The sequence below is a fragment of the Mirounga leonina genome, unplaced genomic scaffold (genome assembly GCF_011800145.1).
Source record: "Mirounga leonina isolate KUSES-001 unplaced genomic scaffold, KU_Mleo_1.0 Mir_126, whole genome shotgun sequence".
Classification (NCBI taxonomy): Eukaryota; Metazoa; Chordata; class Mammalia; order Carnivora; family Phocidae; genus Mirounga; species Mirounga leonina.
This window is the reverse complement of record NW_023270314.1, coordinates 5,318,275-5,390,363: the sequence shown is the minus strand read 5'-3', so window position 1 is coordinate 5,390,363 and position 72,089 is coordinate 5,318,275. Positions and strand designations below refer to the sequence as shown.

At 37.8% G+C, this 72,089-nt stretch overlaps 1 long non-coding RNA gene across 1 annotated transcript; it reads left to right on the top strand.

Annotated features, from left to right (window-relative positions):
• The first annotated feature begins 30,266 nt into the window (after positions 1-30,266).
• On the top strand, positions 30,267-66,335 carry LOC118008405. Its single transcript, XR_004678692.1, has 3 exons — positions 30,267-30,420; positions 55,128-55,280; positions 66,298-66,335. It is a non-coding gene; the product is annotated as an uncharacterized LOC118008405 (long non-coding RNA).
• The last annotated feature ends 5,754 nt before the right edge of the window (positions 66,336-72,089 follow it).

Here is a 72,089-nt window from a genome sequence, read left to right as displayed (position 1 = left end):
ATTGGAATATTCTATTGATAACCTTTAGTGAGATTTTGGAAGGAAAGCTAGACTTGTGTGCTCATGTAACCATTTTTCTCAGAAGTCACAGAGACTTTAAATGCCCTAGTCCAGCATGGTATCTTATTTCATAGCTTAAAATAAGGGTGCAATTTTCAACTTCTTTTGGGTCCCCAGTTATGCCAGAATGACTGAGAGAAAGGTTTCCTTTGCCTTAAACCTAAAAGTATCATTCTCCTAATGATAGGGCCCATGTTTTTAACCAAGCATTGTCCTGGGTTCATAGCTTGAAATGTACCCTATTCCATTTTCTTTTCCTTCCACGAACTATTATTTCACTTCTGAAAACACAGGTATAGATGAATCACTGACCTCTGTCACAGAGATGTGCACTTAATGACATTTGTCTGATATACTGGGAAAGGAAATGTCATCTTTTGCTAGCTTTCTCTAGTCAAGAAAGATTGAATATTAGAACATTGGAGTTCTAGCTGTTTTTCTGACTTTTTAGTTCTGTTAGTACATCTGTGCCTGAGGCAGTAGGAGCATCAACACAATAAAATAACTGTACTTTGCAAAGGAGGAAAATGTCCTGTATAGATTCCTCATAGAGAACAATAGATTGGTCACCTAAATTTTTCTTAGTAGGAAAGGTCCTGATTTTATGTTGCTATACAGCTGCTCTGCCCATCAGAAGTGTTCCTGAGCGCTGTGAATTGTGTAAGACTGATGAATCACAGACCTGTACCTCTGAAACAAATAATACATGTTAAAATTTAAAAAAAAGAAGATAGTAGGAAGGGAAAAATGAAAGGGGGGAAATCGGAGGGGGAGATGAACCATGAGAGACTGTGGACTCTGAGAAACAAACTGAGGGTTTTAGAGGGGAGGGGGACGGGAGGATGGGTTAGCCCGGTGATGGGTATTAAGGAGGGCACCTATTGAATGGAGCACTGGGTATTACACACAAACAATGAATCATGGAACACTACATCAAAAACTAATGATGTAATGTATGATGACTAATATAACATAATAAAAAAAATTTAAAAATGTGAAAAAAAGAAGTGTTCCTGAGAGCAGATTAACTTTATTAATTGTTTCCAACACAACAAATTTAAACAATTAGAACTTAAGCTGGTAATTTAATCACTGACAGCTAAGGAAGATTGCATATTGTAGGGAGACCAATATATCTATTTTATGTGGCAAATGGATGGTCTTATTCACCATGATTCATTTATCTGCTGTTTTGTGTGCACATTCTTTTGTCAAATTGATGGGTGACAACAAGCTGTTCTACTAACACTGAAGAGAAATTACTGTTTTACCACAATGTTCAGTGGCAATGTTTTTGCTTTGTATATATACAATTTCATGCAGGTAAATGAAAATCAGTCAATAAATATTTATCGAACCTCCTAGCTTACGTTCAGTGCCTTGCTAGATTCAGTGAAGGATACAAAAATGCATAAAATATGGTACTTACGGGAGAGTTAGAGAAGAAATTTGGTCTATATAACTTTATCTATTCTAACACATTTTAATTAAGTTCAACTATAGGTTAGAAATCTTTTTATCTAGGTCTTTTATTTATTTTTTTTTCAAATTTTTATTTAGATTCTAGTTAGCTAACGTATAGTGTAATATTGGTTTCAGGAGTGGAATTTAGTGATTCATCACTTATATATAACACCCATCTGTGCCCTCCTTAATGCCCATCGTCCATTTAGCCCGTCCCCTGCCCACCTCCCTTCATAAACCCTCAGTTTGGTCTCTATAGTTAAAAGTCTCTTATGGTTTAAAAAAAAAAAGTCTGGCTAGAGAGGAAGACTATCTGGGCTTTTAAAAAGGCCTAGATATGGAGGGAGGTAAGCCATATCTAGGCCTTTTAAAAAGCCCAGATAAGTCTTTCTCTTTAGCCGGACTTTTTTTTTTTTTTAAATAGGGAGAATTAGAAGTTTGTATTTAACAAATAAATAGAATTGATTTTATTCGTGGGCTAGACCTTATTGGACTAGTGAATTGAACATGTCAGGCATCAAGCAATCCCTGCACCAAAATGCATTCTATTTTAGTGAGTGAAACAAAAAATAAACCAATAATTACAGCATGATAAGTGATTTAATTGAGGTTTGCAGACTATTGTCTGTGGTCACATCACCTAACTTAGAGTATCAGGAAAGGTTCCTGGGAAGTAGGGATAGTTGATCTATGCCTCAAAAGTTGAGAATGCTGTGCTCAGAACTCCAGCATTTTCCATACATGGATCTCAGGCATTTGAATATACTATAGTCCCTTTTTTTATCTTCAAAAAGAAACCACTCAAGTCTCCCTGGGCTCCTCTAAGACCTTCCAGCTGGTGCCCCATCATGCTCCTCTACCTCACAGCCAGACCTCCTCATCTTCCAGCACTCTTCATTTTAGCACAGTTTACTTCCACTCACACCATTTCATAGACTGGCTTTTGTCGAGACCAGACTTAAAGACTTCAAAGGACAATATTCAGTTCCCACCTTACCTGGAACTCTCTTTAATTTTTGCTGTATTTTATCAACTCTTTTTTGCAAACATGCTTTTTCCTTGGCTTCTAGAAACTCAAATTCCCTGATTTTCTTATCTTTCTTATCTTTCTTTAGTTACTTCTCATTTTCCTTTGGAGATTTCTCCTTCCCTTCCTAATCTTTAACTGCTGAAGCTCCTTATGGCAGCATCCTAGGATGTTCTTGTCTTGTCTCCCTGGGTAATTTCATTTCACATCAAAGATGTCCCATATCATGTATGTGTTTAAGGCTCTATCCCAGACTTCTCTCCTGAGAACCTCACATAACTGTCCAAAGGCTCACTTGACATCTCCAATTAGATGTCCTATAGGCATCTCAGATTATAGTGTTCAAAACTGAACTCATAATATTTCCCTTGAAATCTGTTTTTCCTCCAGAAGATGGGAATGGGCCATAACCTAAATTTCTGAAAGACAAACCTGGGATTTATTTTTTTTTTTTAAGATTTTATTTATTTATTTGACAGAGAGAGAGTTAGCGAGAGCAAGAACACAAGCAGGGGGAGTGGGAGAGGGAGAAGCAGGCTTCCTGCTGAGCAGGGAGCCTGATGTGGGGCTTGATCCCAGGACCCTGGGATCATGACCTGAGCCGAAGGCAGACGCTTAATGGCTGAGCCCCCTAGGCGCCCCTGGGATTAATTTTCAATACCTCCTTCTCCCTTCCTTCACACAGCTAATCAAACATTGCATCTTGAGGATTTTAAACCTAAAATGTTATTTGAATCCACCATCTTTATTCCAGTTATAGTCTCTAGCCTTAGTTTAAGTTCCTCTTTCACTCAAACCTCCACAACAGCCTGCTGAGTGGTACCTCTGATTCTACTCTTACTCCACTCTGATCCATTGTCTTCACAGAGGGAAGACAAATCAGATCATTCAACTTACTTCATAAAATGCTTCACAGAATTCCTGTTGCTTATGGGTCCACAGGATCTGGATTTGCCCCACCTCCTGCTCTCTCTGTGGTGCCAGAATACCCAGGTAAATGCTAAATCTTTCATCTAGATTTTCATATATAGAACAGCAAATGGTCAGATTGAACTTTTGAGGAACTTCCTCTGAATTTACATTTTGGAAATACCAAGAGGTTCTAGCCATATGGCTTCACATTCCCATGTCTTTCGTCATTATTTTTTCCTCTGCCAGAAGCTTCCCTCTTTTCTGCCTGGCATTCTCTCCCCCATAAGTGTTCCTTTAACATTCATTTGTGGTAAAGATTCTCATTTCTGTGTTTCCAAAGAACTCTGCAATATTTAAAAATCACCACAGCTCACAGTTACTGAGTATTTAACCAGGGTTCCTTTTAAGTGATTTAACTATATTTTCTCATTTAATTCTCAAAACAGCACTTTAAGGTGGGTACAAATTATTATTCCCATTTTACACATAAGGAAACTGAGGCACTGAGAATTTCAATAACATATAAATCATGACAGAGTTAGAATTTGGACCCAGGCACTTTTACTACTTGTTTGTGTGCTGACCACTGTGCTATTTACACGTTAAAATTCTTTGTTCAAGGTCTTTAATCACCATAAGACTGTAAGCATGCTGACTTTAGGAACTGTAACTTAGTCACTGCTGAATTCTCATTATCTACCCTACTGGCTGGCATATAGAACTATTCTTAAATACTTGTTGACACAAACTGAATCAATTGGCTGTCTTGACATTGTATAGACAGGATTTCACTCTTCCTCTCAGCTTAGAGCTCAGTGGGTATTTAGAGGTAATGGAATTTACAGCCATTATGGAATGTATGGTAGAAGAAGCCCCAGCACCCAAAGATTACATATTCTTTGTGAAACATTATCCATTTGGTTGTGGTTTGCTTACCCGTGTTCAAAGGTCTGTGATTAATCCCTTTGCTCATCCTTTAGGCTGCCTTAGGCTGATATTACAAGGACTTTAAAGCAATCATCTTTGGCAGCTAAGCTCTTAGCAGGTCATCTTCATGCTATTAAGAGATACGTACTTGTCTAGATAAGTATCAGAACAGAGGGAAGAAGTTATCAAATCTTTTGGATTTCTAATATGTATGGAAGGAAATTGATATGGTTCAAGAAGATAACTATGATATGTCATATGTGTGGGTTTTTTTTTTTTTTTTTTTACTATTTCAGCTACACTTTAAAATTTTTCTAGTATTTTGGGTGGATAAAGAAAATTAGGGGTGCCTGGGTGGCTCAGTCATTAAGCGTCTGCCTTCGGCTCAGGTCATGATCCCAGGGTCCTGGGATCGAGCCCCACATGGGCTCCTTGCTCAGCGGGAAGCCTGCTTCTCCCTCTCCCACTCCCTCTGCTTGTATTCCCTCTCTTGCTGTGTTTCTCTCTGTCAAATAAATAAAATCTTTAAAAAAAAGAAAAGAAAAAAAAAAGAAAATTAATAGTGATAGTTATTTTAGTACTTGTAATTACTAATGACTTGATTCTACTTCCTGGAAGAAATAAACTTTTACATTCTTGCAACAAAGCAGAAATAGGAATGGGGTTTCTTTCTTTCTTTCATTCTTTTTTATTTTTCTCTGTAGCTATGGAACATGAATCATAGATGGAAAAAGATTTCAGGTGCTTCTTTTTACCCCAAAGAAAGTAGAGATATATGCACAGTAAAACACCCATTAGGAAGCACTTTGGGTCAAATCAAGGCTCTGAGATGCACAGTATTTTATTATAGTCATCCGGGTTCATGTACATGTGACTGTGATTGCAGTCCCATAGCATCAGTGTTGTAATGGTTTCTTCACATACCAAAATGTTTAGCAAAGCCACTTGTTTCCCTACCCATTTATCTTATGCACATGGGAATGGTCAACTGTGAGCTGAGAAAAGAAAGGGAGATCTTCATAACTGCATTGCATTTGACTTGCTTAATTTTAATTTATGGAATAGAGATTATGTTTAATTGGAAAAAGGAGGAATTACTTTTGGAACATTTGTTCAGTATGATTAATAAAAAAATAACCTCAACTGCAATTTTGCCAATAACAAATGTGAGTATCATAAACCACAACACAGCTGTTTTATTTTTTATTTGTGCTTCTATTTAGGTAGTGTGGCATGAACCTCAGAATGAAAACCAGCATGACAATATTATTTAAGTACTACTGAAAGGCCTCATACCACTTTCCAAGCAGCATGTTAAACTAAGGTCTGACCTTTCCATGCTCATTAGAATTTACTGTCTCTTCATCTAACGCTGGGGCTCCTCTTTCTGCCATTGTGACAAAAGTGGCCAAGCAGTCCCCTGTCGTTTCTTCTCACTTCTGTTACTGTTGAGTAGCTATTATATTTGGTTGACAAAGTGATTGAATGTCGAAAAACTCAAGTGGGAGGTACATGAAGCAATGTTTCTTTTTTCATGAGAAATCTTCATCACAACCCAATGTTGAGGATGACTGGCAAGAAGTTGTGTAATGTAGTTGAAAGGGCCAATGGCCACATTAGTTAGAATGCAGGTTTGGCTCTGCAACAAAGTCCAAAAAGTGGTCCAAGAGTAAGCAGACCAGAGCTAAAGGCTGCACATCATCCAGGACCCACTTCTACACTGTTGCTCTGCGATTCTCAACTTGTGGTTTCCATCTTACCATCTAAAGTAGCTGCTTTGACTCTAACCATCATGTCTACTTTCTAAGTCAGCAGTAAAGGAGGACAAGTTGAAGTGGAGAGAATTCATTCTTTCTTTCATTATTATTATTATTATTATTATTTTACTATCATGACACAGAGGTTGCACCAGTTATTTCTACTTGCATCCCATAAGCCAGAATTTTGTGACATGAACCAACCTAGCTGCAAGGAAATTTGGGGAAATGTAGTTTTTGGTTGAGTGGCCATCTGCTTAGCTAAATATCAGAGGTATTAAAATTGAAGGAAAGAAGGAAAGAATGGATTTACCACTGATAATGCTATAATCACTGCTGGTGAAAATTGAGGGACAAAGTGACATGGTGCAGGGGTAAGTAGATGATCATCCTTTAGCTCTGGCAACCTGTAAGTATATAAGACACAGAGACCAATTATGGTTAACTAAAGTTAACCAAGACAAGTTTGGAGAACCAGGCACAGAACTAGGCTCAAAACAATGCAGCTACAAACATAATGTACATCATATCATGGAATGACCTGCTTATTACAGCTACTAGTGACATCACTTCTGGACTCTTAGATTAATTCTGTTGCCAATCTCATTACTGAAAACTAGGTACTGGATGCTGCCAAAGTTAGAAATGAATTTTTTTTATTGAGGTAAAATTGGCATATAATATAATAATTTGATATTTATATGCACTACAAAGTGATCACCAAGAATAAGTCTAGTTACCATCCATTACCATACGGTTGACCCCTTTCACCTATTTCACCAATCCACCTCAACCCCCTTCCCTTCTGATAGCCACCAATCTATTCTCTGTATCTATGAGTTTTGTCTTGTTTGCTCATTTGTTTTATATTTTAGATTCTATATATAAGTGAAATCATAAGAAATTTGTTTTTCTTTGTCTGGCATTTCATTTAGTCTAATACCCTTAGGGTCCATCCATGTTGTCACAAATGGTAAGATTTCATTCTTTTTAATGTCTGAGTAGTATTCCTGTATGTGTGTGTGTATACCACAACTTCTTTAACCATTCATTGATTAATAGAGCCCTTAGGTTATTTTCATATCATGGCTATAATAAATAATGCTTCATAAACACAGGATTTCATATATCATTTCAAATAATAATTTCAAATTATTTTCTTTGGATAAATACCAAGAAATGGAATAGATGGATCATATGGTAGTTCTATTTTTAATTTTTTGAGGTACCTCCATACTGTTTTCCATAGTGGCTACACCAATTTACATTCCCACCAGTAGTGTACAAAGGTTTTTTCTTTTCCACATCCTCTCCAAGACTTGCTATTTCTTTTCTTTTTGATACTAGACATTCTGATGGGTATGAGGTGATATCTCATTATGGTTTTGACTTGCATGTCCCTAATAATTTGTGATGTTGAACATCTATCTTTTCATGTGCCTGTTGGCCATCTGTATGTCTTCCTTGGAAAAATGCCTGTTTGGATACTCTTCTCATTTTTTAATCAGATTGTTTATGTTTGGCTATTGAGTTGTTTGAGTATTTATATATATTGGATTTTTAACTCTTTGGATATTTTGGATATTATAAATGTATTTTCTCATTCAGTAGGTTGCTTTTCAATTTTGTTGATTGTTCCCTTTGTTGTGCAGAAGTTTTAGTGTGATTTGGTCCCACTTATTTCATTTTGCTTTTGTTATTTTTGCTTTTGGGGTCAGATTCAAAAATTCAACCCCAAGACCAATGTCAAGGAGCTTACCACCTGTTTTCTTCTAGTGGTTTTTATGGTTTCAAGGATTACATTCAAGTCTTTAAGCATTTTGAATTAATTTTTGTGTATGGTATAAGATAGTGATCTAGTTTCATTCTTTTGCATGTGAGTGTCCATTTTTCCAACACTGTTTATTGAAGAAGCTGCTCTTTCTCCGTTGTATATTCTTGCCTCCTTTGTCAAAAATTAATTCGCCTTATACTATGGGTTTATTTCTAGGCCCTCTATTTTGTTCCTTTGATCTGTATGTCTCTTTTTAGGCCAATTACATACTGTTTTGATTACTATAGCTTCGTAGTATAGTTTGAAATCAGGAAGCATGACACCTTCAGCTTTGCTCTTCTTTCTCAAGATTGCTTTAGCTATTTGGGGTCTTTCATGGTTCCATACAAATTTTAGAATTATTTGTTCTAGTTCTGTGAAAAATGCCATTGGAGTTTTGATAAGGGTTGCATTGAATATATAGATTGCTTTGGGTAGTATGGACATTTTAACAATATTAAGTCTTCCAATCCGTGAGCATGGAATATCTTTATTTGTGTCTTATTCAGTTTTTTTCATCACTGTCTTATAGTTTTCAGTATACATTTCTTTCACCTCCTTGGTTAAATTTATTCCTAGGTATTTTTTTTTTATGCAATTGTGAATGGGATTGTTTTCTTAATTTCTCTTTCAGGTAGCTCATTTTCAGTATATAGAAATGCAACTGATTGCTATTTTTGATTTTGTATTCTGCAGCTTTATTGACTTTGTTTATAGTTTTAGCAGTTTTTTGGTGGAATCTTTAGAGTTATCTATATATAATATCATGTCATCTGCAAATAGTGACAGCTTTACTTCTTCCTTTCTAATTTGGATGTCTTTTATTTCTTTTTCTTGCCTAATTGCTGTGGTTAGGATTTTCAATACTGTGTTGAATAAAAGTGGTGAGAATGGGCATCATTTTCTTGTTCCTGATCTTGGTTGGGTATGATGTTAGCAGTGGATTTGTCATATTTGGCCTTTATTATGTTGAAGTATATTCCCTCTCTACCCCCTTTGTTGAGAGTTTTTATCAAAAGAGGAGGTTGAATTCTGTGAAATGCTTTTTCTATATCTATTAAGGGGATCACATGATTTTTATCCTTCATTTTGTTAATGTGGTGTATCATATTGATTTGTGAATGTCGAACCATCCTTGCATCCCTAATATAAATCCCACTTGATCATGGTATATTATCCTTGTAATGGATTGTTAAATTTGGTCTGCTAATATTTTGTTGAAGATTTTTCATCTTTGTTCATTAGGATATTGCCTGTAATTGTCTTTTCCAGTAGCCTTCTTGTCTGCTGCTGGAATGAGGGTAATGCTGGCCTTGTAAAATGAGTTTGGAAGTATTCCCTGCTGTCTAATTTTTTGGAAGAGTTTGAGAAGGAAAGGTATTAAATCTTTTTTGAGGGGCACCTGGGTGGCTCAGTTGGTAAGCATCTGCTTTCAGCTTGGGTCATGATTCCAGGGTCCTGGGATCGAGCCCTGCATCGGGCTCCCTGCTCGGCGGGAAGCCTGCTTCTCCTTCTCCCACTCCCCCTGCTTGTGTTCCTTCTCTGGCTGTGTCTCTCTCTGTCAAATAAATAAATAAAATCTTTAAAAAAAAAAATCTTTTTTGAATGTTTTGTAGAGTACATCAGTGAGGTTCTCTGGTCCTGGACTTGTTTTGGGAAGGTTTTTGATTATTGATTTAATTTCCTTACTAGTAATTAAACTGTTTAGATTTTCTATTTCTTCCTGATTTAGTCTTGGAAGATTTATATTTCTAGGAATTTATCCATTTTTTTAATGTTGTCCAATTTGTTGGTATATAATTGTTCATAATAGTCTCTTGCAGGGCGCCTGGGTGGCTCAGTTGGTTAAGCGACTGCCTTCGGCTCAGGTCATGATCCTGGAGTCCCGGGATCGAGTCCCGCATCAGGCTCCCTGCTCAGCGGGGGGTCTGCTTCTCCCTCTGCCCTCTTCCCTCTCATGCTCTCTGTCTCTCATTCTCTCTCAAATAAATAAATAAAATCTTAAAAAAAAAAAACTTATTAAAAAAAATAGTCTCTTGCAGTTCTTTGTATTTCTGTGGTATCATTTGTAACTTGTCTTTCATTTCTGATTTTATTTATTTAAGCCTTCTTTCTTCGTTTGTTTTGAGTATAGCTAAAGGTTCTCAATTATCAAGAACCAACTCTTAGTTTCATTGATTTTTATTCTTTTTTCTTTTTGGTCTCTATTTCATTTCTTTCTAATCTACTCTTTATTATTTCCTTCCTTCCATTAAATTTGGGCTTTGTTCTTTTTTTTTAGTTCCTTTAAGTGTAAACTTAGATTGTTTATTTGAGATTTTTTTGTTTGTTTGTTTCTTGACAGGACTGCTGTGAAGTTTTCTCTTATAACAGCTTTTTGCTCCCATACATGTTGGATTGTTGTATTTATATTTTCAATTGTCTCAAGGTATTTTTTGATTTCCCCTTTGATTTCTTCATTGACCCATTGGTTGTTCAGTAGTGTATTGTTTATTTTATTTTATTTTTTAAAGATTTTATTTATTTATTTATTTATTTATTTATTTATTTATTTATTCATGAGAGACAGAGAGAGAGAGGCAGAGGGAGAAGCAGGCTCCCAAGGAGCAGAGAGCCCGATGCGGGACTCGATCCCAGGACCCTGGGATCATGACCTGAGCTGAAGGCAGATGCTTAACCATCTGAGCCACCCAGGCGCCCAAGATTTTATTTATTTATTTGAAAGAGAGGGAGAGTGAAAGGGAGAAGCAGACTCCCTGCTGAGCAGAGAACCCAGTGTAGGACTTGATCCCAGGACTCTGGGATCATGACCTGAGCTGAAGGCAGACGCCCAACCGACTGAGCCACCCAGGCGCCCAGTAGTGTATTGTTTAATCTCTACATATTTGTGATTTTTCCAGTTTTCTTCCTGTAATTGATTTCTAGTTTCATATGATTGTGGTTGGAGAGTATTCTTTTTTTTTTTTTTAAGATTTTATTTATTTATTTGACAGAGAGAGACACAGCGAGAGAAGGAACACAAGCAAGGGGAATGAGAGAGGGAGAAGGAGGCTTCTCCTGAGCAGGGAGCCTGATGTGGGGCTTGATCCCAGGACTCTGGGATCATAACCTGAGCTGAAGTCAGATGCTTAATGACTGAGCCACCCAGGCACCCTGGAGAGTATTCTTGATATGATTTTAATCTTCTTAAATTACTGAGACTGTTTTGTGGCCTAGCAAGTGATCTCTCTTAGAGAATATTCCATGTGCATTTGAGAAGAATGTTTATTTTGCTGCCTTTGGATGGAATATTTGGTATATATCTATTAAGTCCATCTTGTCTAATATGTCATTTAAGGCTAGTGTTTCCTTATTGATTTTTTTTCTGGATGATCTATCTATGATGTAAGTGGAGTGGTGAAGTACCCTACTATTATTGCTGTCAATTTCTCCCTTTAGGTCTGTTAATATTTGCTTTACATATTTAGGTGCTCCTACATTGGGTACATAAGTATTTACAAATGTTTTATCCTCTTGTTGGATTGACACTTTTATCATTGTGTAATACCCTTATTTGTCTTTTATTACAGTCTTTGTTTTAAAGTCTATTTCATCTGATGTAAGCATAACTATCCCAGCTTTTATTTTTCATTTCCATTTGCATGAATATCTTTTTCTATTCCTTCCTTTTCAGTCTGTGTGTGTCCTTAGATTTGAAATGAGTCTTCTGTAGGCAACATATAGGCAGGTCTTTTTTTTTTTTTTAATCCTTTCAGCCATCTATGTCCTTTGATTAGAGCATTTAGTCCATTTACATTTAAAATAATTATTGAAAGGTATTACCTACTTATTACCATTTGTTAATTGTTTTCTGACTGTTTTTGTAGTTCCTCTCTGTTCCTTTCTTCTTTTCTTGCTCCATTCCCTTGTGGTTTGATGCCTTTATTTAGTGTTATGTTTAGATTCCTTTCTCATTATCTTTTTTGTATCTGCTGTAAGTTTTTGCTTTGTGGGTACCATGTAGTTCACGTATATATATAACAGTTTATTTATTTATATTTATATTTATATTATTTGTATATATTTGTATATATATTTATATATGTATATGTATGTATCAGACTATATATATAGATAGATAGATAGATAGATAGATAGCAACTCAAATTAGAACACATTCTAAAAACTTTACATATTTGCTCCTTCCCCCACCATGTTTTGTTTTTGATATCCTATTTTACATTTTTAAATTTTTTGTATCCCTTGATTATTGTAATTATAGTTAACTTTACTACCTCTGTCTTTTAACCTTCTTACTAGCTTTATAAGTGGTTAATCCACTACCTTTACTATATATTTGCCTTTTTCAGTGAGATTTTTACTTTTTACTTTCATATTATGTTTTCTTGTTATTAATTAGTGCCTTTTCTTTTCGGCTTAAAGAAGTCTCTTTAACATTTCTTTTAAGGCCAGTTTAATGGTGATGAACTCCTTTAGCTTTTGCTTTTGCTTTTCTGGGAAACTCTTTATTTCTCCTTCAATTTGGAATGATAATTTTGGTTGGAAGTTTTTTCTTTCAGCAATTTGAATATATTGTGCCACTCTCTTCTGGCCTACACAGTTCCTGCTGAAAAATCACTGATAGTCTCATGGAGGTTCCCTTGTTCATAAAAAGTTGTTTTTCTCATGCTCCTTTTGATATCCTCTCTTTAACTTTTGATATTTTAATTATATGTTTCTTTGTATGGTCTCATTGGTTCATCTTTTCTGAAATTTTTTGTGTTTCCTGAACTGGATGTCTGTTTCCTTCCCTAGGTTAGGAATGCTTTCAGCCATTATTTCTCCAGATAAGTTTTCTGCCCCTTTCTCTCTCTCTTCTCTTTCTAGGACCCTTATAATGAGAATGATATCCCACTTGATGTTGTCCTATGAGCCCCTTAAACTATCTTCTCTTAATTTTTTTTTTCTTTTTGCTGCTCTGTGTGGGTGAGTTCCATTGCCCTGTCTTCCAAGTTGCTAATTGTTCTTCTGCTTCATCTAATCTCCTATAATAAACCCTATAAACCCTCTAATGTATTTTTCATTTAGGTTATTATATTGTATTCTTCAGCTCTGTGATGTCTGTCTGATACTTTCATATATTTTCTATGTCTTTGTTGAGTTTTCACTGTATCCATCCATTCTCCTAGGTTTGGTGATGATATTTATGACCATTACTTTGAACTCTTTATCAGATAGATTATTTATCTCTGCTTCACCAAGGTATTATTCTGAGGTTTTATCTTGTTTTTTTTTTTTAATTTGTTTGTTTGGAACATCTCTGTTTTCTCAATTTGCATAACTCTTTGTGTTTGTTTCTATGTATTAGGTAAAACAGCTATCTCTCCCAGTCATGAAGGAGTGGCCTCATATAGGAAATGAAACTTGTTGTTCAACCTTACCCTAGCTTTTGGTTGTCTCTTAAACTTCTGTGATTATCTAAGTGGCTTGATTTATTCTTCATAGGTCTCCACTGATGAGGATGTGCCAAGACCAGTCAGTGTCCCCAGGACAGTGATTCCAGTCAGCACCTAGTTTCAGGATGATTGGAAGCCAGGTCCTTAGGCAGCAGCTTTTAAAGTATGCAAATATACAGAGTCCTGTGGGACCACAACTATAAACCCTGCTGGCCTCCACACTAGGAGATCTGGAGGTATCCTCTGGGCAATAGTTGCCAAATTTAGGGATTCAGATGAGTATATAAGTTCCTTCCTGGGAGGTATCATTGAGTTGTGTGGAGGCCAATGGAGGGCTCAAAGATGGTGTGTCCCTGCTTATGTTCCCTGAAAGCTCTTCTGTAGCCCTAGATGTGTGGCAAACCTGAAGCCTGTCTCTCAGGTTGAAGCTACAGAACAAGAAGATGGGCCTATTTTACAGGTAGGCTGGGGGATGTCTGTGCAGTGCCCTGGGTTTGGTAGCCTTCCAAGAACTGTCTTTCTGATTGTTACAGTCCTGTGGGGACAAGAAATGCAAGCCCCTCTGGCCACCAGGGTCAGGCAATCAAGGGGTGGGGTGATTATGCTCACCTACCAGCTTTAGCAAGGCTATGGGAGAGTGTTGAGGGCAGGGCACACCCATGGCTTTACTAAAGCAGGGAAACTGTGCTGGGGGCAGAGCATGCGTATAGCTTTAGCAAGACTATGTCTGTATGCTCCCATTTGCACTAGTAAGGTATGGGAAGAGTGCAAAAATCACCCTCAACAGTGTCTGTGGCCCCAAAGAGAGTCTCAACTGGTCCCTGCCCCTCTGAAAGATATTTTAAGATTAACAAATGAATTTTCTTCATAAATAATCCACTCAGTTCTCAAATTGAGGCCTTTGTGATGGGTCTCAGAACACATGAATTTGTGTGTAAGCCCCTCAAAAGGAGTATCTTAGATCCTCACAGCCTCCTGGGTCCTGGATGAAATCACCATTGGTTTCCAAAACCAGATGTTTTGGGGCCCTCATCTCTCTGGTGCAGGTCCAAAGGGTTGAGGTACCCAATATGGGGCACAAACCCTTCACTTCTCAGGGAGAGGCTATGGACCAGTGATATCTCTCCTACCATTGTGGGTCACCTCACTGGGGATGGGGTTTTTGGCAGACTGTATCTCTGCCTCTCCTATCAGTCTCAATGTAGCCCTTTTATTCTTTGTTGTGAGATAGCTGTTCAGCTAGTTTTAGTTCTTTTTTAGTGGGAACTATTCCATATAGAGCTGTAGATTTGGTATGTCTATGGGAGGGAACTAAGTTCACGGTCTTCTTGCATCCCATCTTGGACTAGTAGCCACATGGAAATGAATTTTTAATCATCTTTCCTGTTTTGAATTTTTGTGCTAACTCAAAATCCCAGGCGGGGGCACCAATTTGTTGAGCCTAGCAGAAAATGTTTCATCCTAGCTGTGCAACTATTTGGCCTTGTAGACATCAGCAGCAGGAAGTGAAATTCTGTCTCTCACAAGATTGACTTACACAATTGTTGACCCAAAGCATGAAGAGGGTTCTCCCCACCCCCCAGGCAGCCCTTTTTTTTTTAATGCCAAAAACATGCATTATAATCCCGATATATTTTTCAAATTGGGCAAGCATAGCCCAAGTGCTTAAGTGTGTGGTTTTAGAATCAGAGAAAATTGGGTACTAGTCATTGTTCTGTAAATCAGTGTATTCATAATGCCTACCTCCTAGCGTTTTGTGGACAATATATGTAAAGTAGATGCTTAATAAATTGAGAAAAAAGGGAAAGGTACGCACACTAACTTTTAAATATAATTCGAAGGTTTTAAAAATACTTTCTTCCTGTGTAGGCGGTCTTAAGATTATCCACCCATCCATATCATCAGCTAATTAGCCATTATTAAATTCAGCTGACATTCTAAAATCAATTTGCATTCCCTTAATAACCAAGGTTGACAATCGGGCTAATTTGGTGCTCACCCTAAACTGATGCAGATTTATAAGCTAGGTAAAGAAAACATTGTGCAATACTTTTTGTAGTGGATTAAAGACAGCAAATTTGTCCCTACAATCTAGAAGTACAAACAATAACATCTCAAACACATATTGCAGTTATAGTTCTCTTTAGATATTAAAGGAACAGCTTTTGTTTTCCTCTCTCAAAAGTGAATTCTCCTTGACAGTACTTTTGCGCTGATAATATAAGCGTTTAAAACTTGATCATTTCTACCAACCACTTCAAACTTCCTCCTCTAAAAAACATCTTAAAGCAGTATTAGGAAGAATGACAAAGGCAGGTTTAAGTACCTCTGTAGGCTGCCAAAAATACAGGTTAGATGGTGTTCAGCACCTGGAAAATTCGTTAAGACCATATGGACTGTCAAAAGTTCAATGTCCTAGAGAAGAAAACTACCTGCAGTGCCAGCATTTGAATAAAAAAAATCATTATAAACAATGGCTCTAGGGGATTACTGTGATCTTTCAAAAAGTTGCAGGTTCTGCTGTTAATAGCGAAATTATAAACTAAATTATAAACTCAGTTGTGGAACAGGGAACCAGACAAAGAGAACTGGAAAGAATTCTTGGGATAAATAAAATCAGTGTCCCTTTACTTGACTTTACTTCTTACAGGTTTTAGGCTTACATATCTATTATGTCCATGCATATAAAGGGGTGAAGTCAATGTAGTAAAATAAAATTAAATTTTCCTGTTTGTTCAATTTCTGTTTTTGTTTAAAAGACAGATTAGTATTTGTCAAAACTTCTATATTAGTAAAATTAACACAAAATATGAATGCCCGGAATAATGAAAACATTTTAAGGGTGCTTGGCTGGCTCAGTCCATAGAACATCCGACTCAAGTCTCAGGGTTGTAAGTTTGAGCCCCACACTGGGTGTAGAGATTACATAAAAATAAAATCTTTAAAAAATAAATAAAATAATATTTTAAGGTGCCACAGATAGTGTTTTATAAATTAGAACTGTGCACTGCTATTTAAGTAATCATTTCTGAGCTTTATGGAACAAAAGAGCAAGCTCTATGAATATTTCTTTTATATATTTCTAAGATAAAATTAATTTTATTCTTTTTCTTTAAATTGATTAGATGAAACTTGCCAACTGATTTAAGTAAACCTAGGATAGGCTTCCCTGCCATCAAAAAGTAAGCAGAAGAAAAGTGATGAGACATTTATAAAATGAAAGAAAAGAGACAAAAATTATAAAATGAAAAGTGGCAACATATATAATTTGTCAAAGAAGGGTTTGACAAAAAATACTTGATTTGCAATTGTCCCACAAAGAAACCCTAATTTTAGAATTAAAGATGTTTGTGTGTGTGTGTATCTGTGTGTGTCTGTGTCCGTGGTTAAAATGTTAGGTACTTCTTTTAGTGAAGTGACCAGCTTCTCATCTTGCTCTTTATTCTCACTGCAAGAAGTAATAGAAGATTTGCAGAATCCTAATTAATCTTTTTTTTTTAAAGATTTTTTTATTTATTCATGAGAGACAGAGAGAGAGAGAGAGAAGCAGAGGGAGAAGCAGGCTCCCAAGGAGCAGGGAGCCCGATGTGGGACTCGATCCCAGGACCCTGGGATCATGACCTGAGCCGAAGGCAGACGCTTAACCATCTGAGCCACCCAGGCGTCCGAATCCTAATTAATCTTATAAGGATCCATTGTAGGACACTGTTACCCATAAGGAGCTGAGCCCTCAGACAGTGAGGAGTGACAATATTTTTCAAACTAACTTTCTTTTTTCAAGTATACAAATAGTTCACTCTAGTTGTTGAAAATTTGTAAAATACAAAAAATAAAGATGCAAATAAATGTCATAGTAAATTTGCCTCTTAGGGTTGATCATTATTAACATTTTGGTTCACTTCATTCCAATCCCTTTTTTCCCCCCTGGCATACATATGGTGAGACACAGCATCCATTAAAATGATGTTTATGAAGGAATTTGGAATGAGAAATTGCTTGGAAAAGAAAAAATACACAATATGAACGAGTTGTTGCACAATATATTTTTTTTAATGTTTAGTGAACATTAAACAGCAGTAGTTCTTTATTAACACACAATCAGCAGGGTCCTTTTTATTAGGCATTCCCATTTTAACAAAACAAACCCCCTATGGTAGCTGTTGAGCTCCTCTTTTGCTTTCATCTCTGTGATGGGAGGACCATACAATAATCATAGGATGGGACACTTGTTAATTTGGGGAGTCAAAGGCATAACTCATGACCCCAAAGGAGGACAGACTAAGTATTAAAATGTAGTATTGATTAACCAAAAGTGCGTATTCATTGTGGACCCAAATATTTGAAGGAAGGTTCTATGGTTGAAGTAGAGACTGAGCTGGGCGTGGAAGAAAGGACAGATTTGGAAAAGGCAGAGAGCGGACCAAAAAAAAATTTACTGGACAAGTGGGCATGTCAGGGTATGTTAGATTTTGGAGGCTTAATTCCCAAAGGAATTTGGACTTGGTATTGTCACTCTAGGATGTCAAATAAGTTTCACTTGGCATGTCAATTCTCTTTGCCTGGTTGTGGCTGTCAGGCAGTGGCTGTGCTGACAAAGGTACCAAGCCCAGTCAAAGAGAGGACTGAGATGCTGCAGTTAGTGATGTCTGCTATGGTCATGGGAGGAGCAGGCTTGGTGTATTGCTACATAGTTGTCTATGAGACAGTAGGCAACACAGCAGTAGATTTGTTTTTAGAGCCAAATCATTGTTAAATATGATTAAAAAATGTACATGCAACAAACATTTTGTTCCTATAGTATTTCAGATGTAGAAAATGAAGATATGAACATTTATCAACACAAATGCTGTTGAAAATGACACAATGCAGCTCAAAATACTTTATATTTCTTTAGCTGATATAGGAAACTTAGTTTGAAACAAAAATTTTCTTCTAGGAAATAGTTTGTTGGATATCTCTGAAATAACACAAATAATCTACTCAAATTCATCATGCAGGAAGAAAGTAATATTTTCCAAAATTTATTAACACTAAGATTTTTTTGTCTATATATTGAAAATACTAAGTACTCTTTTAGCTTTTTACTTTGGTAGAGTGATCAGTTGCAAAAAGATACTGTTTAATTTCCCAAGCTATGTATTTATTTTAGTTGTCAATTGTTAATTGGTAGTATATGAAAATTTGATTAATTTTTGCATATTGAATTTGTATCCTGTGTCCTTCCTATGCTTATTTATTCGTTGTAGAAGTTCCTTTTTTTGTGGATCCTTTCAGATTTTCTACATAGACAATCATGATTTCTGTAAATAGAGACAATTTTATTTCTTCTTTTTCAATCTGTATGCTTTTTATCTCTTTTCTTGCCTTACTGCTCTGCCTGGGACCTCCAGTATGATGCTGAGTATGAGTGGTGAAAGTGGACATATTCGTCTTTTTCTTAATCTTAGGGGAAAAGCATTCAGTCTTTTACTCTTTAGCATGATGTCAGCTATATCTCTACTCACTTTGTGTTCACTAATTCTGTTGATTATTGATTGGAGATTATTAAAGACTTTATAATTGTGGATTTGTTTATTATTCCTTGCACCTAAAAATTATTATTGAATCAATTTTTTTAGAACAGTTTAAGGTTCATAGCAAAATTGAGGGGAAGATACAGAGATTTCCCACATACCCCCTGTCCCCGACACACCCATGGCCTCCCCTATTATCAACATCCCCCACCAGAGGGTACATTTCTTATGATTGGTGAACCTACATTGACACATCATTATCACCCAAAGTTCATAGCTTACATTGCAGCTCATTCTTGGTGTGGTGCATTTATGGGTTTGGCCAAATACTTAGTGACATGCATCCATTATTATGTGTCATTATTATTATGGTGTCATGCAGAGAATTTTCACTGCCTTAAAAATTCTCTCTCCTTGCACTTTTATAAGTTTTGCTTGATGTGTTTTGAAGCATTTTATGTATATTCACATTTAAGATATGTCTTCCTGTGATATGACCCTCTTTTGATAATACATCTTTGGTAATATTCTTGTTACAAAATTTACTTTGTCTAATTTTAATATAGCCCTCTCCAGCTTTATTTTGATTAGTGTTTTCATGGTATATCTTTTGCCATCTTTCTCTTTTAACCTATGCATGGATTTCTATTTAAAGTGGTTTTTGTAGTTGGGTCTTGGGGCACCTGGGTGGCTCAGATGGTTAAGCGTCTGCCTTCAGCTTGGGTCATGATCCCAGGGTCCTGGGATTGAGCCCCACGTCTGGCTCCTGGCTCAGTGGGGAGCCTGCTTTTCCCTCTGCCTTTCCCCCTGCTTGTGCTCTCTCTCTCTCTCTCTGTATCTCTGTGTCTCAAATGAATAAATAAAATCTTTAAAAAATAAAAATAAAAAAATAAAGTGGGTTTTGTAGTAGGGTCTTGCTTTCTTATCCAATCTGACAGCTTCTTTTAATTGATGTATTTAGATCATTTACATTTAATATAATTATTAATATGATTAGATAGAAATCTACCATGTTGGTAGCAGTTTTCTATTTGTTCTATTTGTTTATTGTTTTGTTTTTATTTTCTGCTCCTTTTATTTATTTATTTTTAAAAAGATTTTATTTGTGAGAGAGCAAGCGAGAGTGAGAGAGCATGAACTGGGGGGGGGGGGAAGGGCAGAAGGCAGAAGAAGAGGGATAAGCAGACTCCCTGCTGACATGGGGGTTCAATCCCAGGACCCCAGGATCATGACCTGAGCCAAAGGCAGATGCTTAACTAACTGAGCCACCCAGGTGCCCCTTTCAGCTCCTTTTAAAGAATAAATTTCATGATTCCATCTTATCTCCACTACTGGCTTATTTCTTATACCTCTTTTAAATTTTTATTGATTGCCTTAGTTTTTAAAATATACATTTTAACCAATTCCAGCCTACCATTAAATAATATTACCTTATATGAAGTGTAAGGATCTTATAGCAGTATATTCCCAATTCTTTGCCCTTCTCAATACTTTGAGCTGCTATCATAAATTTTACTTTTTTTTTTTTTAAGATTTTATTTATTTACTTTTCAGAGATAAAGAGAGTACAAGCAGGGGGAGCGCAGGTAGCAGGAAGTAGGCTCCCTACGGAGCAAGGAACCTGATGTGGAACTTGATCTGAGGACCCTTGGATCATGACCTGAGCTGAAGGCAGACGCTTAACCGACTGAGCCACCCAGGCGTCCCTGTATTTACTTTTATATATGCAATAAATACATCAAACATTGATTCTATTGTTGTTTTAGACAGTCAGTTTTTAGAGTAGGTAAAAATGAAGGAAAAAATTATGTATGTATCTCCATTTATTCAGTTTCCTTATCTCTGTATTTCTTGGTATAGATCTAAATTCTCTTTGGTATCATTCTTTTTTTCTGCTGAAAGAATTCCCTTAAAAATTGTTTCTGTTGGGGGGCACCTGGGTGGCTCAGTCATTAAGTGTCTGCCTTCGGCTCAGGTCATGATCCCAGGGTCCTGGGATGGAGCCCCGCATGGGCTCCCTGCTCCCTGGGAAGGCTGCTTCTCCCTCTCCCACTTCCCCTGCTTGTGTTCCCTCTCTCGCTGTGCCTCTCTCTGTCAAATAAATAAATAAAATCCTTAAAAAGAATTTGTTTCTGTTGGAAATAAATTCTCTCTCTTTTTTTTTTTTGGTCTCAGAAAATATTTCTCCTTTACTTTAGAAACTTATTTTCACTGTGTATAGAATTATGGATTGACAGTTATTTTGTGTTTAGCACTTTAAAATAGTCCTTCTAGATTATGCTTGGGGTTTTGACTCACATAGTTTCTGATAAATCTGCCATAATTCTTATCTTTGAATCTCTATGTAATATGTTTCTCTTTTTTGATTGCCTTCAAGAACTTGTCTTTATCTTTGGTTTTCATCAGTGTGAGTATAATGTATCTAGGCACTTAAAAATATTTATCCTGGGACGCCTGGGATCATGACCTGAGCTGAAGGCAAACGCTTAACCAACTGAGCCACCCAGGCACCCCGGTTCTTGTGTTTCTTTAGGTAATTTTTATTGATCTATCTTCAGTTTCACTGATTTTTTTTCCTCAGCTGCCTCAAGTACACTGATTAGCCCATTGGGCATACTTGATCTCTGTTACCATATTTTTTTTTATTTCTAGCATTTACATTTGATTTGGTTTCATAGTTTTCATCTCTCTGCTAAAATTTCCTAATTGTGCATGTTGTCTACTTTTTCCACTAGAGCTTTTAAAATAGTAATCATATTTTAAATTCTTTTATAATTGCAACATCTAGGTGATATCTGTTGATTGCTTTGTCTTTTGACAATTTGTTTTTTCTTCTTTTTTGTGTTTTATATTTTTTGTATGAATGTTGGGCATTTAAGGTGGTACAGTGGAGATTGAAATGATTATTATTTGTGCTTGGAAATGTCCAACTTTTTTTCTTGCTTGGTTTTAGAAAAGGAGGGGATATTGGATCAGTCTAATCAGGAGTTAAGCTCGATCTGGTTTTATTGCTGCCGTGACCTTCAGCACACTATAGGTTTTTAATTCCTTGTCCTTAGGGTGGTGGCTGGTTTGTTGGGGAATTTTTCTCAATATCTGCTCCACCTTCAGCTTTGGGTCTTCCCTTTGTGCCTGTGCCTTAGACAGGGTCTCTTTCCAGAGTCTTGTCCCTCTCTCAACAACAGGCTGCTGTCACTTGTTACTCAGTGCTTGGAGCTTAGTTGTTCTAGGTGAATGTACAGGCCATTCTCGGTTGTACTAGTTCAGTCACAATCATTGGCAAGTACTCTGTCTCTGAGCTTGGGGGTAGGACTTTTTCAGTGATTCTTTCCCTCCTCTATCTGCAGGAGATCACTAAACATCTGAGCCTAGGGTGACTTCCTGCCCTTCCTGGAGGGACAACATTAGTTCTTTTCTATTTCCTTTCTGCAGCTGCAATAGGTCTTGACATTTTATCCAAGAGTGACAGGGTTTATTGTATCTTCTCTTAGTGATTTAAGGAAGGGAAGATAAGGAGAAGAATCCATTGTTCCAGTGGCTATTTCCCTCCTTCAAGCCTTCTCTACAAGGAAGACTTTTTCCTAATTCTTTACTTGTCCCAAATCTTTCCTGTGAGTACCTGATGATGTCTGGAGAAGAGCCTTTGAGTAGGTGAAAATTCCCTTTGCTTTTATGGCTCCTAGGGTTTCTAGACTCTCCTACTAAATAGATTACAGGTGGATTTTAGTGATTTGCTAAATATTTTGGATGCTTTCTTCTTATCATCTTATATGTTGCTCAGTGTCTTCTCTAGGAAAGCAAGGGCTTCACTCCTTATCTCCTGTGTTTCTATATATTTTGAGGTCATTTGTTGCCCTGAGGCCTCAGATCTCTCATGAAAATTATGAATTTGCAGATTACTTGACATTTTGTTGTCGTTGAAGGGATGAGAGCGGTACTCTTCACAGCTTTTTTTTTTTTTTAAAGATTTTATTTATTTATTTGACAGAGAGAGTCACAGCGAGAGAGGGAACACAAGCAGGGGGAGTGGCAGAGGGAGAAGCAGGCTCCCCGCAGAGCAGGGAGCCCGATGTGGGGCTCGATCCCAGGACCCTGGGATCATGACCTGAGCCGAAGGCAGAGGCTTAACGACTGAGCCATCCAGGTGCCCCTCTTCACAGCTTTTTAAATTATAAATAGAAGCTTAAATTCCATTTACTGTGAATTATTATTTTGCAAGAAAAATCTCTTGTTAGATTAATATGGCTTGGGAAATGTTTAATTTTGTTAAGTCATGTTAGCATCAATTTAAGCATTGTTTACTTTTATTTAATATACCATATGATACATAATCACAATACTACATATAGTAAATATAAAGTAAGTATAATTATGGATACTTGAACATGTATTAACAAGGTTATTGCTTTGGAATCAGATAGACCTGGGTTTGAATCTTAGGCTTGTCATATTCTTGCTATGTGATTTTGGAAATATTTTTTCTCTCTGACACTCAAGTTTTCTCATCTTTAAGTGGAAAGAGAAGTACCTATACAATGCGGTGTTTTTTAGAATACTACAGACCTTGATATGTAACAGATGCATAGTAAATGATCCCTTAGGTTATTTGGTTACAAGAATAGAAAACTCTTGTGAGAATTGAATAGTTTATTGCAAGAACTATATAATCAGGCCTCCCTTGGAAGTGTGGGGGGCAGTGTCACTCCAGCTGGAATACATGGGTCTTTATTCTTGTGTTCTACCATTAATGTGACAACTACCAAATGGTTCTGTTGCCATATTTTTTCGAATTTTAAGAGTAGGTATCTAATTGATCCATTTTAACCTATAGACTGATTCATTTTGGATCAGTTGTTCATCTGGGTCAGCAGTTGTGACCAGGGGAAGGAGGCAGAGCATGTGTTTCAAAAGAGTCCCTGGAGGCTTTGGTCAGAAGAGCTTATTTAGAAGGGGCTATGGGCAGGTAGACAACTATTACCATCTCTAGTTCAAGGCTAATTATTTTCACTCTTTCTTTTCAAATAATTTTTCCTAAGGAGAAAAGAGCATTGTTTAGCATCTATGTAAATAACTGAATAATTTTATAATTCAACCTAAGTTTCTCATATGAATATGGATCCTTTTCTATATACATAATACCTATTACATTCAGCACTAATGGCTACCTTCTCCTAAGCCACTATTCTTCTACTCTCAAAATATATTTTAATTACAAAGGAAACCATTTTTGGGCGCCTGGGTGGCTCAGTTGGTTAAGCGACTGCCTTCGGCTCAGGTCATGATCCTGGAGTCCCGGGATCGAGTCCCGCATCGGGCTCCCTGCTCGGCAGGGAGCCTGCTTCTTCCTCTGACCCTCTTCCCTCTCGTGCTCTCTGTCTCTCATTCTCTCTCAGATAAATAAACAAAAATCTTAAAAAAAAAAAAAAACCAAAGGAAACCATTTTTCATTAATTTTAATAGACTAGGCCCACTCCTTTACTCTGTCACAGATTGGATGAGTAGACAGGTTATGGCATTTGAGTATCATCTCGGCTGCTGACTAGCTATACAATTTTAAGTTACTTATGTTCTCAGTTTCTTTTTCTCTAAACAGGATAATAATGATGCTCACCTCAGAAGGTTGTGGGGGGATTAACTGAGATGACACCTATGAAGTACTTAACATGTTGCTAATAAATTATTAAGTACTTAATAAATAAATGTTTTTTCTTATGATAGTGATATGCCTCACCAGAGATTAAATGTGAGTTTTGTGGGGTTTTTGTTTGTTTTCATGAGAGGGAACACAATGGTAGAATCATCAAAGACAGTCCACCTAGTTGCTTCTAACTCCATAAATGAAGGTATGGGGTGCTTAAAGGGGTATCTTTAGGGAGACTTCTTTAGGGAGTAATCACCTTTGCATCACAGAAGACAGCGCCATTCTGAAGTCTCCCTAGCCTGAATGAGATAGTGATCTTCTGTCAGGATTTGTAAGTAACCCTATTTTCCAGGGAAAGAGGGTTATCATCACATCCTTCATGTGTCATGAATTGGTGATTTAAAAAAAAAAAAAAGCTGTATGCATTCTTTGAATGGATCACTTGTAGTAGTTTGAAGGGTAACTAACTGATCCACTTCTAATCAAGCACTGTGGATACTGGCTATTGTTCTGTGAGGTGACTGGGAGTGATCTTTAAAGAGCTGATAAGTCAAAGCTACAACCCTGGATGCCCAAGTGTGGGACATCCTTTGCTAATCTTAGCCCCTTTGAGACAGTAGGATAGTCCTACACTGGAGAACTGAGGTGACCTGCATAGTAACAGCTGCATGGTGGATCATTATAGAGTAGGCAGCTTCATCTGTCAGACTTGGGAGGACGAGATTTCAACAATAACACCATTTGGCATCTAGAAGCAACCTATCGATAGTTGACATTTATTATGTGTTTACTATGATGCACTGTTCTTAGCTCTTATGTGAATTAACTTATTTAATTCTCATTACTCATTCGACAGATAAGGCTCTGAAGCCAAGAGAGGTAGAAAATTACTCAATCTAGAAAGTGATAGAACTAGAATTCAAACCCAGGCAGTCTTGCTCTGGAGACCACATTATTAGGTACCATGTGTGTTGCAGATATAAATGATCTCTCCAGTAGGGAAGAGAAGGCAGACAGATTTCCTTTTGTACTATGTGAACCTCCAAGATTTTGAATAATTCAGAGGGAAACTGGGAGCTCCATGAAGGAGATTTCTTGCTTTTGTATCACATGGAATGTGACCGTATTGATAATAATATTATTAAAATTTCTAAGTAATTTTCTACATATGCTTTATTTTCCCAATTAGATGTTAACTTCCTTGAGGAAACGGACTGCTGCTAATTTGTTTTATACCCCTACCCCCACACTTTATAATACTTTGTAAAGAATTATTCTTATAGGAGATCATTGACAAGGGTTCTGGGACAGAAGAATAAGACTGGGTCTAAAAAATTAGATTTAGACAAATATGGAATAAAACCAAAAAACTCATTATTTATTTAGGCTTCTGGTGATTGAAGCCTTCAGTTTTACTACTGCTGAGAAATCATTCATAAAGGAAATACTTGAAGTATAGTTTACAAATTACCCTCATGAGAAAAAACTTAAGTGAATGGGCAGTACACATTCTGGCTCTTCTGTGAGTAGAGATGACCAAATGTAAGATGACAGTGGCTATTTGTCAATGCGAATCTATTCAGAATAGAGACCTACCAGTGAAAGATTAGAACATTAATTTCCATGTGCCTTGAACTCTTCTGTCTCTTGGGAACATATCTGCTGACATAGAACGTGATACCAAGGCCACCTGAAATAGTTCCTTATCAAATGACAGGGAAAAAACCTATTATCCCTCCTTTTTCTGTGTACCAAAAGTTAATGCCCTCAACTATCAATATATCCAGAGTAATGTAGGGTTTTGTGAGAATTTTCAAAAGAATAGCCAAGGTCAGTGGCAGAGCAAAAATCAAAGCATGATCATCTTTCCCAAAGAGATGACAGAAATTAAAAATGGGTACTTTTTTTTCAGAATGAAATTTTTTTTAAGGAAAAAGTAAAAAAAGAATGACCAATGCTTTACTATAGATCTTCAGAGAAAGCAGCAAATGTCACCATGCTCTAAAAAAGAAAATTGGGGGTGCCTAGGTGGCTCAGTTGTTAAGTGTCTGCCTTCAGCTCAGGTCATGATCCCAGGGTCCTGGGATCGAGCCCCGCATCAGGCTCCCTGCTCGACGAGAAGCCTGCTTCTCCCTCTCCCACTCCTCCTGCTTGTGTTCCTTCTCTTGCTGTCTCTCTCTCTCTGTGTCAAATAAATAAATAAAATCTTAAAAAAATAAATAAAAATTTAAAAAAAGAAAAAAGAAAATTGAGCTCTTTATAGTACCTTATTATTTTCTCATCACAAAAATTATACTTAATTTTGAAAAGCATAAATCTTTCATATTTGTATAATGTGAAAAAATAAAACTACCTGCAGCCTCACTATGCATTGATAACAGCATTAATATATAATTCCAGTTTTTTTTCTCAATTCATTTAGATCTAGAACTACATGCACAGATGAGCTCTCTGTATAGATCCTGGAAGTGACATCATACCTTACATATTTTATTACATGTTTTCCTATACAAGGCTAGGTAGTGAAACCTTTCTCCATTGTGGCAGAAAAGGCTCATGAAGTTCCAAAGATTTGAGCTCCTTTTCTCAGTGTAGAGTTGTTGGGAAGCAGTTTCCCAGCCAGGGATTTTTAGCTCCTTTGCTGCTATGTGGGCCCACATCACTAGTTTTGGTGAAATGGAACAGGAGCTGAAGTGATTTGCCAAATCTGGGCTAAGGAGGTTAAATACCCACATGCCTTTTCTACCCTCTTATTCCCTTTCAGGTTTCACTTGGAAGCCTTGCTTGCACTTCTTCCATTGTCATGAGCAAAATATGACCTCTGAATAGCCTGCTGGTCCCAGGAGAGAGTAAAGGATACATAGAGTAGAGTCACCCCAGTTTCCCCATAATGTGAATCTGCACAATGAAGCAGAGCTGCTTCAATGACCTGTAAACTTATGATTGAGAAATAAATGGTTATTATTATATTGCATTAAGTACGCTTCACAGAAGCTGATGTGCCTGAAATACATACAATTGAGTCTAGAAAGAAAGATGTGTCTCAAAAAGAACTGTGGATGTGATTTTTGACAAATGGCCTTTTTGGAATCAAAAACATAGATCTAGGAGAAAGTTATATTGGCAAAATAACCTCAGCCTGAATTAAAAGGGACTAAGACTATGTGAGATACAAAAGTCACCTCTCAACTTTCTGTAGGCAGGAAGCAGATTGAGAAAGCGACTCAGGATTCAAGAATGGTGTGTTCTCCAATGTCCTTTTGAGAAGTGGCCAAGAAAGAGAATGTAAAAGAAAAGATCTCAACCTCATCCACAGAGGGCTTTGTCAACAGTTCTCAAGAATGACAGACTAGGCAGAAACTTCTAGGAACTGGGATTTAGGCCAAGGTTCTCAAGAATAACAGACTAGGCAGAAACTTCCAGGAATTGGGATTTAGGCCAAATCAAGCAACATCTTCCCTCAGAAGGACATGGCAATACACCTATATGGGCTTTCAAGAATTGCTAATGGACTGTTGATTGCTGTGTGCCTCATTAGTCTCCCTTTTTTCCAATGGGACTGTTTATTGTGGTTATCCAGTCCTTTTCCATTAGTATATTTTGGATGAGATAAGGGAGATAATCTGTTTAGATCATGGGTCTGAATCAAGAGGAGGCATGTGTAGACCTGTTGTAGGTCGTGAGATCCTGGACTTGGAGTATAATGTTATCAATGGATGAGATTTGGGTGGGGTGCAAGTATTACTTGTATATGAGAGGAATATGAATATTTGTAAACAAAATAAGGAGGACTGTCATAGATTAGATTACAGTTTAAAATGATTCACTTTTTCCCCCTTATCTTTACCTTTCCATATGAGTACTCTGCACTTAAACCTTGGGCTTGGCCATATGACTTGTTTTGGCAAGTGATCTGTTAGCAGGCATGGTGCAAGCCAATGCTTAAAATATGCTTGAGTTGTAGCTCTTGCCTTTTGGGCTTCAGCCATTATCATGAAAAAGACAAGCGCTCAATAATCCCACTGATCTCAGGAGAAGAATAAGAGATATATAGAGGAGAAGCACTCCAATGATGGCTACCTGAAACAAGGCTACCACAGGTCACCATCAAAACTGAGCAAGAAATAAAGACTTATTTTTGCATTTCATGTTAGTTTGAGGTTGTTCTATGAAATACCTATAATGCTTTGTCTCTTACCCTTTTGCTAAAATGTCACCTTCTTAGTGACTGACTTGCCCTAATTAAAATGACAATCAATACACCCTATCCCTCTTCTCTGGTATATTTTTCTCCATAGTACTTGCCATCTTCCAATATTCCATATGACTTACTCATTTGGGGGGTTTATCATCTGTCTTCCTCAACTAGAATATAAGCTTCATGAGGTAGAAATTTTTTGCCTGTTTTCTTTACTGCTGTATCCTCAACAACGAGAACATTGCCTGGCACACAGTAGGTATTCAATAATTTTTATTAAATGAATGAATGAATTATATATATATAGAAAATATCAAAAAGAAGTACAGAAAAAATTAATAATGGTTATCTCCAGTTTCTGTGAATATGGCTGATTTTTCTTTACATTTTCTGTATTTTTCAAATTAGTCAAAATAAGTATATAGGATTTATTTAATAAAAATAAAACAACTTTTTTTTTTAAAGATTTTATTTATTTATTTGAGAGAGAGAGAATGAGAGAGAGCACATGAGAGGGGGGAGGGTCAGAGGGAGAAGCAGACTCCCTGCCGAGCAGGGAGCCTGATGCGGGACTCGATCCAGGGACTCCAGGATCATGACCTGAGCCGAAGGCAGTCGCTTAACCAACTGAGCCACCCAGGTGCCCAAAAATAAAACAACTTTTAAAAATTGTTTTGACTAGACATAGACATTGCAGGGGTGTTTTTTTTCCTGCTTATTTTAATATTATTGAGATTGTCCATTTATCAGTAATCATAATTTTGTCCTAGCATAGGATCTGTAGGCAGAAGACAGTTCAAAACAGAAGGTAAGTGGGTCAAGAAGAAAAAGTGGAGTAACTGAGAGTTGAGAATTGAGTCTGGGTATAACAACCAGAATCTGGGGGCAGACTGGGTACAACTGAGACTCACAACCCAGACATCTTTTCCATGTTTCTGTACGAATCTGAGCAACCTTCATTTTTTTTTTTTTAGACTTTATTTATTTGAGAGAGAGAACACAAGTGGGGTGGAGGGGCAGAGGGAGAGAGAGAGAGAGAAGCAGACTCCCCGCTGAGCAGGAAGCCTGTCATGGGGCTCAATCCCAGGACCTGGGATCATGACCTGAGCAGAAGGCAGACGCTTAACCAATTGAGCCACTCAGGTGCCCCTAACTTTCATTTTTTTTAAATCATCCTTTCTTTCATGTTAAGGAGTTGCCAATTATTTCCATTTCTAATTATTTTTGAACTTTTAAGACAAATTCAAGTTATGCCTCTTTTAAGACATTTTAATGAATTTTTTATTATACCTATACAATTATGATACAGGTACATTAAAGAGTCTAATAAATAAACCCTGGTTAAAAAATGTCATTGTTCTATTCTATAGGGTACCAGTCAGTATGCTGATACAATCATAGCAGTAACCATACTAGTAGGATGGTTTGGTATTTGGTAGATTATTAAACTCCTTTCAGAAGAGCTGGACTAATTGCATAGAGTTTCCTCTCCTAGACTGGATGATAGCTTCAAGACTAAGATGACCATGAAAAGAAGAAGACACTGACTATGCAGAATGAGAACCATTGGATGACTTATTTTCTCCATTCACCTACCCTCTTTTTTCCCTCCATCTTCACCTCAGTTGGAAGACTAGAGAAGCTGAGCAGTAAATTCTGAGTCCCAGTGCCAGGTAAGTTTTTCTAAGTAAGTGTTTTATCTTGCTTGATAGAAGTTTCTTGTGATTCACAGGGTATACCAGGACTATGGTTAAAAGTAGTATCGTAGGAGTTAAGAACATGGGGACTTGGAGTAAAATGAATTTGATTTGAATTTCAGCTCTACCACTTACTGGCAGTATTGCCTTGTCAAGTAATTAACTTTCTTGAACCTCACTTTTATCATCTGTAAGTGGAAAAAAACAAACAAACCAAGGATTAAATGAGATGTCTTCTTTTTTTTTAAGATTTTATTTATTTATTTGACAGAGAGAGACACAGCGAGAGAGAGGGAACACAAGCAGGGGGAGTGGGAGAGGGAGAAACAGGCTCCCCGCCTAGCAGGGAGCCCAAAGCGGGGCTCGATCCCAGGACCCTGGGATCATGACCTGAGCTGAAGGCAGACGCTTAACAACTGAGCCACCCAAGTGCCCCATGAAATGTCTTTTATAAAGTACTCAGTATTGGATCATCATTGAATGTTTAACAGATTCAGCTGGTATTATTCTGTTGCGATTACCACTATTATACTATTACTACTATTATACGCTTGTATTTTTCTATTACTACTATTACTACTATTATAATTTTCATAATTAATACCTGTTTAGTTAATCAGTAGGAAGGCTGGTATGCTGGCCTTCTGGAAAATGAAGAGAGGGAGAACTTGCAAAAAATAATTAAAAAATAATATGCCTAAGGTTTTCAGCTTTCCACTAACTCATGGCTGTTGATTGCATTGTCATTTTGAAATTTAGTATCAGAGCACTACTATATGGATACTGCAGTGTCATAAAATTTGGTGCATCTTGACCTTAAATGATGCTACACTAGCTTAAGCTATTCTCTGACTATTGTAGCAGGCAGTACCATTCCTGAATCCCAACTATGGTGATCAGATCTATAGATTTCATTTTTTCATGGAAAAAAAACAAAAAACAAATTCTAGAGCACCACCAGGGTAAAGGATTGAGAAATTTCTCCTGATAAGCATGTAAAAAATAAAATTCAGTGGATGGGCAACAGAGAGTTATGAAACACCACAATAGACCATGAAAAAAAATAATAGCAGGGGAAAAGCTAACTCATTCATGTGACACATTTGCTTTTTATCAAGATTTCCTCCAATTAAATGTATGGTGATGATTATTGTAAACATCCATGTGATATTGAAACAGCTGTTGGCGTCCTAAAGGAATCAGCATCACTCCCTCCACACTGGGCCTTTACTGCCCTACTGCTCTTTTTTGTTTTTGAATCTAGCCTCATTACATTAATAGCTCAAAACCTTCTTGGGCGTGTTAAAAATAGATTGTAAGAGAATTGAAAGCAGTGTTTTCCTCCTCCCTCCCACTCCTTTTCTCGAGTGTAATATAATGGCACTCCTCAGAAACAGTCCACGGAAATCAGGATTTTCTCAGCGGCTTGTGTGGGAAATGTAGACTATTGTGAGCAACTCTTGCAACCCACTGCTTGTCAGGAAGTCGTTTTTAGAACAGTTAACTGAACAAACACCTTCCATTGTCTACAGAGGTTGAAAGTCCAATGAAATCTCCTTATTTCTATTCCCAAATCAACTTGGTGATACTTAATACATTTAACCCTTTTTATTCTAGAGTCTCAGGTTTATTGAAGAGTTTTTCTCTTAGTGATTCTTGACCTTTTTCAGTTCCTGGACTCCTTTGAGAATCCTGTGGGACAGTAAACTCATGTGTTCATTTTGCAGGGGATCTTCATTCTTTCCCCTGTTCCCACCCCTCATGTTGAGTTGTTCTGTAGCCGATCTGAGTAATTAGTGATCAAGGGAAACTCTAAAGTAGAGAAAGTGAGATTCTCCCTTCTCCCATGTTAGCCCATGACATGTTTCTAATTTTTCTTTGCAAATTTACTTTTTAAAAAAGGGGCTGAGCTCTACTGACAATAATTTTAAAAGCTATTAATCACTTTCATAGTCTTATTTATTAAAGTGATAATTTAGAGGCTTAATTTTTCCCCACTGTAATAAAAGTAAAAATTAACATAAGTGTGTACACAAAAGAGTTGGACCAAGAGGGCAGAGAAGGAATAGGCTATGTTTAACCTGGGCATGACTTTTATTGCACTCTCTAAAGATTTGAAGGGCCTTTGTGGAGATGTAAGAGCCACATAATTATCATTTTATCCTGCTTCAGAGGAATTTGCAAAAGAAGGTTCTTTTCTTTTTTAAACACGATTTGGTTAAACTTAAGATCCTAAGATTTAGTGTTCAACAATGGACATCAAGGAGTTTGACTGTCGTTGGGCATATTCAAGAGAAGGCTACTGCACTATCTGATGGGAGGGAATATTGTAGAAAGCATTTCTGTTCTCTTTGGCTAGATAACATCTACCACACCTTTGCACTAGAAATTCTACAAGTATACCAAGAATTTATTTGGTCCATAGGAAGAAAACGTTTAAGATGTCTTTCCTTTCATGTTCTTTTTCTGTGTGGGTACACCCAAGAGAATAGTTTTAATTTGTGCTGAAATAGAGTCCTGGCTTTCCAAAATCATTCATTTTCTGTGTGGTCTTAGATATCTGTGATGCTATTTCATGAGAACTATGGCCTCTTTACCAATATCTTGAATGTAACTTAATGTCCTATTACCCATTGGGAATTGATTGCCATCATTGCCGTCAATGAAACCACAGTCTGACCTTCAAGGAAAGAGTGCATTTGAATTAACTGTCTTATCAAGAATTTTCTTTAATTTTTTTTGTCAAGCATTTTCATTAACTACTACCTGAGAGTTTACACTTAAAATTTTCCTTTTCTCAGCTAAGACTGTATCATCTGTTGTTATCTGTGTTGAATGTATAAGCTGTGAATTGCCAGATTGAGGAAAGTGTGATGGCATTTAACATCAAAGATTATTTTTCAAATGGACTCCTCTTGAGGAGCCTCAGAAGCTCTACATGATCTGGAATGCCTAACGCTGAGACTTTCTGACAGCCCTAACTTTGGTATGTATATTAGTCAGTTTGGGCTGCCATAACAAAATCCTGTAGACCAGCTGGTTTAAACAAAAGACGTTTATCTTCTTACAGTTCTGGAGGCTGGAAGTCTGAGGTCAGGGTGTCAGCATGGTCAGGTTTTGGTGAGAGCTCTCTTCCTGGCCTGCAGGTGTCCCACTTCTCACTGTGCCTTCCCACTGCCTTTTCTTGGAACATGTGTGTGTAGGGAGAAAGAGACTTTTCCTCTTCTTATATCTTCAATACTATCAGATTAGGACTTTACCTTTATGACTTCTTTTAACCTTAATCATCTCCTAAAAGCCCATCTCCAAGTACAGTCACAATGGGGGTTGGGACTTCGACATAGAAATTTGGGGAAGATACCCTTCAGTGCATAGCAGTATAGCATATGTCCATTCTAGACCCTGCACAAACTTTTGGACACATGTTGATGAAAGAATGGGAAAGAATTTCATTATAACACGATCTTACCTGTAATCTACTCTTGTGACAGGGACTACAAAGACATCAAACATCCAGTATAATTAAGAGAGTTTAAAATGTTGGTGTGTGTGTATGTGTGAAAGAGAGAGAGAAAAGATAATTAAGGCAATAAGCATTTTTAAACTATTTGCTAAGTACAATGTATAGCCAGGTATGATGATAGATATATCTTCACTTGATCTTAGCCAAAAGGCCGAGAAGTGATGATAGATATATTTTCCCTCCCCTATAATAACAAACAAACAAACAAATACCAGGAAGGCATTGACTTTGCCCTCAGGGGTTTGGAATTTAATTGTGGAGCTAAGAACTAAAAACCATCCAGATGAAAAGTACATTAAAAAGACAAGCTCGTATGTGTTAAGCACTGAGTAATTGGATCAGAAAGGGAGTGCAGTTAATGTTCAGAGGATCATCATGGTGTGAGAAAACAAGGGAAGATTCTGATCACAGAGGAGGTAGGACATAGGATGAGCTGGGGCAGGAAGGAAATTTAGGATTTGAGGGGGATCAGGGTTTTTTTAGAAGAGGTAATGGCTGCTCATTTAGGGAAAAGTGGAGGGGGAAGGGCAAATATATAGAGCAGAGGGCACAGAGGTAAAAAAGAGCACACTCAGTGTGTGTGGGAAACCACAAGCAGTTACCATGGCTGGAGGTGGAGGGCCAGGCACAGGGTGGAGAGAGAAGAGGTAAACTAGCTGCTCAGAGGTCATATCACTAAGGACTGTATGGGCCATATTTTTACTCTTCAGATCAGAGGTTTTCAACACTGCCTCTTTATGTTATCCCTTGTAGTTTAGACTGGTCTTCCTGTCACAGGGATTATAGAACAACCTCCTCTTCTAGCCTTGTCCCTGTCTCATCTACCCTCCATCCAGTGCCAGAGAGCTTTCTAAAAGTCAGGTCTGATCATATTGTTCCTCTGCTTAAGTCCCTGGAATAACCTATACTCCCGAGGCCCCGCTTACTGATTCACCTTCCACTCTTGTCAGGTTTTCCCCATTATACTCAGCTTTATGTCCTAGTCATACTGAAAGGCTTGCAATTTTGTCTTGTCCAACCCTTGGTTATGTTGCCACCACTGCCTGGAATGGCCTCCATACCTACCTCCTTTTAAGCCCTAGCTGAAGGATCACCCCCTCCATGATGGCATTCCCAACCTCCTTTGCCCCCAAGTGGATCTGGCCACACTCTTTTTTATCCATAGGTATAAATCCTATCATTGTAGCTTAGTAAGGGGTTGGATACGAGAGATGTTAAGAATTTCAAACCAACAAGATGCAGTCAGACAATAGAGGTGGGTGGAGGAAGGGTTTGGAGTCTGGGATGACTCCTGGGTTTCTATGAGGCGTGGCATGTTGTATGTCATAGAGAATACAGGAGCAGAAGGGTTTGGAGAGAGAAAGACAATGAGTTCCATTTTGGTGAAGTTAAGTTGGTGCTGCCTGTGGAGATCCAGGTTGAGGTGAGCTGTAGATTGTCAGATGTATGAGCCTGGAATGCAGGAAAAAGATCTGGAGGTACACATTTGGGAATCAAGACATAGGCAGCAGATAGATCTTTTTCTTTTTTTAAGATTTTATTTATTTATTTATTTGAGAGAGAGCAAGCAATCACACAAGCAGTTTGAGCAGCAGGCAGAGGGAGAGGGAGAAGCAGACTCATCGCTGAGCAGGGAGCCCGACATGGGGCTCAATCCCAGGACCCTGAAATCATGACCTGAGCCAAAGGCAGACGCTTAACTGACTGAGCCACCCAGGTGCCCCAGGCAACAGGTGAATCTTTAGGAATGAATGAGATTATTTAAGGTGAGACTGTAGTGTGAAAGGGAAAGAGAGAGGTGGATGTAGGTGATTGAGAAAGAAGGTGGGGTGGAAAATTGCCCCATATCATCCCTGTTCCATTTCCCCCCACCATTTTGGTCCCTGGGACCACAAAGATAACAGTGCAACTTAATAAAAGCTCTGTAAACAGAAAAGCTTTGTTTGCTATTCAGGGCCTCAGGCCACTCTAAGATACAGTAAAATGTTGAGTCTTATAAACTTCCCTGTGATCTATCCTGACAATGACAATGGGGAAATCTCTCTAACCTCATCATTGTGATTGTGTGTAATTCCAGCACAGTTTTAATTCAATATTTAGAAAAAAATTAGTTCTATTAAAATAGGACTTTGAATTTTGGAGTACTTCTGGTTATTAAAATTTGACTCCCTAAATAATTTAGAAACTTTCGAAGCAGGAATATCTCTGAATGTTATTCTTAGACATAGCAATACTTTCCCCCCAGAAATTTCTTTTTTCAGGTTCATATGTAAACAAACACAGTACATTTTACAGCAAGAGAAAAGTAAGTGTGGAAATATTATTCAAAAGAATCTCTGTTTTCTTTACCAAGAAGAAAGAAATACCTTTTTAGTCACAGAAAAAGAGAGAATAAGGAACGCATGGTCATAATGTGTCGATAAAGTGGCTTCATCGTGTGATAAATGAAGGTGAATGGAGAATTCCCTTGAGTCAAGCGTGTGGTAAGTTAAATCACGCGAACTATCTGTGATGGCTGCCACATGATCAGGGCAGGCATTTCTTCGTGTTAACATTTTTCATGCTCCCTTACACTTATTCAAACACTGCAGAACTTCCTTACCAGCATAAGAGGGCTTTTTAGCTTTCTAGAGTACTATATTTCACTCAGTACTGATCAATAGAAATGGTACCATTTTCCGCATGGGAGATGTGAAAGCTGATCTCCATTGTCTCAGGCACTGGGTAGGGGCCTACTTTTCTACAATGGGTCAATGAAACAGCGGAAGAGAGGGAGGAGGCCGCTGTCTCTGAGCTAGAGCAGGTATATCAATCTTGGCAAATCGAGTAACATGCCTCAACCAGGCTACTCTTATCTCTATGTGGTCAATTAGAGGAAAATCTCATGAGGCAAGAAAAGGGAAAAAAAAGAATGATGTAATTTCTTTTATAGCCTCCTTGGCATGATTCATATGAATATTCATTATTACACATGGGAGGTATATGTATTATCAGATCTGGGCTTAAATGTAGAGGCACCTTTGTAAAGAAAGAATAATTCGACATAAACTTTGTATTTGTCTTAAGGAGGAGGTATGAAATATTCAGAGGGTGTATAAATTTGGGACATAGGCATATGCCAGACTGTTTTCAAATGTTTATTTTCTGCTATATATCTATAATTGTCTAATTTTGGCAGTAACTATTTTTGTCTTAAAGTGAAAATATGCTTTCAACTCAAGTAAAAAAACTGTGTCCGATAACTTCAAGTTAATTTTTTTTTTAAAGATTTTATTTATTTATTTGAGAGAGAGAGAATGAGAGACAGAGAGCATAAGAGGGAGGAGGGTCAGAGGGAGAAGCAGACTCCCTGCCGAGCAGGGAGCCCGATGCGGGACTCGATCCCGGGACTCCAGGATCATGACCTGAGCCGAAGGCAGTCGCTTAACCAACTGAGCCACCCAGGCGCCCTCAAGTTAATTTTATAATAAGAAATATGTATTAACTTTAAGTCATATAATTAATTTTTATGATTTTCTCTCTTTTTAACTAGAAGTCTATAAAGAGACTATGTTTTTGTCTTCATTGCACTAGTTATTTTTATAAAAACAAAGATTTTCCATGTCACATTTTCATATGTCTTAGGGGAAGAGATTTTAAAAAGGATTTTAAAGCATTGACAAATATGTGGCAAATCCTATTTTAAACATATTTTTAAAATATCTATTTTACTGATGAATAAATAGGAGAAATTTAAATGACATTTCAAGGTTAGAGTAGAACAAAGAAGAAAACTGGGACATAGTTTTAAGTTCTCTTTAGTCCCAACCATCTCCTGGATGTCTAGCATCTCTCTTTTATATGTTACAGATGGAACCCATCATTATTTTCTCCCAAACCTACTCCTCCACTATTCTCCATCTTGGACTGTGATATCTCCATCCACCCAATTGTTTAGGCCAAAAACTTGGATTCGTCTTTTGTTTTCCTTACTTCACTTACCCATCTTGTAGCAAATCCTCTTAGTTCTATCTCTAAATATGTAAATAGAATGTTTTTGATATCCCATTACATTCATCCTAGTCTGGGGCACCAACACCTCTCACTGGGATCATTGAAATAATCTCCAAATGTCAAATGTGTGCTAAGTTAAATAATTCAAGCTATCTCGTTATTATTTTTGCCCTCTACAATCTATTTTCCACTCATTGGCCAAATGATATTTCCTGAAATAAAAAAACTAAGAACGAATCACTGATCTATCTAAAAGTCCCTGACTTTAGAAGAAACCTTCTTAACCTGACCTATACACCTTGTGTGATCTCTCCTCTGCTTTTCCCTCCTAGCCCCATCTCTTCCATTCTCTCAGTAGTACAAGTACTTTCTGACTTGTTCATCACTTTATCCACAGCAGAGTGCTGAGCACAAGAGTAGGCACTCAATACATTTGTAAAATACATGAACAGATATTTTACATATTTTCTTGAGCTTAAAATGAAGTTCTCCTTTGGTTTTGGTGCTAAGCAGAGCTCAGACTAAATCCTTATGTGTGTGGTCATTTGAGAGTTTGGGACCGATAATCACTGAATGAAAGCTTAGGGCAGTCAGGGCTTGCTTTGCAACCTGTGCTATGCTCCTTTCCTAACATTTCCTGTTGGCTTAGCTACACCTGGATTCCGAGGTCAATCCTGAGTTAAGGCAGGAGTGATTCAAGGGCCTGTGTTTTAGAAGCAGGTGAATTGACTTGATGGTTCCTTAATACCAGCCCCACCATGACCTTGTGAATTTCTGCCTTATTTTGAAGCCCACGTTCATATCTTGATCCTTGGTTTGGTAACTGAATTTCTGTTTAGTTCCTTCCGCCTTGACAACTACTTAGTAATCCCCTTCTTCCAGCTCAAGACCCACCTATACTCACGTCCACTTGAGTTGACCTGTATTCAACATTGTACCATATTGTACATCACCATAGATCTCTTCTAAAGCTGATTTCGCATCCTAGTTGAGACCCCATAGTACCAAAGCCATCCATAAGAGGATGAATGAACAACCATAATGTTGGAACTAAGCCTTTAGAAAGCACCCAAAGCTATTTATGCATAAATCATGTGAAATCTTTCATAAGCAATTAAAAAACAATCACAACAAAATCCCATGGTGTTCAGTATTTCCATATCCAAAATATTCTATCTTCTTTAAAAAAGAAAACCTGAGTGGGGAAAGCTACATGGCAATATATTTATTCCATAGTAATGATTAACAATATTTAAGTATGGTCCATTTTTGGGTAAGTTATCAATACCTCAAGATCTCCAACTTAAGGGGATTTAAAAGAAACTGATTCTAATGAAGGTTTATGATCTATGAAAAGCTGATGTAGGAAACAAATGAACTTACTTTCAGAGATAATCTTTCTAAGTATGAAGGAAAACGTACCTCGAATTTCTTAATCCCTAGTACCTTCTCTAGAGCTACTGCCCTGACAGAGATAGGAATTTAGGAGGGGATAAAGCGAGGTGTCCTTTCTGATGCTACAGCTTAGATTGTCATCTTACTAGGGTCTGCAAAGCCCTCTCATGCTCAGCAGGAAAATACTGAAGTTAAGTTTTGCTATCCCTTCTGAGTTTTATCAGATTTTCATGCCACAGAGAACCGTGTTTGAACAAGCTGGAGAGACAGAGATAAATGAAAAGTCCCTTTGGTGAAGGGAAAAAGAAATCACTACTAGTATTGTAGTTTTTACTTTTCTGCTGATAACAAAAAGAAATGGCTTAGTAATTTGTAGGTAACTATTGTGTCGTAAAGGAAACATGCCATTTAATTTACTTATTTCAAGGATAAATGAATCTCTTTTTATCAACCATTGACTATTGTTTAACCCTATCATTTTAAGTTTTTATCTCTCTTTCTTGAGGAAAAGCATAAGAACCCCAAGAAATAACACTTCAGTGCTTGTATTAGTCTGCTTGGGCTGTCATAACAAAATGCTCTAGACTAGGCAGCTTAAACAACAGGAACTTTCTGCTCACAGTTCTAGAGGCTGGAGGTCAAACCTCAAGGTGCCAGCTTGGGTCACTGTCTGGTTAGTGAGAGCTATCTCCTTGGGTTGCAGACAGCCACCTTCTTGATGTGTCTTCACATGGCCTTTCCTTAGTGCATGGAGAGAAAGAGAGAAACAAAACAAGCTCTCAGGTATTCCTTCTTAAAGGACCCCACCCTCATGACCTCAACTAAATCTAGCTACCTCCAGGGACACCTAGATGGTGCAGTTGGTTAAGCATCCAACTCTTGGTTTTGGCTCAGGTTGTGATCTCAGGGTCACAGGATCCAGCCTTGTATCGGGCTTCAGCTCAGCACAAAATCTGCTTGGGATTTTTTCTCCCTCTCCCTCTGCCCCTCTCACTCTTACATGCACGCGTGCGTGTGCATGCGCTCTCGCTCGCTCTCTCAAATAAATAAATAAATCTTAAAAAAAATAAAATAAATTTAGTTACCTCCATAAAGCCTATCCCTAATACTACCATATTGGGGTTTGGGGCCTCAATATATGAATTTGGAGAGGGACATAATTCAGTCCAGAGCATTCTACTCCTAGACCCCCAAAACTCAAGTCCTTCTCACATGCAAAGTATATTCATTCCATACCCACAGCCCTTAAAGTCCTAATTTATTTTAGCATCAGTTTTAAAGTCCAACGTCTCATCTAAATATCATCTAAATCAGGTATGGATGAGACTTGAGGTATGATTCATCCTGAAGCAAAATTCCCCTCCAGTTGTGAACCTGTGAAACTTGACAAGTTATGTGCTTCCAAAATACAATAGTGAGACAGGCAGAGGAGAGACATTTCCATTTGAAAGGAAGATACAGGAAAGAAGGAAGGGGTAATAGGTTCCAAGCAAGTCCAACACCTAGCAAGACAAATTTCACTGGATCTGAAGGCTTGAGAATAATCCTCTTTGGCTCAGTGGCCCACCTTCCAGGCCCCCTGGGTTGGCAGCATCGCCCCCATGGCTCTGCAGGGTGACCCCGCCCCTTGTGCTTTCTCATTTCCAGTAATATGCTCCCTATTGTCATCTGAGACGTCACCAGAATCACCCTTCACATCCATCTTTCTAGCACCTCAAAACTCTGGCAGCCACTATTTACTACCCAGTTCCAAAGCTCCCTCTTTGTGTTTGGGTATCTGTTACAGCAGTACTTTTTTACATAAAGTAATTTTGAATGAGACCTGAGAAGTTAGTCATCAAGATAATTTTAGAAAATTTCCTATTATTCTTCTGTGCCCAGAATCTGGATTTCAAGTAAAATATTTTTCTCCAAATAATAAGATCTGTGCCTTCAGAATGATGTAAAATTGGGGCCACTACTTCTTTTTTATTACCTTTTTTTTGTTTTGTTTTTTTATTTTTTTTAAAGATTTTATTTATTTATTTGAGAGAGAGAGAATGAGAGAGAGCACATGAGAGGGGGGAGGGTCAGAGGGAGAAGCAGACGCCCTGCTGAGCAGGGAGCCCGATGCGGGACTCGATCCCGGGACTCCGGGATCATGACCTGAGCTGAAGGCAGTCACCCAACCAACTGAGCCACCCAGGCGCCCTTCTTATTACCTTATTGATGAGCATTTAAAAATCAAATTAATATGTGCATATAGTTGAATGACTCAATTAATCCTATAAGATTTATTTATTTTTTAAAAAGATTTTATTTATTTATTTGACAGAGAGACAGCGAGAGAGGGAACACAAGCAGGGGGGATGGGAGAGGGAGAAGCAGGCCTCCCACCGAGCAGGGAGCCCAATGCGGGGCTCGATCCTAGGACCCTGAGATCATGACCTGAGCTGAAGGCAGTTGCTTAACTGACTGAGCCACCCAGGTGCCCCTCCTATAAGATTTATTAAGACCCCATTTCTCCCCCTCAATTTGGAGGAAACTGGTTATGTTAATATATGATAATAGTTGGCAAAAGAAGGCAGAGCTATTTCACTCCTGTTTTGTTTCTATATTCTCTAACATAAACAGTGATCTTAAAATGGGAAAGTACTTATTAAACACATGAAGAATATAGTTTATTGTAGATTAAGATGTAAAGAGAAAACAACAGCCTACTTTAGATGAATTCAAATGTTAAAACCTTAACAATTTATGTCTAAGGATGCTGAAGAAACTTTTTAGGTTTATTTTAGAACTCTTTGAAATTCTAAGTAACCACTGAAAATGAGAGAGTGAGAGAAGGAGAGATATGGAGAAAGAGAGTGTGTCTATGATGGGTCAATGTCCTAACTTTTTTTTAAAGAGAGAAATGTACGGTTAAATTCTAAAAAGGATTTTCCAAAATATAATGCATGAGCTTTTAGAAGCAGATGAGTGGTCACTAAAAGGCAATCTGATTTTTCTCTTTGTGCATTCCCAGGATATCCAGTGTATAGGGGAGTATTGTGGGTGGCATTGCTTTCTTTCCTCTGCTCTGCTCAAAACCCTAGGTGCCAACATCCTTTCAGCTTCATCCAAGGACTTTGCAAGAAATCTCCTTTCAATAAGTTTGGGAACACATGGTATAGTGATGATACAGCTAGGTTTCAGTAAACCATTTGAAAACATCAGAATATCTTTGTGAATAACATGGAGAAATATAGGCTGAATGATAGTACAGTGCAGTGATCTTGTGGTTATTTGAGTAGTCATACCTTCTTCCTTCCTTCCTCACCTATAGGAAGATGTCAACCATCAATACAACTGAGTGAATCACAATTGTTAGATTTCAGGCATCAAGGAGGAAATGGGGAGACTTCTTTTGCAAGGGTATTTTTGGCATCCCCTCAAATAATATTAAGTTGGCAACTTCTTGGTTATAGTTTCTGAGGATAGTATCCCTTAAGCAAATACTTTTAAAGCCACAAAATGAGCTTTGCAAAGAATGAGAAAAGCAAAACAAAGGAGTGTTTCATATTTAAGATTTAAATCTCTGTTCTTGGACATGTGCCTAGTTCTAGCAAAACAGCAATATCTATCCAACAAATCCCATACAAACTATCTACAGAAATGTTGATTTTCCAATTGAATTATTAATACATAATTGAAAAACCACTTTATTCTTTTTATACTTCTTTTTAAACAGCTCTTTAAAAAGTTAAATATGCTGTATAAGTGTCACCTCAGAAAACCTCTCATTTTCACCATGGAAGATAGTTTTATTTTATTGTAATATTTTTACAAATGGCAAAAGGGACATTGCAAAATATGTGAATTGACCGATGATTGAGTGAAAAAACTGATATAAGATCACAATTTCTCCTCTTTTTTTCTTGTGTAACTCTCATTAACCTTTTTTTCTTAATGAAAACTTTCCTTAACAAATATGTATCTAGGGGACACTGGCATACAAAATGCTTTCTCATTGTGATATTTTGCTAGATATATGGAAATCTTGCCATCTCTGCTGTGACAATTTGTGAAGAGGGGATGAAAGAAGTTTGGTTCACTATTGAGGGTGTTACTGTTTGGTCATGCAGTTTTAATAAATCCTACCGTGTTGTGGTTCAGCTTTATTTAGTTTTGTGCTCACCCAAACTCTTGAGAATAAACCAAATGGCTTTCTCTCTCATGCTGTATTAGCTCTGTGCCTTGAATGGAAATTAAATGCAAATGCTTTCATTGCACTATCCCCTTGTTAATTTATCACATGTTTAAACACAGCAACATATTGGAAAACCTTGTTATTTCGTAATCTTCAGATTCTTTGCACAATGATATTAAGAACAGAATAATGAGTAAAGATAAGCCGATGGGAAGCACATGTCTACAGGGCAACTGGCGGCAGTCCCACAAACATTAGTCTGTGGTATATGGTGAAACTGCTGGAGTCAGCATGACAGAGCAAAAAAGAAGGAAGAAAAATATCTGAAATGAAAGGAGGTGAGCAAAGCACCACTTTCAAGCCTTAATTATGCTCTCAAATAGTTTATTCTCTCCTTTAAAATGTGTGTTCTGATAAAACTCATGCTCTGTAGCAGATTTTTAGTTAAAAGTTAGTAAGTACGTTCAGGTCATGATCTCTGGGTGGTAAGATTGAGTCCCAAGTAGGCTCAATAGGGAGTCTGCTTGAGATTTTTTCCCCTCTGCCCCTCCCCTTGCTCATGCATGTGCTCTCTCTCTCTGTCTAAAATAAATAAATAAAGCTTTAAAAAAAAAAAAAAAAAAAAAAAAAAAAAAAAAAAAAAGTTAGTAAGTAATGATGATGATGATGATGATGATGATGATAATGATGGTGATAGTAATAGTAATAACAATACAGAAAAGGGCCAACTTCTAGGCAAAGATGAAGTTAGAGAAGTGTTTTGCGGGACAGAGCCCAAGGTCTTATACCAGAGGACACCCAATAAATATATGCAGACTTGATTGATGGTGCATGGAGGCAGTTAAGAGAATTAAGTTGCTCATTGTTGTCTTGATATACCGGTGGTAGAAATGCTAATCATAGCCAAATGTTGATCATGTGGGATTAAATTCATGAGCAAGGATATGCATTCAGTGATGATTACACACCCGTGAAGAGAGAGATAAGGAAAAGGTTTTGGAGATTCTTCCTTGTCTTTCTTTTTTCTTAGCACATTTTTAAATCCAGATTTGGAGCTCTCCATTCATTAAATTTGGTTTTGAAACCTGCCTTCAATTAAGCAAACATCACCCAACATGCATTTAGACAATATTTCACAAATGGCTGCACCCTAAACCTACTGTACTTAATGTAAACTATTATTCTAGACTTTACTTAGTCTTTATATCTTGACAATCATATTTCAAAAACAACTAGTAATTGTTTTCCGTAGGGTTCTTTGTTTTTTTGTTTTTGTTTTTGTTTTTACTTTAGCAGAATATCAATGGGCTTGATTGCATGTTAGATCATAGAGACATTTTAAAATGGCATTGCTGACCCTATCATCCATTTTTTTAAAGTGTTGACCTCTGTGATGCCGGTCTCTCTTAAAATTTAGTTTAAAATCTGGATCAATAAATAAAGCATAAACAATTCCCTAAGGCAGTCTTTGAAAGTGCTTTGTGCACCAAAATTCTATTTAAAATTTTGTTTCTGCTTTCTGTTTTCTGTTTTCTGCCATCAGTACCACATTATACTCCTGTTAACTGGTTGTCTTCCCAATCCCTTTCTCTCTTTATCTACCTACTACCTTCTTGTCTTCCTTTCTTCCCTCCTGCCTGCCTTTTTCTCTTCCTTCCAACATGGTGGATGGTGGTGTCATCCACTGAGATGGGCAAGACTGAAAGAAAGAGTCATCTTTGGAGGGGAAATCAAGAGTTCAAGTGTAGATATGTAGTGTTTGAAATGTTTACAAATCTTCAAGTGAAAACATCAAGGTGCAGGATATATAAGATAGGAGCCCAGAGGAAGGGGTTGGCCTGTAGATATAAATTTGAAAGTCAACAGAGAATTAATATGTATAAAGCCACAAGATTCAATACAATCACTTAAAGAGTGAGTGCAGTTAAAAAAAAGAGAAATGCCTAAGGAACAAACTCAGGGTACTCTAACATTTAAAGATCAAGAAGAGAAAGAAGGAAAAATAATATTTAAATGTATTAATACAGTTTTATTTTAAAGAGTTTCCCATCCTTATTGATCACTATTGTTATTTATTTTGGAATTGGCATGGGACATGGTTTTCTCTTTTTAGAACTTCAAAATTTTGCTGTCTAAAGTCTACAGAACATGTCTGATTCAAGTCATTTGGTCCAGTACTGGGAAGCGGATCCTTATCAGTGCTGGCTGGGAGGCTAGTTCTTAGATAATGAGGCTTCCAGAGACTTAGCCAAGTAAGGTACATTATCAAATACCAGAAATACACAGGTGTCAGTACCTATCGGGTGGAAATGTAAAATGCAATTGAGGAGTGAGACAGGAGTGTCTGGAACGGAGAGTCTCACAGAAGTGGAAAGGTAAAATAGACAGGAAGTGAGATCAACAAAGGTGATACTGGTAGGATCAGAATAAGGCTGTCTGACATGAGGCTGGTAGACTGGAGAGCGGTAGGTTGTATTCAATCTCCTGAATATATTCCAGCATCTGCCTTTGAAGCTGCTCTTAAAATAGCCAGACCACATTAGAGAAAACCTACCATCAGACTTTTCTGGCATTGCTAACTTTAAAGCGAACAGTCATCTTCTCCCAAATGTTCCCACTTTCACTTCTGATAGAATCGTGTCCATGGCTTCCTCCTAAGGGTAAGACTTAGATTCATATTTCATTAATGGCTATTAGCTACCCACCAGGCCCCGGGATGGTCACTTGCACATATATCAGCTCTTTGAAGGATTAAATTGTCATCTTGGCCAAGGCAGAAGTTCATATAAATAACTTATACTGCCACAGTTTAAAAGCCATGTGTAAATTTCCTAAATCCTCTTGTGTGCAATATTTGCTTAATAGTTTGTCTCATCTGGAATATTTGAAAATTTAGTTCTGTATGATTTAGATATAGTGTCAGAGGAAGTCTTCACAGCTAATTTTCTTCCTTCATGCAGAGAAGGACACATCTGACATAATATAATAAGTCACATTGCCAGGATAAGAATAAATTGCAACTATAAACAAACAAATAAGAAACCAAATCATAAAATGAAAGAACACTGGAAATGTGGCCAAACTCTTATTGTGGAGGGACCCGAGTCTGGCATTGAATTAGGCAAGTGGGTCTTTGACTGTGTCATGCAGGTGATTGTCTCCTCTGAGACCAGTTGTTCCATCCTAGGTTATCTGGGTCCTTAAGGCCCTTATATGATCTAGCAGGGTCAGAGGATTGTTTTCCAAATTTTAGGAACAGAAGGAGCATCTCATCTTGGACAAAGCTTTGCATATTTGCCCTTAGCTTCATTTTCCAACTATACCATATCATTTTTGACTGCCTTTCCTGACCCTGAAACTTCAGTGTGTTCATCGAGTCTCAGTTCGGCATCACCTTTCTGGTGGGATGCGGGTTATTTTATCATGAACTAATCCTATGTCTTCAAACCAGAACAGATGAGTAAATCAATGCTTATCCACTACACCATGTGGAAGCCCTAGCATATATCCCACCTGGAGTGAGCCTGGTCCGCTGGAGAGATGAGATGGGCAGGGAGAGAAGCCATATTTCAACCCCGCCCCCCCCCCCCCCCCCCCCCCGCCCCGCCCATTGGCCTAGATGCCAGGAGTGTGAACATCCATCATTTCTCATTCTGGGTTCTCCAGTTCCCTTCCTGGCGGTTATGTTGTTGTATGCATCGGGTGAACCCATGTAATAGGCAACGACATGATTTACTTGACCTGGACCAGTAGGAGAAACAAAGCTTCCATGGGACTCAGAAACTCTGCTGTGCACAAGCTTAAGTTAGCTCCTTTGTATAAAAGTCGTATTCTTCCCCTTCTTCATCTCTGGCAAAAACTTCCCTCAGAATACTCCCAAGACTAGTCGTTTTCAACTTGGGGTACTCATTAGGATCACCTGGGGAACTTAGAAAGAGCACCATTTTTAAGTCTCCCAGGTGATTCCAACATGCAGCCAAGTTGAGCACAGTCCTTCTTCCAGGTTCAGGCTAACAAGGCCAAGAGTAACCATGCCTCTAATTATCATCTGATTATTAATTTGTATTTTCCTCGTGTAATGTCGTTATGATTAGGCAGGGGCAACCAGGAGCAGAACACGTATAACTGACTTTCGGAATTTTGCCTCTCCTCAGGAAAATGTCTGTGTTCTTGCCTGCTGTCACTCTTGAGCTTAAAAGAATGCAAACCACTCCACATGTTTTCCAGTTGGCTCTTCTTGTTTTGTTCTTTCTCCCTCAGGGCTGGCTCTCTAGAAATTCTGGCTGATAATCTATGATGTTTCCCCAGAAATTGACTGCTTAGTACTTTGATGCCTTTCCCACCTCTTAACCACTTAACTTCCTCCTCTGATCAATATCTGCCTCTCAACAGTAGGTAACATTTTACAAAGTAGGGTCTGCTGGGAAAAGAGACTAAAAGAGACTTTGGGTGGTGAAAGGGTTGGTGATTTGAAAACCATATGTGCTTTGGTCTGTGAGGGAGGTTGTTACCACCAGATAGTAAGGGTTGAAGGTAGCATGGGCTGACTGCTCAGGAGAGCAAAGACTGCTCCCTGGCCTGGAATTTCTACTCAGAAATTTGTATCAGTGCCTAACTAGGACCTTTACCAGAATCAGCCTCAGAACCCACAGACCAGGCCTCCATCCTTGAGGATTGGCCTGCTTTGACCTTGGTGAGTTCAAATCAGGTCAAATATTGCTGGTTTCACAAGGCCTCCAGCTATATCTGGGACCTCAGCTTGTATTCATACTGAAGCCATTTATGCCACAATTCCCTTTGAAACATCAAAATTAGCTCATCCCTTATGTCCCAGACTTATTCATTTCTTGCCTACCGTCATGATCTGCGCTTTTTATTATGAAAAAGGGGACCCCAACTCCACTGCTTACCCTATTCAAACTTCATTCCATCATAAACCAGCTCTTCTGCATCCTCACTTTCTTTATGGAATGCTCTTGCTACTTCTTTACCAGTACCAACAAATGGCTTTTCCATGGATGTATCATTTCCGCTGCATCCCTTCAAATGCAGAGAACCACAGAATTGTAGGATGTCGTGTTTTCTGCTTCTCTACAAAAGGGCATCTATAATTCCTTTTTTTTTTTTTTTACCTTCATGAGAAAAGATCCTTCTACTCCAAGGATTCTGCCATCTGAAATGACATGCCCTGGCCCTCCTTACCCCCACGTTCTACTTGCCTATTGGTTAGTCCCTCATGTTAATTAAAAATGCATGCAACTATTTTACCATCACCTTCTTCAACTCAAATCCTACCATTATCCCAGTTATATTTCCAAGGACATTTTGTTTGCAGGCATAGAAGAGTGAAAATTTATATACTACAGTTAAAGTGTGCAAAAATGAGAATGTGTTTTTATTTTTCATAACTGATCTCATTTTGTACTCTAACCTCCATTGCCTTTGTAGTGGGAAAAATAAAACCAAAACACAAAGCCCTCAAAACTGTAAGTTTATCCTTTTGAAGTATGGCGTCTTTTAAAGCTTTTAAAAGTATTTTTCGTGTTGTTCTAGAGTCATCGTTTGAATAAATGGTCATTCAAGTCAAAGTTATACTCCTTATCGGGGCAATTTCTCCCCTTTGTTTTTTTTTTTTCAAGATTTTTTTATTTATTTGAGAGAGATACAGCGAGAGAGGGAACACAAGCAGGGGGAGTGGGAGAGGAAGAAGCAGGCTTCCCACTGAGCAGGGAGCCCGACGTGGGGCTCGATCCCAGGACCCTGGGATCATGACCTGAGCAGAAGGCAGACGCTTAACGACTGAGCCACTCAGGCACCCCAATTTCTCCCCTTTCTTAAAAGCAGTTCTCTCCTTTCCTCTTTTTCAAGAAAACTGTAGTGTAGGGGGATGCTAACAGACTCTCTGGCATGGAGGCAGGGGCTCTTGGTCTGAGTTTTCCCAGAGCCATTTCTAGTTTTAAATGCAGTGCCCCTAGGCTGATCTTACCCCTGGGCGGGTGTTGGTGTTGGCTGGGGTGCAGCTGATTGCGTCTGGTTCTTAGGGAAGTTACCCCGGTATTCATGTAAATCACTGGCAAATGCCACAGATTCCATTTGGTTGGATCTTCTATTCTGTGGCCTTCTCATCCTTACCCTGGGCCCACTTCTGGTCCACTGGTTCTCTCAGCGCCTCTGTGTACCCTTTGGAGGAAAAACAGAGAGCCCTCCAGTGCTTCCTCTGTGCCAGGCTGGAGGGTGTGCGGCTGAACTCCTTTACCTTCCTTCGTCCTTTCTAAACTCTTGTCACAGGTCTCCATACAGACTTCCAGCCAGAAGGTAAAACACAAGCCTCCCCCTGCTTTTAAAGATTTTTATTCATTTATTTGTCAGAAAGAGAGAGAGAGAGGCTGAGCACAAGCAGGGGGAGCAGCAGGCTCCCTTCTGAATAAGAAGCCCTATGCAGGACTCAAACTCTGAACCCTGGGATCATGCCCTAAGCTGAAGGCAGACGCTTAACTGACTGAGCCACCCAGGTGTCCCACCTCCCTCTGCTTTTAACTCCCCCTTCAAATCCTCTGATTTCTATGGGGATTTTTGCCTTCTGCACCTTCCTTTCTTCTGTATTTCTCAAATGAGTAGTTTCTGTTCCCACCATGTTACTAGGACTACTTTTCATAAGGTCATCAGTAATCTGATTGCTCCAATTTTTTAGCATTTTCAGTATTTTCTTACCGGACCTCTCTGCTTCATTGAACACCCTGATCCCTTTATTTTCCAAACTCTGTGCTTTCCTGATTCCATTCAGAACTTTTTGCCTATTTCCTATTTTGTTTTCCCCTTCGGTGCCGGTGTTAATGAGAATTCTGTCCTTGAATTGTTTCTCCTCTTATTCGAGCTAAGTCCAGGAAGAGGGGGACATTCTGCTTTTATTCCTGTGTTAAACTACATTCTTTACTGCTGCTGGAAAAATAAAACAAAAACCAAAAAAGTATATATCCAGTTCAGAACATTTCTCCAAGCTCATAGACTCATATATTTAACTACCTCCTGGATATTTCCAGGGTTTCAAACTAAACATGTACAAACTAAACACATTATCCTTCCCAGCTTCTCAGGATATATTTTGCAGTCTTGACTGATACCATTTTCTCCCTAGCCCCTGGAGCTGAAGTACTTGGGAGTCATTTTTGGCTTTTTTGATTCTTTAATCTCCTATATTCTCACAATGAATCACCAAAGCCTGCCAAGTTTCTTCCTGTTTTATACTAATTTGTCAACGATCTCAGGTCATCACTCATGTATCTATGTGTCTATGTATCTGTCTATCAATATATCATCATATTATCAGTCATCTTCCATTATTTGTCTATGATGAAAATTTTTCTCCCAAAGTATACATATTGTTAAATGGTTAAATGTAAATACAAATAAAAATTTAGAAATAGGGTAAACATACAATTTCTAGAAAGGGAAAAAGAAGTAAGTATTGCAGTCAGTGAAGACCCACATTGTAATTATTATTGCTATAATTAAGCCTCAAACTCAGTACCAAACTTCTGAGTAGCCAAAGTGAAAGTGAAACTAGGTCAGTTACCTAATTCTTCTTATCAGAAAAAACAAGTGAATTTTCACAATTAAGTTGTAAACTCTGATTAGCTGAAGCTTTGTGTTGATAAAGCTATGCTTATCTTTCCTTTTAACTTAAAGGTCACCTTAAATTGCCCTTTTTAAACAACTCTCTCTCCAGGGCCTATCTCTCTTTTGGGCACTTAATGCTCCTTGAACATTTGAAGACCTCTCTATCTTAAAAAAAAAAAAAAAAAAAAAGACCCTTTGCAATTTTTCCCAGTCTGTCCCAAGATTAGGGCCTACGTTCTTTGTTTACGGGAGCCCCCAGTCCGTCTCTTTGTCCCGCAGCTGTGCTTTGGAACCTTGTCTCTCCTTCTTAAAAGTTCAGGTCTCTCTGCAACTCAGCATTGCCTAAGGGAATTTCAAGCAGAATTATACATGTCAGAGATTTTAGTTGGGGTCTAAGTTGTATTCCCTTTTGGATTCAGACATGCCTAGACAAATTTGTAGGTCCACTGGGGCTGGCTCCCCAGTGCCTTATTTCATAAAATGATCGAGAAGTCTTTGATGAAGAACTGTGCTTGCTTTGATGCCAGTGGTAGGATGTGAAAGTGCCATTTACAGTTATTATTTGTGAATGAAGCAAATACAGTAGCCTGCACAGCAGATGCCTGTTAGCCTATCAGAGCACGGAGGAAGGTAGCAGGGTCTCGTGGCATTATGGCAAGGGGGCGAGGCACGCAGAGTCTGCCGCTGTCGAGCTGCCCTCTCCATCGGCCGCAGAGCTGGCTGTGGCGTGCCTTCGTGGCTTCTGAGTGGGGTGCGGTGGTGGAGAGCCCAGGGTGCCAGGGGTGCAGGACAGACGTGGCCTGGAGTCCGGCTCTGCTCCTTCCTTCTCGTAGCCTGGGGCAAGTTCGTTTCCGTCTCTGACCCTGTTGTTCTGAGGATTAAAATTAAGTCCTGTGCGGGCGCCTGGGTGGCTCAGTTGGTTAAGCAACTGCCTTCAGCTCAGGTCATGATCCCAGGGTCCTGGGATCGAGTCCCGCATCGGGCTCCCTGCTCTGCGGGGAGCCTGCTTCTCCCTCTCCCACTCCCCCTGCTTGTGTTCCCTCTCTCGCTGTGTCTCTCTGTCAAATAAATAAATAAATAAATAATCTTAAAAAAAAAAAAAATTAAGTCCTGTGGAGTACTCGACATGATATTTGGCATATAGTAAGTGCTCAATAAATGGGAGTTACTATTAATAATATCATCATCATTATTATTATTGTCAGACATCACTGTAGGAATGAAGAGCAAGGGAAGAAGAAAATGGTGAGCTGCACGGGAGATGAAAGGATGGCTTTGGGGGCCCTGATGAGACACACATAGAGGTTTTGTAAACTAATTAGGAAAGGAAGTTGAGGAAGATTAGGATTCTTGGAATGTATGATGTATGAGAGCTGAAGAGACTTATGTGATCTCATTTCCTATCTGTAGAAATTGAGTTGTTGCCAGACTTAGGGGTATGGCAGTTTCTTTATAAATGTTAGGACGGAAAAGGTATTCCATGGGCTATCTTCTATGTCAGAAAGAGTCTTACAATCTGGAGGGTTTATTTGTTTTGTTTTGTTGTTTGTTTTTTTAGGTTTGGAACTGTTTCTGAAGTTGGCCTTTATCTTATGAATACTGTATAACCTATAAATATTATGCAACAATACTTGACCCTTCTGTAATATTTTACAGAGATGACCACTCGCTGGAGACTTCTACAAAACCAGTTTCTTCTGGTTTTCTTCCCACCATTCAGATACTTCTTTCTGGAAGCTAAGTTTTTTCCCTAAGGTTTCTCCCTCTTTGAAGCTCTTAACTATCCATATTTCCCAGGACTGTATTAACTCATCGGTCTTCTCAACTTTTAATGATCTGTAGTACATTCAAAACCCATGGCTTAGAGCACCATTTATAGGTATATGACTTGCAAGTCTGTTCCAGAGCTTGACCCTTCTCCTGAGTTATAGGGTCTTTATACCCAATCATGTCAGGTTCAGCAAAAAGGATTTAAACAGAATTGGTGGGACAGAACTTCAGCTATTGAAACAAATGGGGATTTCCATTCACACAGGTGCCCATTTGGCCCCTGACATGTTTCAGCCCCAGGTCTAGGTTGAGGCATCTTGGTGGAAGTGTACGGATACTGGTCCTAACAGCTATGTCAAGTGATTTCTACTACTTGTCAGTTGCATAACCTTGCAAAAGTTACTTAATCCCAGAAGGCCCTCATTTTGTCATCTTTAAGATAGGGAGAATGTATATACACTTTTAACTTCTTGCCTCTTAGCCCAATGGATGCTTCCAGGATCTACATATGATTTTTGTTGTTAGATTTATAAATTTTCTTCTTAAAGTATTTAATTTTAAAGGAGTGAGGATTCTATATAGAGTTATGACCATGTTGAGTAATATCTTTCATTGGCACTATTTTGTTTTAAATTATTTTCTTCCCTATTGGTTCAATATAGTTGTCTAGAGCGTGTATTGTGCTGTTACCTTGGAAACCCAGCCTTTACACTATTGGTTAGAATGTCCCAAGGTTGTCCATTATATCCCATCACCTACTTACCCTCAAGAAAGCAAGTATCCAACATATTAGAATTAGCCTATAACCTCTAGCAATCTGTTACTACATTTAAAAATTCGATGTGGTGGGCGCCTGGGTGGCTCAGTTGGTTAAGCGACTGCCTTGGGCTCAGGTCATGATTCTGGAGTCCCTGGATCGAGTCCCGCATCGGGCTCCCTGCTCGGCAGGGAGTCTGCTTCTCCCTCTGACCCTCCCCCCTCTCATGTGCTCTCTCTCATTCTCTCTCAAATAAATAAATAAAATCTTTAAAAAAAAAAAAAAAGACTCAGTGAATACTGAAATATTTCTTTAAAAAAAAAAAATTCAATGTGGTTTTTCATTCCTAAATAGTTTTTTAGCCTTTTCTTTTTTTTTGTTGGCACAGAAGCAGACTTTTCCCCCCCACAGTTTTGCTCTGAACGCTAGTCTTTGTGATCTCTAGTGTTTATGACCAAGAAGTGTATTTTCTGTTGATAAAAGAAATAATCCAAAGGTGTTCCCTTCTTTTAAGCACACTTGCTTCAGCAATTCAAAGTGGGTGGGGAGACTTTCTCTTTGGAGTTACTAGTATGCTCAAATAATGAAACAGGTTGAAAAGAAAGTGTTAACCTGCTATCTTCAATTATATAAGCCTGTTTTTCCTTTCCTTACCACCTTACTTCTTAGGGAGTCTAGATTCCTTGACCTCAGTAAAAAGATGGTGATAGCCTTTCAAACCCTCAATATTAGTCTTCTTCATGTTTATTCATGGTTAAATCTGTTTGTTTCCTTTGACCCTAAGCTCTACAAATGTGTGATGTACATGATGTAGACCTCATTGCCCCTGAGAAAATCACTTCCTATACTCTCACTTATTGGTACATGAAAAAATGGATGTTGATAAAACAAAAAACTGAATTAAAAATAATGTTCCACTGGGATATGCCATTGAATCATGTTAAAATTACAAGTATGTCTATTCCTGTTTCCTTGTGAATGTAGTCTGTTTTGCTTTTTTCTAGTAATTTTTCCTTTTTCCCAAATGAACCCATAAGTTAATCTACATATATAATAGTTTCCAAATGTGGCTTTTGTAATCATTAAGTTAACTTAAATAGATATACATTTGAGGCACAAAAATGCTATGGATGGATTAGTAAATGTGATATTTATACTTTAAGCCAGATTCTCTTTTGAAAAATAAAGTAGTATATGAAGGAAATGTAACATAAGATGTGCATATGACTATTGCACTTGCTTTTGAAGTCCTCTGTGTTATCCTGTCTTGTAGCCTACAGAAGAGAGTCAATGTAGTGTCAGAGAAAGAGCATTGCTCTGCAAGTTGGCATAGCTGCGTGCTCTCAGCCCGGCCATGCACCAGCTCTGTGACTGACTCATTTACATCCCATTCATGGGTTTCAGTTTCCTCACTTATAAAATGGGCATAGGCTAATAATATATTTCCTATTTTCTGACAGGGCTATTATAAAGATTTGAGGAGGAAAACTATAGAAAAGCACTTTACCACAAACAGAATATGGAAAGAAATAAGAAATCTTGGCTGTACACCCAGCTCATGTACTGAAGAGTTTAACAAGTCCAGGGTAGAGTCATCATACTACCCTTACCAGGTAAGTGTTCTCGGAACTAGCATACATGGTTCCCACTGGCAGCATCTCAACCCTTCTCAAGCTTTAAAGAGCTTTCTCACATACTTGGGAAACACAAAGCTGTCTTCTGCATCCTTTTTCTTGTATAGGTCGTCCTACCGTGTGAGGGGCAAATGCCCTTTCTGGTCTTGCCTGTTCTCAGCATTAGTTGGGGAGAATTTTGCCATATTATATGTCCATGCTTTCCTTCTCCCTACACCGAAATCCATGCTTGGAAAGCAGAATGACCCTGTGAAAAGAGCACTGGACTGACTGAGATTCAGGAAGTAGGTTCCAGTCACAGTTCTGGCAGTAACTAGCTTGGTAACACTCACACATTATCTAATCTGTCTGTGCCTCATATTTGTAGAGTTGTAGAATCTCTGAGTTTGAAAGATAAACAACAACAACAGCGTAAGATCATTGATTTACCTATCCCTTGCAAAAATGAAAAGCTGTTTAAATCTTTTACTCGGGGCGCCTGGGTGGCTCAGTTGGCTAAGCATCTGCCTTTGGCTCAGGTCATAATCCCAGGGTCCTGGGATCGAGTCCTGCACTGGGCTCCCTGCTCAGCGGGGAGTCTGCTTCTCCCTCTCCCTTTATGCTCTCTCTCTATCTCAAATAAATAAATCTTTAAAAAATAAATCTTTTACTCAACATCTCCAATAATAGGGATGTGACAGGCACTTGATATGATAGATTTAGGAGTCAGAATTAAATTTAAATCTCTGCTTAGCTACATACTATGTGTGTGACCTTGGGAAAGTTATTTATATCCTTCATGCCCCAGATTCTTCTCTTTTCAATGGAAATAATAATATACAACATAGGGTTGTGGTGAGGACTGCACGAAATAATGTGCATAAAGCACTTAGCATGGAGCCTGGCACATGATGAGGCACAAATGGTGATGGTGCCTGTTCTTGCTGTCCTCCTTCCCCTCCTTTTTATTATTCCTAGTACTATGTGGTTGTTCAGACTCAATTTGAGCATTGCCAGTGATGATTACCTTCCCAAATAGCCCACTGTTAATTTTGTAAAATCATAATCATCAGAAAGTTTTCTTTCTAGTCAACCCCAAATTACATCTCTTTATCTCTAGACATTCTTTTTTCCAAGTTCTGATCTCTCAGCTCATAACTACCCTTTGTGTATTTGAATATGGCTATCATGCTCCCTACTTTACCCTATTCTCCTCTAACTTCTTTGGTTTTTCTTTTTGACCCTTTCTTCCCAATTTCTTTCAATCAGCTTTTATATACCAACTTTCAAATTACTCTTGAAAGCTTGCCATTAACTTGATATCAACCCTTTCAATCAACATTCATAACTAGCCTTTATTTCTAAGGAATTTAGCGATTCTTCAGGCTAATTTTCCTTCTCTGTGTCTAGAAAGGACCAGCGGTCACTCAGGGCATGGGTCTATGCTCATTGACACCACCAGCTCTGCCCACTTTGATTCTGCACCTGAGAGCAAACCGTTTTTTATTTAAGCTTACAGTGTTCTTTGTAGAGTTGATGGATAGAGAATATGGGATGGTATTTTCAATCCTATAATGATTTTTATACAAAGAAATATGCAGAAGCACTCATAACATTTTTATGTATCCTAATGGGTTAGATTGACTAACCAAATTTCATTTTTATGATGTCCTCATGAAATTTGGGCCTTTAAAAATATCATACAATTTATCCACAGAATAAGCCTGTAAAACAGAGAGGCGGTAAGCATTATTTCCTCCAGCTTTACATAGATCTGAAACCAGATGTTTCCCAGGAGCAATGACCAAATTACTTCTACAGTACAGTTATTTCCCAGCCAACCAGCCAACAGATGGGTTTATACGTCATGGCATACTGGCAAGTTTGAAAACACATATTCTCTCCTTTTCCACAGAATTGCCCTTTATATAGTTGAAGACACAACTGTGTACTTCACTTTGATACTTACTATTTTGCCTCAGTATGATTGTACTTGCCTCACCTACCCTATCAGACCACAAACTCTTGAAGGCAGGGAATTTATTTTACTCTCCTTTGCATGTCTTATTCTGCCTAACCGAGCACCCAACTCCAGACTTTCACTCAGTAAATCTCCTTGAGGGGCACTTGGGTTGCTCAGTCAGTTAAATGTCCGGCTCTTGATTTTAGCTCAGGTGATCTCAGAGTTGTGAGATTGAGCCCTGCATCAGGATCCACACTGGGCACTGGGTGTGAAGCCTCCTTGGGATTCTCTCTCTTCTTCTCCCTTTGCCCCATAGTCAGTCAATCAATCAATCAATCAATCAATCTTGTTGAACTGAATTGAAACAAGGATTGTAAGAGCTAAGTGAACAGGTGAATTTAGTTCTGAAGGAGACAGAGGGTATAAATATCCATAAGGTATATTATATTACCTGGAGTTGTCAAAAATTTTAAATCAGGTTGCCAATTTATATTACTCATTTTTGTCAGTTGATTATAGTATACATGGATCAATTTTGATAGTTAAAGCCAAAATAATTCTCCAAACTGTGTTAAAATTAAATATTTATTATTGTTAAAATAACTAATATACAATAATTATAATTTTCCATTTTTTTATTCACTCATCATTAATGGTTATTATAGCATTGCTTAGGAAGCAAAGATGCCTGGTATTGTTTCTTATTGACAAAATTTCTTTCAACCGTTTGTTTCAACATTTGTAGAAATAGCAGTAGGAAAAAGCAACATGACAATAATACTTATTAATTATAATCGGATTCCATGAGAGAAGAAAGGGTTATCTTTTATTTATAACCAAAGGTAGCCGCAAAACTAGGAAGATTTTCTTTATCTAAAACTATTCTTACATAAAGGGTTATATTCCAAAGTATATTTGAGGGATTGTCCAGTAAATAATAGAAGGATACTGTGGAAGTGAAGGGTACATAATCTTCCTTAAATGCTAGATCCACAAGAGCTTGCTGTAACTTCATTTTCTAAGTGAAAACTCTTTGTTCCAATAAGCAGAAAGAAAAGAAAATTATTTTTTGAAGGACCCTAGAGAAAATTCATTGTACTAGTCAAACAAATTGAATCTAAACAATGGATGTTTTGAGCATGTGAATCATTCTTTTCAACTCTTTAGTGTTAATTGTGCTATGATCTCTTTTAATAGCTCTGATATTGCAATAGTCCACAGTAAATAACACTAAGACTCTTTCCTGCCTTAAAGGCAGGTAATAGAAGTAGGATCTGATGGTCAAAGAGAGAAGAAGAAAGAGAGAAAATGGACAGACATATTTGGTTTTGATCCCCATCTCTCCCAGTTATCCCTTTAACCCATATCCTACTTCATACCTTTCCACATCAGGGACTAGCTTGGTGTAGTCCCACGTTGAGGCTCCAGAAAGGATTTATCTGAAAATTAATAATTGTTTGTATCATCTGGCCTAGGATCAACCTTCCTCAGGACCTCTGAAAGGCTGGGGTGTTCCACTCATTCAGCAAATAGTTACTAAGCACCTACCATGTACCAGACACGATGCAACTTTAGGAAACAGGAATCTTTGTGTAGTGTACCTGTATAATTTTAGACCACTCAGCATTTCTTTATAGTTCTCAACAGCATCATAATTTTGTTTTAGAGAGTTATCTCTCGCCAATGTGTGTAGTTTTGAAGGACAGGAAAATCCAGATTTATACTTTTTCCTGTGGAATTCAATGGGTCTAGAGGCTCTCGTTCCTCATCTTTGTTTGCCCAAGAGAATGCATGTAACCTCTGTTCAGCTAGTGGAATGTCTTTCCTGGCCTTGAATTTTAATTAATTGGATCAAACACAGAAGTGATCTTTGGCACTCACTCATGATGACATGAATGTTTCTAACATGAGGCCACTGCTGAGATTTCTTTCCCAGCCCTCCAAACTCTCTTGTCCAGAACAGAGCCTTATTCTTCTGATCCTCTGTCAATTCTGTGAATATATTAATCCTACCCTCATATTCTTCCAATACATTTCTTATATATAAGTTAGGCAGAATTTGTTTCAGCTAAGGACCTTTACTGATGCACCCTAGCCTGGAGCTAATGACCACTCTGGCATCCTAAAATCTCCAAGGGCAAAGCATTGCTTTTGATTGGTTCAAATGACTGATGATTACCCTGGCTTGTATTCTTACCTGAGCACATCCAAATTATACTAGGTCCTGGGTAGTGAGGACTCAGCGTTTCATAGGATGTTTCATTGACATCATAAGAACTTGGGCAAGTTCAAGCAACAGAGTTGTTTTCAATAAAGAAGATAACAAGGGGATAGGAGGCTCTGTGGTCATAAATGGTTACCGGCAGAGGGAAGAAGGCAGAGGTGAGGATATACCTTACAGGCCTGTGTGAAAGCAAAGAACAGCAAAACCCAGCTCAGCCCCAGAATGAAAAGGACTCTGGGAAGTGAACACAGACATTGCAATATTTTCCAGATGGGACAGAGAAAAAAAGGGAAAATGAAATTCCCACAAGTCTTGTGTGGAAATGTAAAGGAGAGAACTGCCAACTATGGATAGTGACGTGCCCAATGCCTTGTCCCTGGGGTGTCCATGAGCCTATTAGCAGTCATGCTTTCTTGGAAATGTTCACTTACACAGAGGCTCACCATCCCCCCCGCCACACACACACACACACATTGAGGGCCTTCCTTGTTCTAGGCCAGATCCTACAGGGAGTGTAGGACAGGAGGTTCTAGGCCTTCCATGGCCTTATTTGTATGTGTGAGAGAGAGAGGTAGGGAGTGACAGACAAGACACAGACAGACAGAGATACAGAGACACACCGAGAGAACGAGAATGTGTATGAGGGAGAGACAGAGAGGGATGGAAAGAGGTCAGAGTTCTATCTTCTCAGATTTCATTCTTTTCTTTAGAGAGGAACCTCCCCTGGAGTATCTTATTTAGTCTCCCCAAATCATCCCCTCTCCCCCTCAGCCCCTCTTGCTACATACCTGCTTATTCTCCCTAGTCCTCCAAACCCAAAGTATTTGCTCCTTCTTGTAGCTGTTCATTTTGCTCCTGTCTCCAGACCTTTTCTTTACCTTTCTTGGGGCACTTAGACATACTCAGTTCTTCTGCCATCTAAGTAATTATCTTAATATTTTATTCAGTGAGAAAGCTATTCTGGAAATCTAATTTTCTTCCCAAGAATTGCATAGTCAATTTGGGAACTTCAAACATCTGTAATCCCAGGACAACATTGGGGATTAAAAAAAAAACAACTCAGACATATAAAATTTTCAAAACCATAAAGAAAGTTTCCAAAGTGAATGTCTTCTCATTCTAGATATTTTTATCTCTCCAGCACAGTTTTGCAGTAGCTTTTCCTTACTATTCTTTTCAAAGTACCTCTTTGCAGTTACTGATTTTTAGCCTCGGTGTCTTTTCAAAGATGCTTTTCTGGGGACTATTGATTTCAGGCCATTTCAACTGCACGAGTTATGCAAGTGTGAAAACTTTTTTCACTCTAAAAAAAGATGCTCCAGCCTATTTTTTGTACTCATAATAAAGGCAAAAGGATAAAGACAGGATTTGGGCATTGGTGGAATCTTTGCAAGGAAAGGAAGAGCTGAGAAAAGTTATGTTCCAAATCAGTATCACAATCAAACCTAGAACAGAGGACTGATGACAAAATAAGGCTCTGAGTTATACAGAGAACCAAATTCTTATTACAGTTATATTTACATTTTTATTAGTATCATCCCGTTTTTGCTTCTCAGATCATTAAAAAAAACCCAAAAAGTTATATTGAGTATGAGTAAGAAGTTATATAAAGACCTAAAATACAATGTATACAGTGAATAAAATGAGTATTTATCAAGTTTTAAAAGTTTCCTTTTCATCAATTAATATTAGTTCTCCAGTAAGTACATTGGGCTGTGGACACTTACTGCTTTGAGAAATTTAGAATAAGGGGAATTTAAAATTACGTACAACCTCTGTAGATGTTTAAGTACAGTCTCTCCCTGTGTATCTTGGTGCATGTGTGTATTTGCAGACATATATTTAAATGAGAGCATAAAACATACGTTAGGGTTCAATATATATGAACTGTTATTTAGGACATTTCTAGGCATTACTGAATTCCCTGATGTCTCTTAGAAACAAAAATGTCTGTTTCTAATAAACTTATTGGTATAAATGCCAAATGAAATAAAATGTCACAGGCAAGACACAGAACTGATTGAAGTGTTTGTTGACTATTTTACCAGTTGTTTTTCCATCTCTGGTGTTGCTTCTATTAATGAAGAACATGTGTCCTCTCACATTAATTGTGGAAAGCTTTAATTGTGGAAATCAGAGGTAGAAATAGCACAAAGATGAACCCCTGGGCATGGATTCCCTCTCCGTTGTTTATCAGCATAACCTTGTCTGGATTTCCTCTCTTCTCTCCATGGTGGCTATTGCAAAGTGGACAGTGACTATCCCACCATAGAATCATGGAGTTTTCTTTTACAATCTTAAGTCTATCAGGATCATTCAGCTGCAAGTAACGTAATTTTTAACCAAAAGAGACTCAAAAATAAAGGACTTTAGTTTTCCTACAGAGTGAGAAGTCAGGGAATAGGTGGTTCTAAATTTGGTAAAGAAGCCCCAAGTTCATATCAAGGAACTAGAGTTTCCTATCTTTCTTCTTTGCCATCCTCAACTTGATGTTGGGTTCTTAAACTATAAGATGGCTGCACTGAGGAAGCATTATGGCCTCGTGATACCATGTTTGATTAGGAGAGTGGGCTGGGGAAAAGGGTTTTTCTTGTTTCAGGAAGACAGATTTCTCCCAGAGGCTCATTATTAGGCATCACTTCATGACTCATTGGCAAGAACAGGATCACATGTCCCCCCCATTCGTATCCCCATAGCTGCACAGAATATTGGCCAAATGATTAACTAGCAAAGGAGAACACTATTGCTGTGATTGGATTAGACAACCAGAGTCATCTCCTGGGGTTGGGCATATTAATACCCCCCCGTCGTCATTATGATTCCTTTGGCAAGGAAGAAGTGGGGAAGGCTGTTGAGTAATTAAGTTTTGCCAGTTTCCCAGCTGTGATTTCCATAATATCTCCCTCTATCTGGTATGACTCAGCAATGGGAGTCTTTTGGATGTGCACCTTGGGTTCTAGCCCTCCACTCAAAAAACCTCCTCATTATTGATTCAGAGAGAAAAGCAGGTCTAACTCATCATTCTATAGCTTCTCACATAATTCATAACTTCATATTTATGTGCTCTCTCAGCTCATTTTTTTTAAAACCCAAGAGGTTCTAGTTTTAAAATGTGCCTTTGTCTCCCCCCACTCCCCATCCCCAACTATGGCTGCTTCTGTCTGGGTACAAAATAAAAGGGAGAAAAAGTCTGTGTATCTGGTTACTTTTGGTTATCTCCTCTAATTTCAGGACCATAAGCCTCTGCCAGGAGATAGTTTGTGATGTAGGTCATCTATATTCTCTTGTTTCTACTTTTGAACACTCTGCTGGCTGTTCCATCTTTCCCATGAATGTTTAATATGTATAATGATCCTGCCAGAATTGATTTTTCATTATAGAGGCCATTTTCCAAAGAGGTTTGTCACTATTTTTAAAATAGTATTTTAGCATGTTTATAAAAAACAGTTCTAAACTCAATTTTGTGTAACAGTTTCTTCACGGATAGAAGGGATTTTTTTAAAAGGCATTTTACATTATTCTTATGTTACTGATAAGTTGGAAGGTATGACACTAGCCATTTAGATTTTAGTTACATTTTTAACAATTGGTTTATAAACAATTGGAAATAACTGGTAAATTATTCATGTTCAAGGGTGTTATGTAATCTTTCCAAATCAGTAATTAGCCACCAACATACTACATTCCATCTAGTGACCAATCCTGAATATACTTGTGATCCAAAATGAAGAAAAATGTGATGTAAATAAAAATGAATGTCTTAGGGGCACCTGGGTGGCTCAGTTAGTTGGGTGTCTGCCTTTGGCTCAGGTCATGATCCCAGGGTCCTGGGATCGAGTCCTGCATCGGGCTCCCTGCTCAGCGGGAGTCTGCTTCTCCCTCTGCTTCTCTCTCTGTGCTCTCTCTCTCCTCTCTCAAATAAAATCTTTAAAAAAATGAATGTCTTAGTTTTGAAATGGGTGATTCTTTTACTATTTTTATATTAGAGGTCTTTCTTATTTGGATTTTAATTGCTCTTTTTCTCCCACCATTTATTTATCTTCAGTTTGACCATTGCTAAATGAGTAATTGGCTTTCATATTGAGTTATTCCCTTTGTTTTAACCACCTGAAATCAGGTATAGGTGTCACAGTGACTTCTTAATAGGGAGATCTTAGAGAGAATATGACTATAGAGGAAGAGCCCAATTGCCCTCTCTGATGACTTAATATTTTAAAAAATTAAGGCTTTTTTAGTATGAGGAGGCATCTTTATCCCCGATTTCTCCACACACCTACCCACCCTCCACACACAAAGTTCAAAAAGACTTACAGAAAGATAGCAGTTATGCTTTCTTGGATCCTAAATCTTGCCTGAAGATTTTTATAATGAAATGGAGGGAAAAAATAAGTCATTATTTCTTTGCTTCATGTTTTTGAGAGCCATGTATCCCAAGATATCATAGAACTTAACAAAATAGCTTGGATACTGATTGAAAAGGCAGACTCAGAGTCTAGAAATGCAAAATAACAGCCCATATGCCAAACCACATGCATTGTAAGGCTTGGTACTTCTGAGGGAAGATTTAAAAGGCGACAAAGAATTCCAAATTTGGAACCCACAGAGACATCTGGTATCTTAGAACTTTCCACTTTCCCTTGGCAGATATTTCAGCTAATTTTCCCACCTTGGTCAGAGTGTATAATTCTTTCTTAAGCTTATTTTAATTTTAACATATTCTCTCTATTCAACTGTTACTGTGAAATGGCCCTACTCTCAGGACCAGCCATTTAATTTTAGCACTTAGATCATTTAGCAATTCCTTAGAGGAACAAAAATAAGGGGGTGGGATTTAATTAACATAATGGGTACATCATCAACTTTTTTGGTGGCATTTATGTATATTTCCAACACTTGGTCATCAAGCAGATGCATGTAAAAAAAAAAAAAAGACAGATGAATCAAAATGTAGAAAAAGCACTGCATTTCAGACGGTGATTTTCATCATCAGTGTGCATGTGGTGGCTCTTCAGTTTCAAGTAGATATTTCCAAAACTATCCTGAAAGGTATCCTCATTTTGTTATGTGCTTCTTATAAACCAGTTGCTAGTAGCTGATCTCTGTCTACTTGAAGAATTCATTAGTTGGGTCCACATTTGCCCAGTGTGGATGGTGGAATGGGAAGGGGACTTGAGATTAATGAGGCTTTGGGACAATTACTATGAAGAATGTACTAAGGGGTACATGTAAGGATTATTGAGTAGCAATGAGGACTTAGTTGAAACTGAATAGTATGAATATTGAGTAGTGTAGACCATCCCTATTTAATGATACTCAGTAACAGTATCATAGAATTGTGTTTATTTTATTTTATTTTTAAGATTTTATTTATTTATTTGAGAGAAAGAGAAACCACATGAGAGGGGGGAGGGTCAGAGGGCGAAGCAGACTCCCCGCCAAGCGGGGAGCCCGATGCGGGACTCGATCCAGGGACTCCAGGATCATGACCTGAACTGAAGGCAGTCGCTTAACCAACCCAGGCACCCAAGAATTGTGTTTATTTTAGAGTTGAAAAGGACCATCTTATTGAAATTTTCAACTGACAGATGAGGAAACTGAGGCATAAAGAAACTAAACAAGTTGCCTGGGTCTACAAAACAAATGGCAGAGCAATTCTAACTCCTGGACCAGATCAAAGATAGTATTTATAGGGATTTCAAAGTATGACTAACTTTAAAATAATTGAATTTTAGAATTTTCCATGGATTCTCTCTCTCTCCCTCTCCTGTCAAAGAAAAGATCTTGCTAGAATTTGATCAAAATAATTTCTTGTCTTTGTGGTGCCATTTCTTGAATTACTGTGTCAAGTCTTATCAGAAGCAAGAGAAAATGGCAAACATGGGAATGTATGTACCATCGATGCACCTGACCAAAGATTTACAATTAGTAGATGGTCTCTCTCTCTCTTTTTTTTAAGATTTTATTTATTTATTTCAGAGAGAGAATGAGAACACAAGCAGGGTGAGTGGCAGAGGGAGAGGGAGAAGCAGGCTCCCCACTGAGCAGGGAGCCTAATGTGGGGCTCAATCCCAGGACCCTGGGATCATGACCTGAGCTGAAGGCAGATGCTTAACTGACTGAGCCAGCCAGGTGCCCCGATTGTCTCTTATTTTTAATACCTATGTCTATATTTATCTATCAATTGATTAATTTTATCATGTTCTAAATTCATTTTTAAAAACTTGTCACTTTTCTGAGAATATTTGAAGAAATGGAATGAAAAGTAAGTAGTGCCAGAACTCCTGATGGACCCCTAATTACCATCAATGCCACTTACATAGCTGCAATACCATTGAATGTGTGCCCCCTTCATACTTTAAGATCATGGGTCTAGCCTGGTGGACATTAGAAACTGTCTAGTGTGGTTGACCCTTTGATATGAAATCTAGTCCATTTTCTAAAATGGGATATGCTCTAGGTTAAAGTACAAACGGTGATGGGTAATCAATGCTACATTAAGATATGACTTAGAGACTCTCTTGTAATGACACTTAATAACATGGAGGGATGTTTTAAGTGTGAAAAATACTTCTTAAAATAGATATTCCCCCTTTCAAGTTATTAGTCATTATTTTGGGGGTATTGAGATTATAATCATTTAGATATATTTTGTGTGTATATTTCAAAATTTCTACAAAAATCAGTCATCTTTTAAACAAGAAAAGCATAAATATTCTTTTCATTAAAAGAATAACCAAGTAAGTAGAAAAATTAAAGTGTATAAAAGGAAATCTCCTTGCTTAAGGTAACAAATAATATATATATATTTTTTTAATTTTTTTATTTGACAGAGAGAGAGCACAAGCAGGGGGAGCAGCAGAAGGAGAGGGAGAAGCAAGCTCCCTGCCCAGCAAGGAGCCTGATGTGGGACTCGATCCCAGGACCCTGAGATCATGACCTGGGCCGAAGGCAGACGCTTAACCTACTGAGCCACCCAGGTGTCCCAAGGTAACAAATAATATTAAAACATGTTGTGGCTCAGAGAATTTGTATGTCTTTAAAAGAGGGGTGGTGATAGAAATAACTTTATATTTTTCTGATCGGTGTTACAGAGAATAGTGAGAGGAGAATAACAAACTGCACAAAGTACAATCGAAATAATTTTAAGGGTAATAAGATTGAAATACTATTATTATCTATAATAATAAAGTACCTCTTTTCTTACATGGAAACGGAATTGATAACGTACTTTCAACACACAGGAAATATAAATAACCTAAAAATCAGGTGTATGAATCAAATGGAGTAATAATACTTTTCATTTATGAAGCATTCACTTGTCTTTATTATTACTATTTCTTCACGTAGAATGGTGTGCACAGAAAGTGTTTCTATGGGTAGAATCCCATATGAATCCCATCCCTTATGTTGTTATAAGATAAGCAGCACAGTTATTTTGAATGTTCATTTAATAAAAGAGGAAACATACTCTAAGAGGGCAGATGACCTTGTTAGGCTGAGAAGGTGTTGATATCTTTTTATAATTTGATGGCAAAAGTACCTGTTTTAGATCTTTGTGAATAGATTTGTATTTTGCCCTTCCTCATTCTCTTTTTGTCACCCAAAATGTTAGCCTTATTCTTCATATATTCATGTTTCCAAATCCTACTTTACTATTCAAACTATTTTGATTAGAAGCAAGGGCGATGTTTAAAGTAGTTAGTGATAAGAATGATGTGGGCAACAACTCATCGAAATGGTTGCTAGAAGAGCACCAATTATCAGGATGTTCCATAGACAAATGCCACAGCCATGTAGGTATGTTTTAGCTAAATATCAACCTTGTGACAGAAAACCCAACTTAAACTATTTCAAGAACTTCTGGGTAATTTTTTGACACACATCTGGACTGTCCAAAGGTGGACTGTTTTTAGACAAAAGAAGATCCAGGAGCTCAGATGATGTTGTCTCTATCTCTTCATTCTGCTTTTTTCCATATTGATTCCATTTTTTAGAAGGGCTGTTACCTTGTGGTGCAAGATGACTTAAAATGGCTCCAGATTTACCTCCTATTTCCTCAGCAAAAATGAGTGTCTCTCTTTGGTTGCCTAGTAAAAGTCCGGGCACTAACTTTGAATGGGCTCTGACAAGTGTCCATTCTGTAGCCAAGGAGATGTGATATGGCAAGCACTGAGGAGGGCAGCCAGCTCCACCCAAACTATCGGACTAAGATTGGGGAAGGAGAGTTCGTGAAGAAAGACCAGGGCTGTCCCCAAAAGAAGGGGGAAAATTAATAGTCAGTGACAAACTGTAAATGTCCATTCCATTCTCTTTCCTTTGAGCCATCATACCACTTTATTACTTTAAATATTTTTCTAAATTATAAAGAAATTACTCTTATTTAGAAAACTCGAAAGTAAAATGTAAGAACAAAATCAAACGAAAATATAAAAATGACATGTTAATAAGTTAGAAGTGAAGAAAGAAAGTTGTAATGTCTGTAGTAGCATAATTCATTGCAAATAGTGAAGTGTAGAAGTGTTCGCTTACTATGACTTAAAATCAGCCAAACTGATTTTATTCTACTCCCTCTAGTATCTTTAATGTTTTCCTGTATAAACCAGATTGCAGCCACAGGTTTTAGTATGGTGTTGTACAATAAGACCAATCATAATAAGACCAAGAATTGGTTTTCATCATGTTACTAGAACTTAGTGTTGTTTTTAAAATAGAAGGTAGGGTAAAGTGTATAATTTATATTCTGAATTATCCAGTAAATATTAAGCTATATATATATATATATATATATATATATATATATATATATATATATATATATAACAGATATGTTATAAATATGAAACAGAAGATAAGTTGTATACAAAAGAAAATTGGTTCCTAAAATTTCAGGATGTCATTAAAGTCTTTGGAAATTGTATTGCCACAATCATACGTGTCTTTGAAAAAACACTTTGAAAAAAAGCCAATATTGATCTGTATGCTAGTTCTATTGGCCTAATACTTAAAATTTTAAATTAGTGTTTTGGGGGGCACCTGGGTGGCTCAGTTGGTTGAGCATCTGACTCTTCCTCTCAGCTCAGGTCTTGATCTGAGCCCCACATTAGACTCCATGCTGGGCATGGAGCCTACTTAAAAAAAAATTGGTGTTTTTGGGCTTTAACTCAAATGAATGACCCTTTTGATGGAGTCTTGAGTCAAAAAGAACAGCCATGACTGAGCAAGAACTTTATCTTTGACAATCCCCTACAGCACTGTCCAATAGAAATGTAATAAAATCCACAAATATGAACTACATATATTGTTTAAAGTTTTCTACTAACCACATTAAAAAGAAACAAGTGAAATTAATTGTGATAATATATTTTATTTAACCCAGTGTGTCCAAAGTTGATCTATCATTTCACCATTTAATCAATATAAAACATTTTAATGGCATATTTTACATTCTTTTTTTCATATTAATTTTTAAAAATCCAGTGTGGATTTTATATTTACAGCACATCTTAATTTGGGCTAACTGCATTTCAAGTGCTCAATAGCTACATGTGCTTCACAGATCTAGTAGATCTGTGGCTACTCTAGGCTAGGCCAGAGTTAACTCAGTAAGGCAAGACGATAATGATGATGATGATACTATTAAGACCTAAAGTCCTTGTGCATTCCTTGACAATTTCAGTCCTCAGCCTGACTATCTAGAATTGGATCGACTATATGAGATTTGAGACTATCTGTTGAGGTTGTGTAAGCAGGCTACAGGAAATTTTGGCTTTACTATAAGTTATTATCATGTATGTTACTTATACTGAACTTAACACATAACTTATATTTGTAAATATCAGGTACCCAACATTGTTTAGCTCAACATCCCTACCCTTAATCTCAAAGCATAATGATCTAAAGTGGAAACAGTTACTCACAACACACCCAATAGTGGAAAGGGAAACTTCAAGGTCTTGGAAGCACAGCAATATGCTTCAAAGTGATTAGCACGGTGTTGTTTTCCTGGTATAATGGCACCTTATATGCATTGTAATCAATAAAGGTACATTGGAGAAAGACCTCTACATCTTGGCTTACTTTAAATGGCCTCTTTAACTCTTGTTTTATTCAGGGCATAAAAAAGGAATTTTAGTATAAATCAATACCCAAAAGTTGTGGCAAGAAATAAGCTTGGTCCTGCATCACAGCAAATTGAGAGGTATAGGGAAGGTATGATAGAGATACATGGTGGTTTTATGTTTTTTAAGAAATAAATCTAAAGTAGTTAGGTGGATCACTTACTTAAGTAAATTTATTGGGTTGAACTTTATTTTATTTTATTTTTTTTAAGATTTTTATTATTTATTTGACAGAGCACAAGCAGAGGGAGAGAGCGAGAAAGAAGCAGGCTCCCTGCTGAGCAAGGAGCCCGATGCGGGACTTGATCCCAGGACCCTGGGATCATGACCCGGGCCGAAGGCAGCCGCTTAACCAACTGAGCCACCCAGGCGTCCCTATTGGGTTGAACTTTAAATATGTTAAATGGAAAGACTAAATGGGACAGGCCTATATTTTAAACTAATGCACCTGATCAATAGGTACCAAGTAACTCTTCAACCTGACTATGTTTGTAATGACTACATGTTCCACATTTACCAAAATGGTTTCTGTTCAACTATTCCTGTTCCTCATTTTTGTTTTATACCTCATTTTTGGCTTATATCCATTTCTTTCTCAAAAATAAACAAACAATACAGTTCAAACTTTGGGAGAAGTTTCCAGGCCAGATCCAGTGGTCATGAAATTTTCCCACATAAGGTAGAATTTGGAACCAAAAAAAAATTGCTGATATTCAACATCATTTTTTTCTCCAAATTATCACCATGCTTGCTTACCAAGCTCTGGTATAGATTTAGATTGTTCTTCCTTAACCACAAGAGAGTGCATTGACATCATTTCTGAGTTGGGAAAGGCACATCACAAGTGTTGCAGGAGACATGTGTGTGTTAGCATATATTATGAATATTTGCCAGGCTCCTTGAGGAAAATATTTATGACAGAAATTAGGAATGCTGGATATTGTGTTGACTCATATATATTAATTAAACATCAATAGACATAGAGATTCGTTGTCTTATAATTCGGGGCACTTTTTGAATGAGAGGTTGAAAAACAAGAATCCTCATCAATTATGGAAAATTATCCCTCAAAAGTAAATATTGCCTCTTTGCAAATCTCTTTATTTTTTCCACCTGGAATTCCAATGGTACAGACTTGAACCTTTTTCTCTCTATGGCTTTTGTCCTCTTTTTAATGTGTGTTGGTGCTGCATTCTGGATGATTTCATCAGTTCTATCTTCCAGTCTACTAATTCTTTTATTTCTTTTATTTTAGCTCTGCTTAATCTACTGTGTAACCCATACAGTTTAAAAATAAACATTTGTGAAGGCCCTGGGTCTTTTATATGATATCTTGTTCTTTTGAAGGAAACATGAAATATACATACATAGGAGTGTATAACTTATTAATCATAATGAATGTCTTTTTCAGGGAGTTTCTTTTGGGTGCTTCTTTTCAATTTTTTATTTTTTGTTTACTTCCTTGTATTTAGAAATTATATGTCCTCTGGCTAATCACTTAGTGGTTAACACACACATTTAATTGTGGTAAAATCCTATTACATTCATCACTGTAATCATTTTAAAGTACAAGTCAGTGGGATTAATTACATTCACAATGTACAGCTGGCCCGCATTGCACACAATGTGCGATTGGAGCTGTATGGTTCCAGAAAGTTTTATCACCCCAAATGGAAACTTTGCACCCATTAAGCAGTCATTCCCAATTCCCTTCTCCCCACAAATCAACTTTCTGTCTCTATGGGTTAGTTTATTATGGACACTTCATGTAAATGAAATCATACAGTATGTGGTCCTTTATGTCTGGCTTGTCTCCTGAGTACCCTGGTTTCAAGGTGCATCCATGTTGTAGCATCTGTCAGTAACATGCACAGTAATTCTCTTTATGGCTGAATAATATTCTATGGAATGGATATCTCACACTTTGTTTATTCATTCATCTGGCAGTAGACATTTGAGCTGCTTTTACCTTATGACTATATTGTAAATAGAGCTACTATGAACATTCTTGTACAAGTTTTTGTTTGAACACCTGTATTTATTTATTTATTTATTTTTAAAGATTTTACATATTTATTTGATAGAGAGAGATACAGCGAGAGAGGGAGCACAAGCAGGGGGAGTGGGAGAGGGAGAAGCAGGCTTCCCGCTGAGCAGGGAGCCCGATGTGGGGCTCCATCCCAGGACCCTGGAATCATGACCTGAGCCGAAGGCAGACGCTTAATGACTGAGCCACCCAGGTGCCCCTGAACACCTATATTTAATTCTTTGGTGTATATACTTCTGAGAGAATTTACTGGGTTCTATGGTAATTCCATGCTTAACTTTTTGAGGAAGCACCAAATTATTTTCCACAGTGCTGTGCCATTTTACATGTTTACCAGCAATGCACAAGGATTCTAGTTTTTCCACAACCTTGCAAAAACTTGTTATCTTCCTTTTTCTTTTTGAAGTTTTATTTATTTCTTTGAGAGAGAGAGAGAGCATGGGGGGTGTGGGGGAAG